The following is a 61,981-nucleotide window of genomic DNA, read 5'->3' on the forward strand; positions in this document are numbered from 1 at the left end:
ACAAAGTGAGTTGAAGGCCAGCCTGGATATACAGTGAAACTTGTCTCTAAAAATAAAATGAATAAAAAGAAGGAAAATAAAAGGGCTGGGTATATATAAGAGGGCTGGGGGCTGGGGAGATGGCTCAGAGGTTAAGAGCACTCACTGGCTGCTCTTCCAGAGGTCCTGAGTTCAATTCCCAGCAACCACCTGTAATGAGATCTGATGCCCTCTTCAGGCATGCAGGAATACGTGCAGATAGAACACTACATACATAATAAATAAATCTTAAAAAAAAAAAAAAAAGGGTTGTGTATATAGCTTAGTTTAGGGTATCTGCCTGAAATCCCCCAGTGAGGGGCTGGGGCACTCTATGAAGCTCACTTATTAGAAGGTATTATCAATGGTAGAGCTTTTACTCAGCCCACACAGGGCTGTGTTCAATCCCTTTTACCGAAAACACAAAATACCCCCATGCATTAAGCAGTACCCCATTACTCCCTTTCTTTCCCTCGGCCTTAGGACCCTGCTAATCGGCTTTCCTTGTTAATGGATTTTTCTGTTCTGGACATTTGGGCATTTCATATACTTGGAGCAGGCACTACATAGTTTTGTTTTTGGAGACAGGGTCTCATATAGCTCAAGATGACCCGGATCTTCCAATCCTCCTGCCTCCACCCACACCTTTGTCCCCTCCCACCAGGTGCCCTGTCCATGCCGTGATGTGTGTCAAAGCTGCATCTCTTTTAATGGCCAGATGACTTCTGCCTGTGTGGACTGATGCTTTCCTTCATCGGTGGACTGGCATCTGGGTTGGCTCTGCCTTTTGGCTTCTGTGAACAAGGCTGCCATGGACACATGTACAGTGTGTGGACACAAGTTTTTTTATTTCTTTTGGGTCAATCAATAGAAACAGCTTTGCAGAGTCACAGGGTGTGTGTTTACCTGCACAGAAGCTCCTTGGCTACTTTCCAAGCCTGGCTCCTTAATTCTGCACTCCCACCTTTGAGGAGGCACAAGGGATTGAGATGCTCAGCCCGTGAGGTCACTGGGCTTGCTGGTGTGCATGCGAGTGTGTGCATGTGTGTGTGTGATATGTACATATGTGTTTGCACGTGTGGAGGTCAGAGGTCAGCTTTTGGGAGTCAGTTCTCTCCTTCCACCTTGCTGAGGCAGGGTTTGTCTTGTTTCTGCGTACATACTCTGGGCTAGCTGGCCCGTGAGCTTCCTGGAGATTCTCCTGTCTCTGGCTCCCATCTTGCCGTAGGATCACAGACGCAGACCCACTGCATCAGGGATCCAACTCAAGACTTGCTTAGGAAGGCCATCTGGCTGGCCTGATTTTGTTCTGGTCATCTCAACAGCACTTCTAAAAAAGCTTCATTTCTAGGCAGGGTTTCACACATCCCAGGCTAGTCTTGCATCTGTCATGGAGAACCTGAACTCCTGACCCTCTTGCCTCTACCTCCCGACTTAATGCTGGGGTTACAGATGTGGGCCATCATGCCCACTTTATGTGGTGCTGGGTATTGAGCCCAGGGCTTTCTGCATGCTAGGCAAGCACTCTACCAACTGAGCTACATGCCCAGTCCACTCTGTCTTTATAGTTACCTCTGGGGTCTCTGGTGACGCCCTGACACCCGGCACACTGTAGTCACTGAACATCTACAAAATGTGTGTTTACTTATAATTAGTTAATGGAAGACTCACACAAACACAGAAGAGGAAAAACTGTTATCACCAACTGAGTATGTCCATCCCAGCTCTGGGGAAGCTGAGGCAGGAGGATGGTAATGAGTGCAAGGTCAGCTTGGGTTACATAGTGAGACCTTGGGCTCAAAACACCAAAAATAAAACTAAAAACAAACCGTCACCCACACATTTTCCCAATGAAGAGTCTGAGGCAAGGCTGGCTGAGTGATTTCCCTGAAGGCCACGCTGCTAAGTGGCCATGCTGGGGCATATCTGTTTCTTGCCGTGGTTAAGCCTGAAAGAAAGTGGTGGCATACCAGAGCTGTCCCTGCTTGCCCATGGTGCCAGTCAGAGGTGGGAATGGTGGCCATCACACTATGCTCTCAGAGGGCATGGGGTGGACATATTGTTCAGAGATTAGCACACAGGGCCCTGTTTCTCCTCTATGCTTTTAAGTACATTTTTTAAAAACCTACTTATTGGGTAGAGACAGGGCAGGGGCACGTGTATAATATGCTTGTGGGAGTCAGAGGACAACTTGTGGTTGTTGGTTCTTTCCACATGTGGGTCTGGGGATCACACTTGGGACACCTGGATTGTTAGCAAGCATCTGTATATGCTGCCACCTCAACTGCTTGTTTTTTCCAGTTTTTCCCCTCACTGGGGGATTCTAGGCAGGGGCTCTACCACTGAGCCACACCCCCAGCCCCTCACTGGGGGATTCTAGGCAGGGGCTCTACCACTGAGCCACACCCCAGCCCCTCACTGGGGGATTCTAGGCAGGGGCTCTACCACTGAGCCATACCTCCAGCCCCTCACTGGGGGATTCTAGGCAGGGGCTCTACCACTGAGCCACACCCCAGCCCCTCACTGGAGGATTCTAGGCAGGGGCTCTACCACTGAGCCACACCCCAGCCCTTTTTGACTTTTGAAATCTGGTCTCACCTATTTCCTTAGACTGACCTTGAACTCATTCTCTAGGACAGGCAAGCTTTCAATTTGTGATCCTTCTGCCTCAGTCTCTGAAGTATCTGGCATTAGAGTCATGTGCCTCCCAGGCCTGCTTTCAGGGCCATCTTCTGTTGTCACACTGTGATACTCAGTGGGTAGAAGCTAGAGTCGGCCCAGGCTAAGGATAGTCACACCAGGAATTGTCCCAGCTCACTTGGCAGCAGGGCTGTTGATGAGAAACTAAACAGTGTGCATAGCTCCTACATTCTCAGTGACCACAGGGTCTAGTAGGTAGAAACAAGCATTCTGGAACTACCTTCCAGTTCTCAAAAGCAGCTCCACATCAACCTAACACAGGCAATGAACTTTGGTAAATCCTGTCACCTTCCTGGGTTCTGTACGTCCCTTGGAAAAAGGGACAATTAGGGTCCCTTCCTCATAATCTTGTAAGCACAAATTGCTCAGAAGCTGGGTGTGGAGAGACACTGCAATCCCTGACCTTGGGGGCCGGAGGCAAGGCTCCTCTCGGTAAGAATCCAGGGGCTGAGCTGGCCCTGTGGCTCACACCTTAATCTCAGCACTTGGGAGGGAGAGGCAGGCGAGTGCCATGCCGGGTGAAGCTAATAGCACGGGCATCTCTCAAAACAAAACACAATCCAGGGCTGGCTATGAAGCCCGGCACTGCTTGCAGATTCTCGGTGCTGTCAGGTCCGAGGAACTGAGGACTTTGGGCAAGTGTTTCGTGTCCAGACCAGTTACCCCTCAATCTTGGGGGCCCTTCGTGGGCAGAAGCATGTCTAAAGTATGCTTAGGTGTCCCTGCTTTTCTTAGACCAATGAGATGTGTTGTTGACTGACTCACTGATGGACCGAGGGCTTCCTAAGGGAAGACAGACAAGGGCTCAGAGACAGCCGGGCCAGGCAGGACCATAGATTTATTGGGGGCTGCACACACGCACACTCACAGCATCACACAACAATGGCACAGTTACTCGGGACATCAAGGTGGCCTCTGCCATCAAAGGAGGGCCCGGAGGCAGTGGGTTGCAGCCTCCTCCCATGCGGCCTAGACCCTGCTGGGTCCTTCCTCTGGGGCAGCTGAGGAAGGGAGGGGGCTGCTGGGGTGAGCCTCGGGCCTGGCAGGGGGTGAGCAGGCAGGTTGGTCCAGCAGGCCGGGCTGGGCGGAGGCCACCTCACTCCAGGGACTGCAGCATCAGCAGCTGCTTCAGCACCTTCGTCTGGCTGGTCTCTCGGATTTCACCTGCCAGGAACATCTCATCTACCACTGTGTAAACCTGGGCAAGGAAGGGAGGCCGGGAAAGCTGGAGTGAGGGAAGGAAGGCCTTGGCTGCTGCAGGAGCCAGCCCTCGGGAGCCAAGCGGTTAGACCCTGAGCAGGGAAATAGTATCAGGGGGCCAGGCAGATCTCTGGTGGCTCCAGCCACACCCCCCATGGCTGCCTCCTGCCCACTTCCCCAAGAGCCTACCTTGTAGAAGTTGAACACCAGGTCCAATTCACAGACATTGTGGAAATATTCATTTAACACCTGAGAGAGGAAGATGAAGGCCAGGGATGAGAGACAGGCACAACGGGCTGGTGAGATGGCTAACCTGCTGGGTAATAGTGCTTGCTGGGCAAACCTGAGTTAAAATCCTATGTCCCACGGTGGGAGGAGAGAACCAACTCCCAAAGCTGTCCTCTGACGTCCACGTGTGAGCCGTGGCACATGTGTGCCCGCACACACATACCACAGACATTATCCACACATGATACTAATAAATAAAGTATGAAATAAGACGGGCAGGGAGGCCTGAGGATGTAGCCCGGGGTTTGTCTGCATTCATGAAGCCCTGGGTTCTATCTCCAACACCACATAAAACCCACTTGGAGGACCACATCTGTAATCCTAGCACGTGGGAGTTAGAGGCAGGAGATCAGGAATTAAAAGTCACCCTTAGCTATATTCCAAGTGTGAGCCAGCCAGGGCTATATGAGACAAAAGAGGGTGTGTGCAATGGGAGAGACCGCTCAGTGGTTAAGAGCACAGGTTGCTCTTCTAGAGGACTCAAGTTTGGTTCCCAGCACCCACATCAAGTGGCTCACAACGGCCTGTAATCCAACACTAGCGGTCCAGTGCCTCCTGGGTCCTTGGGCACCGGCATATACGTCACACTTGTACAAACACACACACACACACACAAACCAAACCACAGAGGATGGACGAAGAGGCATCTGTGTTGCTTGTCATCAAGCTGGGGAAACTAGATCATCCGGGCCATCCTGAGCTACATAACAAGATGCTACCCCACACAAACAGACCAGTCATCAAAGAGACCAGACGGACACAGTGACAGGGCAGACAGCAGAAGAGGCCAGCACGAGGGCTCAGCTGGTGAAGGCGCCTGCTGCCTGGAGCAGGCTGCAGCACTGACTCTCACGTGTCCTCTCTGACCTCCGCACACACGCCACAGTGCAGGCACGCTCACACCATGACTCAGGGCAGAGAGAGAGGTGGAGTAGATGAGAGAGGTGAGGAGGGGGAGGTAGAGTGGAAGGACAGACCATGCACACAGAGGGAGGCTGAGGAGGGGGCCAGTGGCTGGCATGTGACTCACTTCCACGAAGTTATGGATGGCCTCGAGATAGGCCAGATTGTTGTCGTTGACGTCCACGCAGATGCAGAAGTAGAGGCCAGCGTAGCGTCGGTAGATGATCTTGAAGTTCCGGAACTGTGGGCAGAAAGGAGTCAGGACTGAGCCTGGCAGAGGGGGCCAGATGCCAGCTGTTCCACTGTGTGTGCGACCCCAGGCACCCCTGTTCCTGGCTGGGGGGGGGCAGCAGTGACGGAGCCAGCTTTGGCTCACGGTCCAGCAGGGGGTCACTCGTCCAGGCAGTGGGACAGAAATCCTCAGGGTCGGCAGGATTGGGTTTGGGGGTTCAGGGGGGGGCCCTAATCCCGCTCATCCTGGGAGTCAGAGAGGCTTCCTGACAGAGGGAACTGTGAGCTGAGGGCTGGAAGACAGGCAGGGGAGTTCCAGGCACAGGGAAGAGACTGTGAAGGAGCCAGGGCAGCCACTGCAACCAGCCTGGCTGCTGGGATCCCAGCACTGCGGGTGAGATGGGGTCGGGGTGAGGCAGGAGGATCACAAGTTTAAAGAGAGTCTGGGCTGCGTAGTGGGCCCTATCTCAATACAAAGCGGAAATGAAGTTCCAGATTTTTTTTTTTAAAGACAGGATCTACCATGTAGCCCAGGCTGAACTTGAACTGGCTGTGTAGCTGAGATGGCCTTGAACTCCTGATCCTCCTGCCTCCACTTCCCAAGTTCTGGAAGTACTGAAGTGCAGCACTACACCTGGCCCAAAGTTGCAGAATTTGAACTGTGTAGCGAACTGTGTGTAGTGAACTGTGCGTAGCGTGCATTCCTTAAGTCCTAGCTACTCAGGAGGTGGAGAGGAAGGAGGATCCCTTCAGCCAGGCTTCAGATCAGCCTGGGCAACACAGACAGACAGACAAACATACAAGTTCCTTATTTGGGGCCATTTTGGATTTTAGAGTTTCAGGTAACAGAAGCTCAATCGACACATTGTAAATATTAGAACAATGCTCCAGGGCTCGCAGACTAGACACCGTGCTAGGGGTGGACTTAATTCTGTGTACTAATGAGCACATATACTAAATAAAGAGATGGACAAGGGCTGGGGGTGTGTCTCAGTGGTAGAGCCCCTGCCTAGAATCCCCCAGTGAGGGGCTGGAATGTGGCTTAGTAGTAGAGTCCCTGCCTAGAATCCCCTAGTGAGGGGCTGGGGTGTGGCTCAGTGGTAGAGCCCTGCCTAGAATCCCCCAGTGAGGGGCTGGGGGTGTGGCTCAGTGGTAGAGCCCCTGCCTAGAATCCCCCAGTGAGGGGCTGGAGGTGTGGCTCAGTGGTAGAGCCCCTGCCTAGAATCCCCCAGTGAGGGGCTAGGGGTGTGGCTCAGTGGTAGAGCCCCTGCCTAGAATCCCCCAGTGAGGGGCTGGGGTGTGGCTCAGTGGTAGAGCCCCTGCCTAGAATCCCCCAGTGAGGGGCTAGGGGTGTGGCTCAGTGGTAGAGCCCCTGCCTAGAATCCCCCAGTGAGGGGCTGGAGGTGTGGCTCAGTGGTAGAGCCCCTGCCTAGAATCCCCCAGTGAGGGGCTAGGGGTGTGGCTCAGTGGTAGAGCCCCTGCCTAGAATCCCCCAGTGAGGGGCTGGGGTGTGGCTCAGTGGTAGAGCCCCTGCCTAGAATCCCCCAGTGAGGGGCTAGGGGTGTGGCTCAGTGGTAGAGCCCCTGCCTAGAATCCCCCAGTGAGGGGCTGGGGTGTGGCTCAGTGGTGGAGCCCCTGCCTAGCGTGCATGAGGCCCTGGGTTCTGGCCTCAGCACAGTGAAAATACAAAGGGAGCAGCGCACTGCTGACAGACACACGGATGTGTGCACTGGTGTGGCTGGTTTAGGCAAACCCTGGTTTTCTTGGAAGTGTGTGGAGAACCACCTGGTGGTAACTGTGGGGAACTACACATTCTGTGGGTCCTGGAATTTTTACTCTTCAGCTCAACTCATCCTTTTTATTATTTATTTATTATTTTTTGAGACACAGTTTCTCTATATAACTCTGGCTATATCTTCATATACAGACAAGACTAGCAACATTTTCCTGATCTTTCCACCTCAACTTCCCAAGTGTGGGGAAAACCGTCACCCCGGAGGCAAAGACAGGAGGATCATCAGGGTTGGAGGTCAGCCAGGACTACAGTGAGACTATGTCTAAAGAAAAAAAGGTGTCGGGAATACTCATCCATAAAGGGCTCACTATGCAATAAGAAAGGAGTGGTGGTATATGCTTTCCTCCCAGTGCTGGTGAGGCTGAGACAGGTGGGATTAGACCAACCAGTGAGCCCCAGGCCTCAGTGAGATCCTATCTCAAGACACAAGGTAGACAGCTCCTGAGGAATGACACTCAAGGCTGACCTCTGGCCTCCACACCCTGCCCTGCCACAAACATGAACACACACAAGAATTCAGCGCCTGGGTCACAGGCATGCGGCTCAGGGCCGGGGTCACAGGCATGCGGCTCAGGGCCGGGGTCACAGGCATGCGGCTCAGGGCTGGGGTCACAGGCATACACTTTTTTGGGGGGTGGGTAAGGACAGTGTCTATGTAGCCTGTCTTGGACTTAAACTCACTATGTAGCTGAGGATGACTTCAGTCTCCTTAACCTCTGCCTCTGCATCTCAAGTACTACAGGTTACAGGCAGATGCTACCACGCCCATGTCATGTGGTTCTGGTTTGAGCCCAGCACTTCACACACTCTAGGCAAACACTTTACCAACTGAGCTATATCCTCAGCCTGCCATGAAACTTTTTTTTGAGACAGGGTTTCAATGTGTAGCTCTGGCTGGCCAGGAACTCTCTATGTGGACCAGGCTGGCCTTGAACTCACAGAGGTCTGCCTGCTCCTGCCTCCTCAGTGCCGGCATTAACAGTGTGAGCCACCAGGCCTAGTATCCACCAAGGCTCTTAAATTATTTGGCAATGTCCCCCTTTGCCATGTAGTGTCACATACTCATCTCAGGAATTAGGATGTGGGTGACCTCAGTGCAGCTGCTCAATGGTAGCCCAACACGAGGTAGCCCCAGGGAAACCACAGGACGCGCTCAGCTTCTCTAACAGGCTCCAAGTGCAATGGGCTCCTGAGCTGTCCCTAGACGGTGTGGACTTGGAATGAGATGGAGTGGCACTTGGTGTGTGCTTCCTCACTGTCCCAGTGGGTCCCCGAGCCCAGGGATCTCCAACACGCCGGCACTGTATTTCTGTTCCCTTCCCCAGCCTCTCCCTTACTGGTGACTGCCACTCCCTCCCAACACCTCCCTCCTGCTCTGCACCCCCAACCTACTCTTTTTGGGGGGCTTGTATCTTGGAAGAACACGGCTGTCCGGCTGGGAGCTCAAAGAGAGCCACGCTTCCCTGCTGTGAGGCTGGCTCATCATCGGCATCCATCTGCAGTATCCCATTGCTACCACATCGAGGGGTACCACATCGAGGGGCTCCTGCCTCTGCTCTTGCTCCCTGAGGGGGACTCCAACCAGGTGTGCTGGTACAGGCCCGCAATCCCAGCACCAAGGAGACTGAGGCTGGAGGACTTCTTCAAGTTCAAAGCAAGCCTGGACCACACAGTGAGTTTCAGGCTAGCCTGCGCTACAGAGTGAGACCCTGTCTCAAAAAGCAAAACCAAGGTAATCCAAACATTTGGGAGGTAGAGGCAGGAGAATTAGAAATTCAAGGCCATTCTCGGCTAGATAGTGAGTTTGAGGCAGGCTGGAGGCACATGAGAGCCTGTTTTAAAAAACAAACAAGCTGGGCAGTGGTGGCGCACACCTTTAATCCCAGCACTCAGGAGCAGAGGCAGGCAGATTTTGGAGGCTAGCCTAGTCTACAGAACGAGTTCTAGAACAAGCTCCAAAGCTACACAGAGAAACCCTGTCTTGAAAAACCAAAACCAATCAACCAAACAAACAGCAAAACAACAGAAAGTCGTAGCTAAAACTAAAATATGGCTAGCAGGTAAAGGCACTTCGAAAGCCTGGCTCCTCAGTCCGTAAGGTGGAAGGAGAAAATGACTTCACAAGTTGTCTTCTGACCTCCAAACACATATACTCCATGGCACACATGCTCTCTCCTACAATAATAAATAAACAATACCCAAACCTATGGGAGATCCTGGAAGCTTGTGCCAACCCATGTCCCGTGTAGGTTGAAACCCTTGTTGAAACCCTTCTGTGGCTCAGGATCTCAGCCACACTGATTCTCTCTGTCACCTCATCCTGGAACTCTCCGCCTGTTCTTCTGCCTCAGGGCCTTCACACTGGCCACTCCCCCGAGGCTTGGAATGTTCATTGCTCTGAAAACATCTCCTTCTACTCCCTCAGCCCCTTTCTATCTTGGCTGAAAAGTCACCTGAACGAAGTTTGTGGGTGTTGAGGATCCAAATTCAACTCCTCATGCTGTGTAACAAGCACCTTACTCACTGAGCCATACTCCTAACCCCTGAAAAAGAAAAGGAGCTAAAGGCATGCGGAGTGGATGAATGGAGGAGAGGAGGTCATGGGCTGTGCTGCTATTAGAGGCAGGAGGAGGCAGAGGGGCCAGGGAGGTAGGAAAGAGGAATGGGAAGGGTGTCAGTCACCTCCACAAAGTTGGTGTGCTTGGCATCCCTGACGGTGACCACGGCGTGTACCTCCTCGATCAGCTTCTGTTTCTCATCATCATCAAACTGCATGTACCACTTGGCCAGGCGTGTCTTGCCCGCCCGGTTCTGGATGAGGATGAAGCGGATCTAGAGTAAGGAGGGGAGGAAGTGAGAGAGGCAGGGCCATGGCCCAGGGTGGGTACCACCGTACCACCAGACACCTATAGGAAAGATGGCGGGGTCTCCCCACAGCCAGCTTTCTATGGCTGCCTCCCCGGGCCCTGCTGGGCCACGAGGGACATGGGCTTGATCCAGATCCCTGCAACCCTTCTTCCATTGAGCATCTGACCAAGTCTCAGGCTTCAGTTCATCTTACATGCATCTCGGAAGCTACTTCCTCACCCTCAAATCACATTTCCCAAGATGCCTCATCTTATCAGAGTTGGGGGTGGTTTACAGTGCTGGGGAAGCACCCAAGGCCTTGTGCAAGCCAGGTAGGGACTCTGCTGCTGAGCCACACCCCAGCCCCTCACTGGGGATTCTAAGCAGGGGCTCTACCACTGAGCCACACCCCCAGCCCCTCACTGGGGGATTCTAGGCAGGGGCTCTACCACTGAGCCACACCCCAGCCCCTCACTGGGGGATTCTAGGCAGGGGCTCTACCACTGAGCCACACCCCAGCCCCTCACTGGGGGATTCTAGCAAGTGCTCTATCACCGAGTCATGCCCCCAGCAGGGGATGATAGGCATCACCACTGAGCTACAAGTTATTAATGAAGCTCAATGATGGCTAAATAGATACTCAATAAATGCTTGTATTAAGACTTCTTGTGACTGGGGATCGGAGAAATGGCTTAGTGGTTGAGAACACTGGCTGCTCCTCCAGAGGTCCTGAATTCAATTCCTCCACAGCCACATGGTGGCTCACAACCATCTATAATGGGATCTGATGCTCTCTTCTGTCATTCAGGCATACGTGCAAATAGAGCACTCCTATGCATAAATAAATAAATCTTGAAAACAAGACTTCTTGTGTCTGAGTTCCTACTATATATGCATTTTTTTTTTGTTTTTTTCTTTTTTCTTTTTCTTTTTTTTTTTTTTTTTGGTTTTTCGAGACAGGGTTTCTCTGTGTAGCTTTGCGCCTCTCCTGGAACTCACTTGGTAGACCAGGCTGGCCTCGAACTCACAGAGATCCGCCTGGCTCTGCCTCCCGAGTGCTGGGAATAAAGGCGTGCGCCACCACCGCCCGGCCTGTTTTTTTCTTTTTTTCTTTTTTTTTTGGTTTTTTTCTTTTTTAAGACAGGGTCTTTTGGGGTTGGGAATTTAGCTCAGTGGTAGAGCGCTTGCCTAGCAAGCACAAGGCCCTGGGTTCGGTCCTCAGCTCCGGGGTGTGTGTGTGTGTGTGTGTGTGTGTGTGTGTGTGTGTGTGTGTCTTGTATAGCCCAGGCTAGCTTTAAATTTACTATACAGTCAAGTAGACCTTGAACTCTCACTCCTCTTACTGCCACTACCCAAGTATTGGGATTACAGGTGTGCACAGAGCTCAGCTGTTTTTTGTTATGTGTGTTCATATGTCTGCTTGAGTGCAGGTGCCCACAGAGACCAGAAGCATCAGATCCTTTGGAGCTGGAGTTATAGGTAGTTGTGAACCACCTGATGTGGGTGCTGGGAACCAAACTCGGATCCTCGGCAGGAGCAGTAGGTGCTCTTAGCCATTGGGCCATCTTTCCAGCCCTTGCTTTTCTGTTTCTGGTTTTTTTTTTTTTTTTTTTTTTTTTTTAAGATAGGGTCCCCTGTGCAGCCTAGGTTGACTTGGGACTTGGGGCAGCCCTCCAGTCTTAGCCTCTCAAAGCTCAGAGATTACCCGTGTGGGCCCCCATGACCGCTTGCTCACCTATTTGCATGTATGTACCCCAGAGGATATGCTCAAGGTTGTTCTCCTCCTTGGACTAGAGAAACACTGTACGAGTCTCTAGGTGTGCAGTCCTTGTCTTTCGGCTGCATACCTAGTCATTCACAGGACCTGTAGCTCTCCCACTTGGCTGGCCATAGCCCCAGGGTCCTTCTGACTGCCTTCCTGGTCCTTGGACTGCGGCTGAACTACCATGCTCCGCTTAGGATCACAATTTACTCCGTGTGCTTGGGCAGCAAATGCTCGCTCTATCCACCAAGCCATTTCTCCAGCCCACTTACTAAACATAATTTCACACACCAGCTGGCTTTACTGGTGCTGGATGGAATCCCAACACCCTGGAGGCAGAGGCAGGAGAAAAAGTGTAAGTTTGAGTGAGGCAAGCCTGGTCTACATACTGAGTTCCAGACTAGCCAAGGCTACATAACAAGACCTGGTCTCAAAAAACAAAACAAAACAAAATCAGATACCAGCAACTCCACCCCTTCAAATGCTCTAAGGATAATTTAGGGTAATCCCTTAGTCCCTTCACAGTTGTACAACTGTTACCACTTTCCCGCCTCTCATTTTGCTAAGAGTGGCCTGGAACTCACCGTTTAAGTACAGTAACTGCTCGGGGGTCCTCAGCGTACTGTGAGCAGTAAACTCTGTATGACATCCACCCATGGCTCAAACCACACACACACTCTGTGTTAGCCTGACTATTTTCTGTCTGGCTCAGAAGATGGTTACTAAGGACCCAGAATGGTAGGTCACCAGTCACAGGGCAATTCTGAAAGGTGAGTAAATCAGGTTGGACTTGGTGGCACAGGCCTGTCATCCCAGCTTTTTGGGAGGCTGAGGCAAGAGGATCACAAGTTCAAGTCCTGCCTAGGCCACTTGGTGAGACCCTGTCTGAAAATAAAGAGGATGGATTGCAGTGACAGAGTGCTTGCTTAGCATGCTCAAGGCCTGGGGCTCGATCCCCAGTACCACGGAAAATGAGACAACAACCGGGGGAGTTGAAGTGCTTAGCACCGTGCCCAGTACCCACTGAGTCTTCAGTAAAATTAGCATTCAATCACATAGTAAGAGCACACACTCCCGAGCTAGGAAGCATCCCAGTACTATCAGGCGGTGGCTGTATGCTCATGGGCAGACCACTTACCCTCTGTGGACCTCAGCTTCCCCTTCTGTGTAATGGGCATAATGGGATTCCCCCATTCATTAGACTAATGAACAGCATAACACCTATGAGAGGTGCAGCACATGGCTACCGTGTACTACGCATCATAAGACCCCAACCTCTTACTGGCATTATAAAGCGTGTGGTCATTTCACTTTCAGGAACTCATGTCCAAGCCAGATAGTGATGTACATCTGTAATCGCAGCTATCGTGAAGACTAAGTCAGGGAAGTTGGGAGTTCAAGGGCAGCCTCGGCTACATGTAACACCTTGTCTCAAAATGAAAAATAAAAAAAGGGGAGGAGAGCCGAGAGATGACTCAGAGGTTAAGAGCACTGGCTGCTCTTCCAGAGGTCCCGAGTTCAATTCCCAGCACCCACATGGTGGCTCACAACTATCTGTGATGAGAGCTGGCGCCCACTTCTGGTGTGCGGGCAGACATAATAAATAAATATTTAAAAAAGAAAAGAAGGGACCCAGTGAGATGGTTCAGTGGATACAGGTCTACAAGCCTGAAGACCTGTGTGTGATCCCTAAGACCCACGTGGTAAAAGGAAAGAACTGCCTCCTGCAGGTTGCTTCTGACCTCCACACACATGATATAAATAGAGTACAAGAACGGGCTGAAATGTAGCTCAGTGGCAGGGTACTTAACTACCATGCACAAGGCCCTGGGTTTCATCCTCAACTGAAAAAAAGGAGAGAGAATGAGCAGAGGGAGGAACAGAAACTAAGGAAGGAGGGAGAAAGAAACCACAAGGGTGTAGATTTAGCCAAGGGCAAAATATTTATGCAGCATGCCCAAGACCCTAGGGAAAAAAAAAAAAAAAAAAAAGAAAAGAAAATCATGTTTCAAAGTTTCCCTGCTGGGAAGCCTGGCTTTGAGCCCTATTTATCCTAGACAGCATGCTCCTGCCCATTTTACAGATGATAAAGCTAAGGCCCAGAGAAAGCAGATATCACAACGGGAAAGCAGAGCTAGCTGCTCAAAGTTTTTACCCTGAGCCCTGGATTCTTTACAGGTTTTCATTGTCTTCCTTGAGCCTTATTCTTCACTCAATCTATCCACTTTACCCAACCTAAGCAGAGAAACGGGAACAGGATGTTACACGCTCCTTCTAAGAACTCCTTCTGCTGAGCCAGGGAAACCCAGTTCTGGGCAGCCCAGAGAGGAAAGGGGTGGGCACGCACAACAGGCAGGCTAAGGCAGAGCTAGGTCCAGGCGCATATGGGAAGAGCAGCTGGAGGGCAGGGCTGAGGTGAGCCCTGTGTCCTTACCCTCTACGTGAGAATCATTAATCATCCCACCCCTGGGAACACATCTGAGAAGCCCCTTGTCCCTGTATCCCTCCCCCACAGGGAGTCTCCCAACCACCTCCCCGGACGTTCCGTTGTAAACTCCATCTCCTCCCCTTTGGCCTCTCTCCATGAAGCTTCTTCCAGCCTTCATTACAAGCATCCCTTCTCCCTTTCCTGGTTACAAAGATCATTGCGCCTCCAAGTCCCCTACTCTTTGGACGAAGACTCATCTCCTGTTCTGACATCCCCTATACCATTTATCTTCTTTCCCACGTCCCCGTCCAAAGAACTCTTAGTTCCAAAAGCCCCATCTTGGAGGTGGAGGTTCCCCCTAAATCCAGTGCTCAGTCCCTGCTCCCAAAGTTCTCCCCCACCTCAAATGTCAAGTCTCCAAGCCTATTTTGCACCCACCCAGACCTCTCCTCTATGGAAAGTTCTGTTCAGCTGCTCCCCATTCTCTTCTAGAATCCACTCTCAACTTCCAGAGTCCTCTCTCCTTTTGCAGCAACCTAACCCTAAATCCTACGGGGGGCCGACTTCCGGTCTCCAGGGTCCTCTGCCTCCCTTGAGAGAGTCTCTCCCCCTGGCCATATCCAACTTGTCCCAACACTTATGCTCCCTAAAGCCAGCTCCTCCCTTCCTATAAGGAAGCCTCCCTACCCACTCTGTAGAGTCTCTAGTTCTTCTCCATTATCTCCTCCTCATCTCCAATGTCTTCTCCCGCCTCTGTGGTTTCAAAATCTCCCCCAAATGTCTCCCACCAGGGCAGTCCTTCCCCTGGAGACTCCTTCCCCTCCACATCCTCTTGCTTGGGACCCCAAGTACACCCCGCAGTGCAGCATCGAGGCCCTGATCTCCCTTTGCGACCCCAATCCCGGGAGCCTGCGCCCGGCCCGGACCATCCACGGCGGGAGGAAGCCTGTCAGCTCCGAATCGAAACTCCGCGGTCCGTGCGCGGACCCTCCCTCTTGCCCGTCCCCGGTACGACGCTCCCCTCGTTACCATGGCGACCCCTGTCCGGACCCCAGAGGCCCGGGTCCCGCGGAAACTGGGCGGCTCCGGCTCTGCCTGCAGTTGTGGGGCCCAGGGCTATCGCTGACTTCCGGCAGGAGAACCCGCCTTCCTCCTCATGCACGGCCCTCTGGGAGTTGTAGTTTAAACGCATGCGTTGGCGAGTAAGGGTCGCCCCAGTCGGGACGCCTTCCCAACATGCTCTGCGGTTGCCCTTTTCCTATCCAGAAAGCTAGCCTCCAAATGCATGCTGGACTTTGTGAAGGAAGGTCGCTGTATAACGACAATTCCCATAGGCTAAAAGTGGGCTAAATGAGAAATGCATTTCGGGAAATGTGGTTCTAGTGCTACCCACACCCCCATTCCAAAGCTCCCTCCCGAGGGCATGCTGGGAAGAGTAGTTTTTTCTTTTGAGTTTTTTTTTTTTTTAATTTTACAATTTCATACATATATAATGAACTTTCATAATATTCCCCCATTACCTTCTTTTACTCCCTTCTCCCACCAAAACCTTCTTCCCCAAAGTCCTCCTACTTTAATGTCCCCCCCTACCGGCTCCCCCAAACAAGGTCTCTCTGTGTAATAGCCCTGGCTGTCCTGGAACTCACTCTGTAGCCCAGGCTGGCCTCAAACTCAGAGATCCACCTGCCTCTGCCTCACAAATGCTGGGATTAAAATGCCCGGCTTTTTTAGTTTGGTTTGGTTTTGACTTTTCAAGGAAGGTTTTCTCTGTGGTCTGCCTGCCTCTGCTTCCCGAATGCTGGGATTAAAGGCCTGCGCCACCACTGACCAGCAAGAATAGTAGTTTTAAATAAGAAATCACACTGTGAACCTGAAAATGTAACTGTCTTTCTATGCTCATACAGTACTCTATTAAAAATAAATGAGGTTAGGGATGTAGCTCTGACATAGCCTTCCTCATAAATATAAATACATTATATACATAAAATAAAATAAACAACCTGGCCAGACGGTGATGTGTGTCTATAATGCCACTGAAGTGTATTGCTATGGATTTGAGGGTCTCCTGAGTTATATGGTGACTCTCTGGCTAGCCTGGCCTATAGAGTCAGAGTTTGTCTCAAAAATCTAAAAACAGCACTAGAGAGATGGGTGAATGGATGAAGACCCCTGCTGCCAAGCCTGACAACCTGAGAACTCATATGCAGGAAGGAGAGAACCAACTCCCTCCGGTTGTCCTCCGACTTACACACACACACACACACACACACACACACACACACACACACACAAAATTAAAGACATGAAGAGAAAAGTAGGGGAAAAATCCTTTCATGTGGGACTCTTTCTGGAATGAGCACCCCGACACCAGTAGCGGTGGAAGAGATGTCACTGGTAGACTGAAGCCAGGATAGTTCCTAAAAGGCTTCAATCCCCAGTCCAGTTTGTATTCCCACTTTATACTCTAAAACCACAGGTGGGGCAGGTAAGTGAGATTTTACAGAAGTGTTTGTGGCCTCTATGGCAGGGCAACAACTCACTGTTTCTCTGGAACATTCTGTTCCAGGTGACAAGTCATGCTTGGCCAATAGGCAGTACAAGCAGTGACTTAGGCAGATCACTGAATAAACTGATAAGTCAATATCTAATAATTGGCCTTTTCTGCCTTTTTCTACTGCATGCTCTCTTTCGCTTCTTCGGACCTGTGAACCGATCCTGAAGAAATGGGTTGCTACTCCTGGCGTATCATGGTTTTATCGCTTTCATTCCGGTTCTGATGAAGCTGGGAAGGGTGGTTAAGTTGTATGGTGCTAATATAAGTCCTTGCATTATCATCTTAAGGGGTCCCGCAGCAGAGTCAGCCAGGGTCCGCATGTTGTCCATATTGTACTCCAGCGGCTCTCATTTGTACCTCTTGTCTTCATCCTTTCTAATAAAATTATGGCATTTTCTCATAGTATTTCTGATTAATTAGCATTAAAAACAGCATTCTTCATTTAAAACCATGGATATACCTTCCTCTTTGGTGGTAATCAAATCTAATCCTCTATGGTTTGGAGAAACATTGCCACCGAAGAATTTCTCTGATTCTGGAGAGTGTCTAGGCTTTCCTGAGCAATGGTCAATCTTTGATCTGAGTAGGGACCTGGCTGAGCGGAACTTGCTGGATGCCTATTGCTGAGGAACCGGTCACCACGGACCCCATCAGGGCCATTCCTAGCAAGACTGCTAAAAGTACAGGAGTTCTTTTATTTCTTGACTCTCAGGGATGTAAGTATTGCTGGACCTCGCTTCCTGGGAGCACATCTAAGAATGGTACTGGTCTGCATCTGTCTCCTGGGTAGCAGGTGTAGACACCTTAGGGGCAGGTGAGGTATGTACCATTAGGAGGAGCTACTGCTTTTTTTTTTCTTTTGGTTTTTCAAGACAGGATTTTTCCGTATAACAGTCTTGGCTGTCTTGGAACTCACTTTGTAGACCTGGCTGGCCTTGAACTCACAGAGATCTGCCTGCCTCTGCCACCCAAGTGCTGGGATTAAAGGCGTGCGCTGCCGCCGCCGCTGCCGCCACTGCCCCTCCACCACCACCACCCAGCTGAGCTACTGCTTTTTTAACTAGGCTGTTACAGCCCCCTTCATTCCCCACACATTGGCCTTCTCCTATGACCTGAGCAGGTGGTCCAGTTAAATATGCCCTTTTGTGTTATTAGTCTGGCTTTGGTTAGTCATTCCTGCCCCATATAGGTACCCCGTCCTTCACACAAGCTCTTTCAGCAGGCTGGACCTAGAGATAGGTCTGTTAGGTTCAGGAACTCGTGGCTGGCGTTTACAAAAGCCAGTATTTTGAGACACGGCTTTCCCACATGAAGGGGTTCTCTACGGTCAGTTCCCATATTCTTCCTCCCAGGCTCCCCTCACAATGACCCATTACGTCCTTAATTCCTTGTCCCTCTGTGGGAGCTCCCTTTCATGGCAAAGTCCACACACGGCCAGTATTTAAGGTAACACCAATAGGTTTCCTCACAGTCGTTCTGTCCTCTGGCCCCTCGTCCTTAGGCTGTCACTGGCTGGGGCCATCTCCAAAATGAGTCATCATCGGCATTCTTGGTGTGGTTAGTTCCATCACAGTATGATGAGGTCTGGAGGATGATCCATGGTTGGCCTATTCTCAAGTAGTACCACCCAAAGGAGATAAGGCAAAAAAAACAAACAAACAAACAAAAAAAAAAACCCTCTGGGGAAATGGTGCATTATATTGTGGGTGTCCAGGAATGGGAGCTGCCCTGGGACAAGGTTGGGGAACTGGCTCGGATGTGCATCTATGGGATCAGGAAGGACACCAGGGAGCAGAGGAGAAGCTGAGCCGTTGTCTCCATCCTGAAGTCATTTTGAGATGGTCAGCTCTCATGGTACACTCCTGGCTTGGGTCCACAACAGCCTTGTGCTCTGTCCATAGCTTGTCACCTTCAACCTTGTTGTGCAATGTCAGCTAAGTCTTTCAAGGACCACTGGAAGCCGGGCAGTGGGTGTGGCGCACGCTTTTCATCCCTGCACCCAGGAGGCAGAAGCAGGTGGATCTCCGTGAGTTCAAGGCCAGCCTGGGCTACAGAGTGAGTTCCAGGATGGCCAGAGAAACGCTGTCTCAAAACAAAACAAAACAAACAAAACCAAGAACAACACTGGAGGCAGGTGTGTTCATACTCTCAGAGGTTCCCTGAATCCTTTGGGAGCAGTGGAAGTGATGAGGGGCCAAGCATTATTTCAAAAGGAGACTAACCACATTTACAGAGTGCACAGTGAAAGACCCTAACCCTTCAGGCTTACACCCCCCAAGCCCCAGGAGAATAAGGAACTAAAAAAAAAAAAAAAAAACTAGTTCCAAGGGCAACCTGACTCAGCCATTATTCAACCACCCCTGCCACAATGTAACAATGTAAAGAGATCTCTGTTAAGAGATGCACTCAACTGTGACTGGGATAATTGCAAGTGTTCCAGGAAGGACCACTGTGACCTTTGTGTAAACTCCACTCCCGCCCTGATACCCCCCCCCTTGAGGTTTCGGGAAAAATGTGCATGTGGACATGACTGTACCCACCCTGTGATCAGGCCATGATCTTATGAAATTAGCCTCTAGACAGAAATCAATCGAAATGAAATTGTATGGGAATTGTAATCTTATGGCTTTTGTGGGTTTTTCCTTTAAAAGTGCCCATGTGATTGCAATAGGCACGACTCTTGCTCTTTGGAGCTGAGTTAGCCCGACTGTACAGCTGCATCAATAAACCTCTTGCTGTTGCATCAACTGGACCGGAGTCTGGGTTCGTGGGGCACCACCTGAGAAGGTAGTACCCCGAGTCTGGGGTCTATCACACAGTGCACCCCAAATAGTACAGGTGGCAGAATTTCTGATCAAGGGAGGTCTGTTTCTGGGCAATGTTTGGCCAGTGCCATTTTTTAAAAAAAATTTTTATTTTATTTTATGCATGCGTGCTCCATCTGCATGTACAATTTTTGCCAGAAGAGGGCATCAGATCCCACTATAGATGTTTGTGAGCCCCATGTGGTTGCTGGGAATTGAACTCAGAACCCGTGGAAGAGCAGCCAGAGCTCTTAAACTCTGAGCCACCTCTCCAGCCCCTGGCCAGTGTCATTTTAAAAGTCTTGTTTTCACAATCATGCCTAAAGGTTGGGGGTGGTAGCATGTGCACTGTTGTGCCCAGATCGTGACCCCCAGAGAGACCACCAAAGACGAGCATGGAATGCAAAAGCAAGTTTTAATTTCAGGATATCCAAACGCAATACAAGCCTAAGCAGGGACTTCGTCCAATACATCCAACGCAGTTTTTAAAGGGAAAAAATCACAAGGTTACATCGTTTAGGGGTGCTACTACGGGTACCATTCTGATTGGCTCGCTTCTAGGGGCTTTCTAGAAATCATAGCTTAATCTTTCTCCTAAGGGAGTGGTTGCCCGCCACCATTTCTCATTGGCTGCCCTCAGGTGGGGGCATTTTTATGGCCAGTTACCCTGGAAACCAGGGAGAGGACATTCCATAGTCTGGCAGGCATTACCTTGTGACTATCTTGTTACTCTGCACTTTTACACTTCCTGGTTTCTGGAATCTGAACTGACTTGTTTCAGTAACTAATGGCCTATTCCCAAAAGGAGAAATCTTAGGCCTTAATTTTAGGGTGAAAGCATTTTGGTCTTATTTCTAAGATGGCTCATTTTGGTCTCACATGCACAAGTTCCAAGTTAATTCTCTGTGCAGGTAGGAGAGGATTCTACCCAGCCTGAGAATGCGCACATCACAAACAGCAAGTACTGGTCCCTTTTGCTGGGTTCAACGTCAGTAAAGACCACTTCTAGATGTTCAAAGGGTAGGACTCTAGTTTTTGTGTTGACATGGGTCCCTGGGTCCCCGCTTGGGATTATTCTGAGCACAGTGCAGATAGTCCTTGTTAGCTTATTGGGTCATAGTTGGCAACCTTGGGACCACCAAATATATCTGCAATATTTCTTCTCATTGTTCATTTTCCAGACAGCCCTGGTTGTTCCGGAAGTCCAAACTCTCTCTGGAGAGAGAGGCCTCCAAGTGCTGGGATCAAGAGCACCACCACAATCGGCTTCTTGCAACAGTTCTCATAGGGCGGTTTTCCCCAGAGGGGTTGCTGTGTGAGCTTGCCAGACTAGTCTGGGAGCTGGGGTCGCCATGGTTATTATTTTTCTATCAGTGGTATTCAGACAGCCCTCCTGATTTTTAGTAGCCTCGTTATCATTTTTTTAACATTTAAACTTGTTTGTTTGTTTGTTTATGGAGTGTGTGTGGGGTGCATGGCCACGCTATAGTGTTCATGTGGAGGCCAGAAAACAACCTGTAAGCATCGATTCTCTCTTTCCTCCAGCTGGTCCTGGGACTCAGACTCAGGTCATCGGCTCGACCTTTACTCACTGAACCATCTCAGGGGCCCACATCAACTTTTGTTTGGTTTTTTCCCTTTTCTGGTCTATATGAGGGGAGTTCTGGGGGTAATGAGAGGAGACTTTGGAGCTATGTCCTCATGGACTAGACCTTGGCTCTTTGTGTGAGCCTGGTAGTGTATCACTGCCAGAGCAAGGGGAGCCCAGCCAGCTTTTCGGAGCTGGAGCAGTTGGACTCTGTTTTTGACTTCTTTATCCCCTACCGCAAGCAGTTCCCTTCCTTGATACATTGTTGGTTTGAGTCTCTTGATGTGTGAGGAGCTATTCTCCTGTGGTAGGCTTCAGCTCTCGTCTGTAAAAGGTTCCATATCTGAATTGGGGAGCCGCTAATCCTTTAGGTCTGGCCATGAGCGTAAGTGTTGCAGCTCTGAGGAGAAAGGCTTCCCGAGCATTATGTGTTGCAGCTCTGCAGGGAAATGCATCCTGACAGTCGGAAGGCAAGGAATACCAAAAATCACACCGCACAACAAACCTCACACAAGGGATTTATTGTGAAAGACACAAAAGGGTGGAGAGAAGCAGCAGGGAATTGAGCTTATATAGGGTTTCTTTTTTTTTTTTAAATGCCAAATGCTGTTTATTGAAGGAGGGAGGAGGTCTTAAATACAGGCTTACAGCACAATGGGAGAACCCTGGAGGGCAGAAGTTCACTACTGATGTTTTACAATCTTGCATCTAAGTTGTTAACGCCCATTATGCAGGATACACAGACAAGGAACTTCCCTTAAGCATTCAGGAGGGTGAAATCCGGGAAGGAATTAGCATAGGGAAGATATCAAGGTCAAGGTCAGCAAGCAAGGCAACAGTTACCCAAAACAGGGGTCAGGACCCTACAGGTCCCCCTTTTACTAATAAAGGAGCTCCTGACTTAGGTTGCGTGGGATGTCAGTAGGTCACCTTACCCGTCATGGAGACACCTGCCCAGGCCACACAGGCGCTCTGTCTTAGGTTGGTGAGCGCCCCCCAGGCATTACCTGTCTCTGAATACTCATTATCATACAGGCTCAATCGTGTGTGAGCTGCAGAGTTAACTGCTGCCAAAGATCTCAAAGTGGTGCTGGGCTTGCACTTGTTTGACACAGAAAAGACCAACAGAAGTCCTAACCCACCCATAGCCAGTAGGCTAAAGGCAACTGAGCCATTCCCTTCCTTAACGAGCCTTACTGCAAATTGGAGTCCTTGTAAGATGGTATCCCAAAAGCAAATGGAACTTGAGTTTATAAATTTATAATTTTCAAAGCCAATCAAAATGTATATAACTACTGAATTAAATTTATCATGCCCAATTATATAGGGTTTCTTGGGGGCAGAGATTTCCAGGGTGGGGATTAGTAGGATTTCAAGTCCTGAGCTTGGGCCAAGCCCAGGGTGTTAGGATTCTGCCCCCACTCCAGCTGCATGACTGCACATGTGCAGTTCAGGAGCTAAGCAAGGTGTCTTGCGTCTTACATCATCAGTGTGTACTGGCTATTACGTGCACGAAGTGTGGTCACGCAGTCAGCACATGTGTGGCATAGCTCCGTAAGCCAGCCTGTACATGTGCTCAGGAACCCTTAAAAAGCTGGACACAGACTCCTCTTCCACTCTATTCTGCCCCCCCCCACTATCTCTTCTCTGTTCTCTCTCTCTGCTCTCTGCACATGCTTCTCCCCAGGCCTTGTTCTTTTGACCCCCCCCCCCATAAAGCTCTGATACTGGGTTTTGTCGTGGCTCGTGCCTCATGATCTTTACACACAGTAACCAGCGCCACTTATTATTTTTAACACAGGCATTGGTGGACTTTTGAGCTCAGGGATTGATTCTGAGGAATATTAGTTTAAGATGAGTTACATTTGTTTATACTGTGGAATATTTGTTTAATGATGCAAAGACGTGTTGCATTCTTTTATGTTGCATTTGTTTAACTCTGTAAAGCTGTGCTACTTTGTTGCCTAAAACACCTGATTGGTCTAACAAAGAGCAGAATGGCCAATAGTAAGACAGGAGAGAGAAATAGGTGGGGCTGCCAGGCAGAGAAAATAAATAGAAGAAATCTAGGCTTAGAAGAAAGAGGAGTGAGGAGCGAGAAAAGGAGGAGAGGAGGACATCAGGGGTCAGCCACACAGCCACACAGCCAGCCACAGAGTAAGAAGGAAAGAAAGGTACATAGAATAAAGAAAGGTAAAAAGCCCAGAGGCAAAACGTAGTTAAAGAGAAATGGGATAATTTAAGTTAGAAAAGCTGACTAGGAGCAGGCCAAGCTAAGGCTGGGCATTCATAAGTAAGAACAAGCCTCTGTGTATTTATTTGGGAGCTGGGTGGCAGGCCGCCAAAGAGTTAAAAAAAAAAAAAAAACTACAGATTGGTAGGTTTTTGAGTCCATGGATTGGTGGGTTTTCTGAGCTCATAGATTGGTGAGTTTTTGACTTGGGGATTGGTAGGTTTTCAAGCTCAGGAATTGGTGGGCTTTCAAACCTGGAAATGAGCTCAGACATTTCCCCCCACAGTGAGGAGACAATCTCTTCTATAATTTCTTCACAATCATGGAGGGGCCCTCCTTCCTCTTCAGGTAAGTATGTTGCTGGATAACATAGCTGCCATCTTCTTGATGAAGGGAGGGCCTGATATTTCCTTAGTGGACACAGGGGAACAGGCCAGTCCCTGGAATGCAGCCCACCAGAGTCTGGCAGAGCTGGCCTGTGGTCAAGGCTGGTAAGCACTGCATGGGGCAGATGCCTTTTGAGGGTCAGGATTAAGTGGTCTTGTGACTGCCTCAGTTTCCTGTGGTACAGCAGCATTGAGTGCAAAACTTCTTCCTCTGGGGATTGCTAGTGAGGATGCTTCCTTGGTGCCTTCAGGCTTAACAGTCTTTGCAAGTCTGTGTGCGTCCTGTTTGGGGGCTGTGCAGACCCCAGGACAAGAAGAGTTCCCTAACCAGAAGTCAGGGGGAGTAGAGAAGTTGGTTATATGTGCTGCCCCTTGTGGTGAATAGAGTGAGGTAGAGTGCCCCGGCCAGCAGGGCTTCAATGGGTTCTCGACCACCCTTAGGATGGAATGATAGGGACAGGAGACACAAAAGAAATACACCAAGTCAAGATTCTGATTAAGGTGCAACTTTATTTTTCTCCTGGAGGGTTTATATAGTTCCTGCAGGGTGGGGGGGGGAGCAAGAAGCTGTTATCTGCATAGGGTGGGGTAATCTAACAGGATGTTTGTGTAGGATGTTTACAGGGTGAAAAGGTCAAGGGGTCTATTCAATGTCCTCTTGCTAGGCAACCTGACTGTAAGATGATCTAGTTCCCTGTCTTATTGGGGGTCTGTATTTTTCCACTAACTAGAGATTCTGTCCTTGTCCCTGACAGTAGAGAAGATCAGTTTCCACCTCAAGCAGATGTCTGTCTTTCCTTCCATCTGCCTCCCCCAGATTTAAGAGATCTTACCTTAGGATCACACATATATCCCCATACTTGGTCACCTCCTATCATGGAAGGTAATTGCCCATTTAGGAGAACCAACCTCAGCAGAAGCCCGGGTTGGAGCCCAGTCAGATCCTGCAGCCACAGGTTGGAGGGGCCATTTACAAGCATGCACACATTCATTCACCATCCATTTAGAAGTTATACACTCCCATTGTAAATTCCTAGTGAATTTCTCTGGAGACCACTACCAGTGCTGCCTTGGCATCTCACCAAGGCTTTAGAAGCAATCTTCTATGGGGTGATTAAGCCTGCATTGGCTCTTCCTGCCTGTCTTCCCAGGGGTCTCTACCCATCCTATCTGGACTGCCAGACTTTTGGCTTCTACTCAGAGACTCTGGTCCTGGATCTCACAGTCCTTTTGGCCACTAGAAGGGGATCCTGGAATCCCATTGAGAATGCATTCTTCCTGGTTCTAGAGACTTTTGATTGGCTGAGAGGAACTCAGCAACTCTTGCTCAACTGGGGTCATGGTGAAGGAGATCTCACTGGGGCCTCCAGAAACACGGGGATCTTTTTGGAATAAGCCACTCCAACACCATTGAGCATGGAAGAGACAAGAAGTCACTGGTAGATTGAAGCCAGGATATCTCTTGAAAGGTTTCAATCCACAGTCCAGTTTGATTTCTCATTTTATACTCTAAAAACACAAGGTGGGGCAGGCAAGCGGGATTTTACAGAAGTGTTTGTGGCTTCTGTGGCAGGGTGACAACCCATTGTTTCAGCTGTTTCTCCAGGTAGCAAGTGAAGTCATACTTGGCAAATAGACAGTACAAACAGTGCTTTAAGTAAACCATGAAATGCTGTAGGATGTTCTGTATGTTAAATGTGTTGCTCTGATTGATTAATAAATAAAATGCTGATTGGCCAGTAGCCAGGCAGGAAGTACAGGCGGGACAAGCAGAGAAGAGAATGCTGGGAAGTGGAAGGCTGAGTCAGGAGATGCTGCCAGCCGCCGCCATGAGTACCAACATGTAAGATACTGGTAAGCCATGAGCCATGTGGCAAGGTATAGATTTATAGAAATGGGCTAATTTAAGATGTAAGAACTAGATAGCTAGAAGCCTGAGCCATTAGGCCAAACAGTTTAAATAATATAAGCGTCTGTGTGTTTATTTTATAAGTGGGCTGTGGGACTGCCAGGGCTTGGCGGGAGCTGGAGAGAAATTACAATGAAATAAATCAGTTTCTAGTAATTGGTCTTTTCTGTCTTATTCTACTTCCCTTCCTTCCTCCCTCCCTCCCTCTCTCTCTCTCTCTCTCTCTCTCTCTCTTTCTTTTCTTTTTCTCTTTTTTTAAAATTTATTTTCGAGACAGGGTTTCTCTGCGTGATTTTGGAGCCTGTCCTGGAACTCACTTGGTAGCCCAGGCTGGCCTCAAACTCACAGAGATCTGCCCACCTCTGCCTCCCGAGTGCTGGGATTAAAGGCGTGTGCTGCCGCTGCTGCCGCTGCCGCTGCCGCCACTGGCACCACCACCCAGCTCTACTTCCCTTTCACATCTGTGTTTATTGCTGCATTATTCCCATGACCTAGAAACTGGAACAAGCCTCAGTAGATGAATGACAGTAGAAGAGGCGGTGTATACAGACAGTGGATATTACATGGTCCTGAATTAAGATGAAACTATGACATTTGCAGGAAAATGAATACAACTGGAAATCATTATGTCAGGAGAAAAAAAAAAACCAGAGTCAGAAAGACAAACACTGAATGTTTTCTCTCCTATGCAGAACCTAGACTTAAATTTTTGTTTTTTTTTTAATCTTAAAATTACATTTATTTATTTACTTATTTAGTGTGTGTGTGTGTGTGTGTGTGTGTGTATGTATGTATGTTGGTTTCTTCTTGCCATAGGATCTTGCCATGTTGATACTCACTATGTAGAACATGCTAGCCTCTAACTTGCAATGACCCTCCTGCTCCAGCCTCCCAAATGCCAGGGGTTACAGGCATCCACTGAAACTCCTGGTTTAAAATTTTGTGTATGGGTGTGTATGCATATAAATAAAACCCCAACAAAATAAGTGTGGTGGTGAGTGCTTATAATCCTCACATTTGGGAGGGGAAGGCAGGGGCATCAAGATTTCAAAGGCATCCTTGGTGACTTAGAAAGTTTGAGCTACAGGAGACCTCGGATCAAGAAACCCAAAAGAGGGGCTGGAGAGATGGCTGGTAGAGATGACTCAGCGGATAAGAACTCGTATTGCCTTCTCAAAGGGCCCAAGTTCAGTCTCCAGTACACATGGTAGGTAGATATCACAACCACCTGTAACTCTAGCTCCCGGGGAAATACAATCCCTTTAGCCTTTGAGAGCACTTGTGAAGGGTAAATTAGTCTTAACAATAAAAACCCAGAGTCAGATATTAGGGTGAGGGCTGAAAAATCAGAGAAGCAGAGCAGTCAGCCACCAGAGACTCCTTACCTCTACAAAATCTCAGACCAAAGGGGGAATCCTGTCTCTACAAATCCTTAGACTGAATGGGGCCGAGGTACTGTCTCCACCCACCTTATATACCTGTCTCTACCTCCCTGGTGCTGGGATTCAAGGCGTGAACCTCCTATGTGCTGGGATCAAAGGCTTGAGCCTCCCATGTGCTGGGATCAAAGGCATGCACTACCACCGAGCTCTGTTTCTCTTTTAGACTGGATCAATGTCCTGTAGTCCAGGGTGGCCTTAAATTCCTGATCTTTCTGCTTCTACCTCCCAAGTGCTGGGATTAAAGGTCTGTGCCACCACTGCCTGGCCTCTGTGGTTAACTAGTGGCTAGCTCTGCCCTCTGGTCTCCAGGCAAGCTTTATTTGTCAAAACACAAGCAAAATATCGTACAACATGCTTGCATTCACGTGCTTGTACCATCACATGCATACACATGTACACATGCAATTAAAAAAAATTAAGCTGAGCAGGGTGGCTCATGCATTTAACCCCAGCATTCAGGAGGCAGAGACCGGTGGATCTCTGTGAATTCAAGGCCAGCTTGATCTACATAGCAAGTTCCAGGCTAGGCAAGGTTAGATAGTGAGATCTTGTCTCAAATAAACAAATGAACAAACCCAAAGAAGGGTTTGTAGAGCCCTTGCCTAGAGTATAAATTCCTAGCCAGCACTGGACAAACAAAAGCTCTTGTATGATATTAAAAGGACCAGCCTTAATGTTATACTTCCCAGGGGCCCAGGAGAGAAACTATGAACGGCGACAATTATTTTTGGAAAAAGAATCTAAGTACACCATGTTCTTTGTCCGTCTATTTTATTCCTCTGAGATAAAATCTTATCTACACAGTTACAGTTCTGTTCTCGTGCCTAGCTCCTTTCTTGCCTGATTTCTCTCTATATTTATCTACTGTTCCCTCTAAGTTCTATCTTAATTCTCTCATCTTAATTCTGCCTCATCTAGGCCCTTCTCATCTAGTTCTTACCCAGCTAGTACTTCCCCATCTGGCTCTTCCTCATCTTCCATGTCCTCCACATGTTCTCTCTGGTCAAAATCCTCCTTATCTCTCTCAGTTCTCTGTCCTCAAGTTCTCCACTCCTCTCTTCCTCTTCATCTCCTTATACCTCCAGATTCTCTCAAGTCTCTGAGGTGTTCAGTTATAAACCCAAGCCATAGCAATCCTCCCCCTCCAGGCAGGTCACCAGGCTTGAATTCCTACAGGGTCATAAAGGCAGGTAAGAATTTTCCTCAGGCAGTGACTCCTCAGGCTTTCTTTTACAACCCAAAAATGGAGTGGTTAAAGGAGGAGGAGGTCAATTAAGAGCTAATGATCGGTTAGTAGATCAAGAAGGGATCTGTGTGCTCAGCCTACATTCCTGGAAGTGATTAGGTAAGAAATTAGGAGTCTATTAGTAAGGCTGTAAGGAAGGCAGGTCTCACCCTAAATTGCACAAGAAATAAAGCTATCCTCCTGACCTAGGAGACAGGTGTTGTTTGGTTTTGCCTTGGGTGTTTGATAGGTATTTTAGATAAATACACTGTTAGTAGTTCTTGGAAGTATGCATAGCATTACAAGATAATCATTGTAAGAACCAGCTGCTAAATTATCACCAAGACTTCTTTTTTTTTTTTTTTTTTTTTTTTTTTTTTTTTTTTTTGGTTTTTCGAGACAGGGTTTCTCTGTATAGCTTTGCGCCTTTCCTGGAACTCACTTGGTAGCCCAGGCTGGCCTCGAACTCACAGAGATCCGCCTGGCTCTGCCTCCCGAGTGCTGGGATTAAAGGCGTGCGCCACCACTGCCCGGCTTACCAAGACTTCTTAAGCCATGGCTTGACCTTTGGAGAAGTCCTTGACTTTTCCAAGTAGTAGCTTTTGTGATAGTAGCTGAATTCCATTACATCTTCCTGCAGCTTGCAGCAAAAAAACAAAACACCAGAAAAAGGACTCACTCGGTACAGTGCTGGCCTTGCTGACCTGGAATGCATGAAGACACGGATTCCATCTCCAGCACTAGGATGAAAGTGCAGACATGTAATCCCAGCACTTGGCAAAAGAGGAAAGAGAATCTTCTGTCCCGAGTCATCCTTGGCTACACAGGAAGTTTGAGGCTAAACTGGGATATATAAGACTCTGTCTCAAGGGGGAAAAAAAAAGACAAAGAAGTTAGCCAGACATGATGTAAAAAGATAATGGGATACATACTCAGCTATGTTCATAGCAGCGTTATTTGTAATAGCCAGAACCTGGAAACAACCTAGATGCCCGTCAACTGAAGAATGGAATAAGAAAATGTGGTACATATACACAATGGAATACTACTCAGCAGAGAAAAACAATGACAGCATGAAATTTGCAGGCAAATGGATGGAACTAGAAAATATCACCCTGAGTGAGGTGACCCAAACCCAGAAGGACAAACATAGTATTTACTCACTCATAAGTAGATTCTAGATATAAAGCAAAGAACAATCAGACTGCAATCCACAGAACCAGGGAGGCTATATATATAGCAGAGGTGACCCTAGGATGACTGTGGCTTATAATAAGTTTTAGTTTTACTCAATAACTGGGCAAGCCTCAATGAAACATTTCACTATTAGGATAAGAATTTATACTGTATCAAGCTGATAATAGAAAAATAAATAAATAAATAAATAAAAATGGGGGGAAAAGATAATGGGAAATTGACGGAGATTTTCTGAATTGATGTCAGGGCAGGACAATGCAGACGTCCCTTGAAAACAAGAGGATGTTTACAGAATGTAGAAGAACATACTGCCTTCACACGCCGACGAGTGTTTCATTGGCTAAGTGTCATGTCCTTTGCAATTATCTTCTGGGAAAAGGCTCAACTGGTAACATATAAAAAGCAGCTCTTTGTCCAGTAAGAAAAGAGGAAACATTACAGACTGGTATCTTATGCACTACGGATTTGATAATTAGAGCTGTAACAGTATAATATGGCTAAGAATAAAGAGTCTGCCCTCTACTTCCCAAGTAAGCTGAGTCTTTTGCTGATTTTCATTCCAGTGTCCCTGTCTCCTTGACCCCAATCTTTCATAGGAAATTGATGATTTAACAGCTAAAACAGCCTTCCTGCTAACTGCCCAAGTTGATGCATGTCCGGTGTAACCAGAGGGAACTTTCTTTCATGGACAAACATGTGTCCTGAGTTCTCCCCATGGATCATCTATGGAGCTGTAAGATTAACTCTGCAAGGAACCTGACAACAGTACCTGGTTGCCTAAAGGACATGCTGTCGGTAGACTTTCTTTGTTGTAACTTTGCCTGATGTCCTGGGAGAAACTGGATCTGGAGAATGAAAGCTTGGGTAGAATGGGTTGACGCTACAGTGCACGCACACTCAACAAAAGTGGTTGATATTCTTGCATTGGAGGACATCCCCAGCCTCAACAGTACCCTTATCCCTTAGATGGGATGATGGGAATGTCGTTCTGTATGCTGTGAATGTGTGTTGCTCTGATTTGGTTGATAAATAAAATGCTGATTGGCCAGTAGCCAGGCAGGAAGTATAGTATAGGCGGGATAAGCAGAGAGGAGAATTCTGGGAACAGGAAGGCTGAGTCAGGAGTCGCCAGCCAGACATAGAGGAAGCAAGATGTGAAAGCAGAACTGAGAGAAGGTACCAAGCCATGTGGCTAAACGTAAATAAGAATTATGGGTTAATTTAAGTGTAAGAGCTAGTCAATAGTTAGCCTGAGCTAATGGCTGAGCAGTTTTAATTAATATAAGCCTCTGTGTGTTTACTTGGGTCCAAGTAGCCGCAGGGCCTCGGGAGCTGACCAGGAAAACTTCAGCAACAATGGGACATAGAGACCCCACAGGAGTAAATACATGCTAGCTTTGTTACGGGGTAAGGAAGCATGGAGAGATACCACTGGGCAGAGTCTGTTGCTCTTGTTCCCAAGTGTACAGGCCGGCATATTGGAACCTCCTCATCAGCAGGGATGGTGAACTACTCCTCATGTCTCACATGGCAGGGTAGTAGGTGCTCACTCCCTCACCTCCCCACCCCTCCACCCCCACCACCCCGGTGAGGCATCTTGGAGCCTGTAACAGTGTCCAGAATGTCTCAGGCAACAGAGGGGATGTAGCAATCACTCAGCACTCACTGTGTCCTGAGCTGCCACAAGGGGGTGCTGTGGACAGGGCAGTGTTACTCAAGCCGCCACTCAACTGGTACAGGACCCCCGAATTGGTTCAACTGCCCATGCCTTTACCCCAGCCTTCAGCCTTCACTTCTCCTCCTCTTAGCAACACTAACCCCAAGGCTGAGAGGGCACTACCCGGGTTCTTTGATGTCTATACCGACTCTAGGAGTCCCAGGGAGTTGCAAATGAATTTAAGGCTGAAAATGAAATAAGACAGACTGTGATCTGGTGGCTGACGGAACACAAGAATGTAAAATAACCAACAAAAGATGTATCAACCGTACCAGGGATGCTCTTTAATGAATATCCAGCCAGGAGGATGCCACCAACCGAATGGCTTGAGAGAACAGAATCACACTTTGTACGATGTTAACCAAAAAAGGTGAACACCACATACATGGAGACAGAAGTAGAATGCCCACTATCAGGGGCTGTGGGAAATGGAATATGTTTAGAAATGGTTTGGAAACTGACCGTGGTGGTGTTTGCACAATAATATAACGATGCTTTATGCCAATGAACTGTACGCTTCAAAATGGTTAAAATGAGAAGCCATCCAAATTCACAGCCCCCCCCCCCAATACTGTTAACAGAAAATAAAAATCGTGTTCAGGGTCACACTGTAAATGCCCATCTCAGGATAGAAACAGTCCAATTGGGCCTTTACACCATGGGTTTTCCATCTGTGGGTGGAACAAACTGAGATTCAAAAGTATTTAGAAACCAGCTATGTGCTCAGTGAAGCGTGGGCAGACCCTTCTCCTGTCGCTCTTCCTCGCTTCACGTGGGTGACGGTGTCTCGGCAGCACTGGTGTTAGGCATCGGAAATGATTTGAGCTCATGGGAGGATAGGTTTGCTTCTATGTAAGCACTGCACCATTTTTAACAGGGGATTCAGAACATCCAGAAGTCTGAGGGTCTCCTGAAATCAGTTCCCCATAGTTTTCTAGGATTAGCCATGCTTGACTCAGAACGTAAGCCCTTAATTAACCCATTTGCAATTTTGCTTACTATATTGGATTTTATTTTATTTGAGATTGGGTGTCTCTTTGTAACCCCAGCTGGTTAACCTAACCTTGTACTCTCATTCCTCCTGACTCATGTCTAACCTGGGTTCCAGGTCTGTGTCCTCAGGCCGGCTGTCTTGCTGTCTTCACTGATGATTTTCCCCTGGAACAGTTCTCCATTTTCCATATCATTGACAAAGAAATTCCCCACCCACCCCCACTGTGGTGCCTGGAGAGAGGAGAGGTCACTCACTGGTCACAGACATTTGGAATGGGAGACTCGTCTTAGAACTGTACCCATTGGAGACCTCACACTGATACTCTCCAACATCCTCCCTCCTGACCGGATCTATGATGAGTCGGCTGTTTTTCTGGGACAGCGTCATCCTGCCATTGAAATACAGGCTCTGGTGATTGAAGAGCCAGCGGATGGAGAGTCCAGGGTCTTCTGAGAGGCAAGTGAGGGTCAGAGAACCATCTTCTGTTACTGTGGTGTTGTCTGCTTGGAGGATGGGTTGTGTCACAGGCTCTGTGAAGGAACAGGGGAGGGGACGGAATGATGGCGGTTCATCCTCAGATCCCAGCCAGCCCTCTCTGGTCCACGGACACCTGGTAAGGCCTCCAGGGTAGAGAAGTTGGGCCTGAGGCCATAGACAGACGTGCATTTCTTCAGATCTGCCACCCTTGTGTGTGTGGCCCTGATTCCGCTACTGTGCTGTGTCTCTGTTTCCATATAATAGGACACATGGCTGGGCAGCGGTGGCGCACGCCTTTAATCCCAGCGCTAGGGAGGCAGAGGCAGGCAGATCTCTGTGAGTTCGAGGCTGGCCTGGTCTACAGAGCGAGTCTAGGACAGCCAGGGCTACACAGAAAAACTCTGTCTTGAAAAAAAAATAATAATAAGAATGCCCATGATAAATAATCACTGCCATGTCTGCAAAGTGACCTTAAATATGAACTAGGACCTGATCTTCAGAAGTGGGAACTTCCCAAAAATGTCTGAGTCTGTCACTCTGCCTACAGGAGAGAGTTGATTGGGCTGGACCCCTGAGGACAAGCTGTTGGCAGGAGGAACTGTGTCCTCATGAACCCCTCAGAACAGCGGGGCTCTCTATGCTGAGCCTCAGAAAAAGATGCCCAGGTGACCTAGCCGAACTGTGGCCCTCCATTCAGGGCATGGACTGGTTCCTCCCAACAAGAGTCAAACAATACAGAAGATCCAGAGTCAGGACTTTGTTGTGGTCACCTCGTCATGAGGGCCCCACGGTTTCCGCAGTCAGGCCCAGCCTGAATCCCAACTGTCTTTCTCAGGGCCATGTTCCTGGTGAAGCCCCAAGAGTTTGGGCTAAGGGTGACTCCTCAGACTGAGTTACAGAGCATACACACACCCTCCTCTCTGAAGGCAGAGTCAGGTACAGGACTCTGACCTACTGTACTTTTTCTCCCCGTGTGTGTCCTGCACTAAATGCTCAAACTCCAGCGAGGAGGCACATACATGCAGGAGACGGGCATCGTCTATGCCTGATGGTCCTGTATGTGTAAAATGGAATGAACCCCACCCCACACCCAGGGGTCACACCCCACACCCAGGGGTCACACAATCACTTACTGTGGACTTCCAGATACACGTGTGTTAGTTCGCTTTCCATTTCTGTGTTAAATGTTAGTAAGGTGTAGAATCCGCTGTCAGCCTGGGTGACGTTTCTGATCAGAAGGGATCCACTGTAGAACACCGTTTTCCTGCCGCTGTGTTGAGGCATCTTCGAAGTTGTGTTATCGGGTGTTAAGTACCGGGCAACTTCATAGCTCTTGGTCGGATCTTTCTGTTTGTACCAGTAAAATGCCTGGACGTTCAGCGGCATTTTGTGCACAAACAGAACGGAGTTTCCACCCTCAGCCACCATGGGAGGCACTAATTCAATCGTGAGCTGGGCAGTAGTAGGTGCATTCCAGCAGGTCAAGAGGGAGGCTGGGGAGAAAGAGAGAAACTCCATCAGTGTGGGGACCTTAGTGTTTGGTGATAAGAGGAACTTAAGTCCTCAGCAGAAGTGTTCATCTCTCAGCCTAGGTGTGTGGCCAGGGTGTGCCTCTCCTACGCGGTGCAGGAGAACTTCTTCACCCACATTCTCCAGTTCCCTGAACTTGCTGGGTCCTCTGCATGGAACTCTCTCCGAGTGTCTGCATGGCTCCCTGCTCACTGCCCTCAGGTCTCTCCTCACACCCAAGAGCGTATTTGGGGTTGAGGATGCCTTCCCAACCTCCTCCTCTAGAGACCCTGGGCCGTCACGACCTGAACGTTGTTAGTTTTGTTCCCTATGTTTACAGTCAACCCCTGGCTGCACTTTCTAGAAGACCTTGTGTCTTCCTTCCAGTCCATGAGAAGTAGGGCTTTGTGAGTACAGGGGAAGGAAGGGCCTTTGGAAAGGCCATGTGCCTGGGCAAGACTCAGACTTCTGTGGAAGAATGAATGAATGAATGAATGAATGAATGAATGTGCAAGGCCAGTGGGTATCCAGGGGCTTACTACAGAATTTTCAGTTTTAAAGCTAATGACAGTGTTTAATACCCCAGTTCGACTTAAATTATTTTTTGTAAATTTACATGTCTGTGTGTAAGTGCCTGTGTCCATGGTTGTCTGTGTGTGTATCTGTGTGTTCTCTCTGTGTGTGTCTCTACATCATTGTGCTGAAATGTCACATAGCCTAATTAAAATTCAAACTCAGATCAGTTCCTTCCCAGAAGGCCTCCTACAAGACAGGAGAGCCTAAGATTTCATGGTGACTGAGAAAGGAGAGGACTTAGCCTTTTTCTAGAGCGTCGGTTCTCAACCTTCCTAACGCTGCGACCCTTTAATACCGTTCCTCATGTTGTGGTGACCCCCAAACCATAAAATTATTTTCATTGCTACCTCATAACTATGATTTTGCAGCTGTTATGAATCATAATATAAATATCTGACATGCAGGATACTGCGTTTTGACCCCTGGGAAAGGGTCATTCGACCCATACGGGTTTTTTGACCCACAGGTTGAGAACCACTGTCCTAGAGGAAGCACTATGCTCATGTGAACCACTTGCACCTGGGCAGAGAAGGAGCAAAGAGCCCATGGTTGCTGCATCCAAACTCAGGCAAAAGCCGTCCAACAGTGGCTCCGACAGCATCACAACTTCATGCAGTTCCTGGTGGACACTGGATGTGACTCCTCAAATAACCACCCCATGCTCATATCCCTGGGTCCCTCCTTAATGCAGACCTGAACCGGTTCATCTATAACAGAGTCCAACAGACTGCTCAGGCACGTGGACAACACCCTCCTGACTCGAGAGTGCCCATAAGAGCCCCAGACTCAACAAGTTAGAACCCACCAAGGAACAAGGAAAGAAGGGAAAAAGGATCTTCTTCTTCATCCCCTTCAGGCTTGTAGAAGCCAGATGAGTTGGTGTCTAAGAACCCTCTTTCCCATAATGCGTCTTTATCTTCCCCACCCTGTGTGTGTGTGTGTGTGTGTGTGTGTGTACACCCGCGCGCACACACATACACACACGCAAAGCGGCTGGAATGTCAGTTTTGAGTTAGTGGCTAATCCGAACACACTCCCCTGGCATTTTGCACATGCCAGCCTAGCGGGCATGGACCTGGGATGGAGTCTGTCACATGACCCTGGGCTTCTGGACTTCTGGAAAATTTTAATTCCCAAGGGGCAGTAAATAGCTAACTCCCTGTCTCCCACAGCTGCCCTTCCAGGAGATTCTGGGGTCCTCTGAAGCTGTATGAAGTGAGAAATAGCCTGTTTCAGTTTGTAAGGTTGTCTGCTTCCTAAGTGTCCCAATTCCTGAGAGGGACAGACACCTAGGAACACGCGATCTCAAACCTCCGTGGGTTAGAGAACATCTCCTGCTCAGTGAAGGCACCTAAGGTACCCTTCCTTGGCCCCACCCCGACTTCTCACTTGCCCACAGTGACAATCCCCTCTCCCTTCCCAATGGTCTTAAAGAAGCCTCCTGTTTCCCAGCAGCCCTTGCTCTTCAGTATACCACACCCTCTCTGGCACTGAATAAACGTGGCCTCGAAAACAGATCATGGTCTGTTCCTGTACCGCATCTCAGGCATCTCAGCTCTTTTCCCATGAAGAGAATCTCTCCAGGGCTGCCTCCTCCCTGGTCCCAACATTTCCTCTGCCTGTAATGCCAGCTCCTTCTCCTCACACAGAGGAGGCTTCCATGCCCTGTGTAGGGTCCCAGGCCCTTCTCCATCATCCTCCCACCTCATTGCCCAGTCTGTTTTAAAAGCCCCAACCCACCGAGGTCTCCCTCAGCACAGCTCTGTCCCCTGCACCCCTTCCACAAAGTGACCCTCCCTGGAAACTCCAAACACCCCGACAGCACAGCATCAAGGCCCTGACCCCCATTCCAGAGCCCATGATGGGCTACAAACCCAAGAGCCTGGACCTGACCCAGGACATTTGCAGTTCTCTTGTGTACCCCTCGCTGGTAAATCTCTGGTGGGAAGCACACCCCATTACCATGGCCACCCCTGTCAGGACCCTTGTGACTAACTTCCAATAAAGAATGATCTGGCAGGCCTGGCCGTGGTGGTGCACGCCTGTAATCCCAGCACTCGGGAGGCAGAGGCAGGTGGATCTCTGTGAGTTCGAGGCCAGCCTGGTCTACAGAGATAGTCCAGGACAGGCTCCAAAAACTACAGAGAAACCCTGTCTCGAAAAACCAAAAAAAAAAAAAAAAAAAAAAAAAAAAAGAATGATGTGGCCTTTCCTCCCCTCCTAACATTCCCTGGTCCCTGAAAGCTTCCAGCTGAGCAGCCTCTGTCTCTGCTTGTGTCCTCTCCCCTCAGGCTGAAGCAGAAAGAGAGTCTCCTCCCAGGGTCCCTTCCTGAGAGCGCCCTCCCCACAGCTCTCCGGGGCTGGTCTCACCTGTGAGCAGGAGCCCTTTGCAGAGAAGTAGAGAAGGGGACTCCATGGTCTCTGCTCCCCAGGTGCTGTCCTGTGTCAACCCTGCTGGTGTTCTTCCCTCTTATTTCCACTGTCCTTAGCCCAGGGGCATCTCCAGAGTCACATGGGCTGTGAGCAGGGTCTCTGCCCAAGGCCATGCTGTGGCCTGTGCTTTCCTGTCTCCTCCTCTCCTCTCCCATCTGTCTCAAAGATCCTTTCTTTAAGACTTAAGTTTTTTTGTTTTGTTTTGTTTTCTTTTGTTTTGAGACAGGGTCTCATCAAGTAGTCCTGGCTGTCCTGGAACTCACTGAGACCAGGCTGGCCTCAAACTCACGGAGATCCGCCTCTCTCTGCCTGCAGAGTGCTGAGATTAAAGGGGTGCAAGGTTATACCCATTAGATTTCTTTCCTTTTCTTTTCCTTTTTTTTTTAAAAGATTTATTTATTTATTATGTATACAGTATTCTGTCTGCATGCCTGCCTGCAGGCTAGAAGAGGGCACCAGATCTCATTGTACATGGTTGTGAGCCACCATGTGGTGCTGGGAATTGAACTCAGGTCCTCTGGAAGAGCAGCCAGTGCTCTTAACTGCTGAGCCACCTCTCCAGCCCCTAGATTGCTTTTTTAAAAAAAATGTTCATACATCTTATTTTATGAATGATGGGTAAATGCCCACAGATATTTACATAAGTCATGCATGGACTTCACCTTTCCTTACCCGGCCCCAGACCCCACTGCAAACCCACCATTCTGACTGCACAGGGTCTCCAGTTCCTGAACTTCAGCCGGCTGCCCTCAGGCTGACGTCCTGCATGCCCGTCTTTCTCTGCAGCGTTTGCACAAGGACAGGATCACTTGGAAGTGACCCCTGGCCGGCTGGGCCTGTAGAGCAGCTCTCCTGCTCCAGACCCCACTGCTCTCACCGCCTGTGACCCAGGAGAGGAAAATGTCCCAGCACCCCAACCGTCTCTGCAAATGTAATGTTTGTTTGTTTGTTTACTGTCTGTGCATCTCTCTGATCGACGTCCACACCTCAAGTCCCACCTGGTCCCTAGGGCTCTGGCTGATGTGACTTTAGCTGTGCAGACCTCCAGGTTCACACTGGGAAATCCTGGCAGAGGTCCAGGCCGGCAGCCCCCACTTCTTGCTTTGTGATAACTGGTCAGTGGCACATTCATTTGTTCTGGAGCAGATGATGGCCAGGTGTGAGGGTGGGATACATGCTTCCTGGCTTTGGCTTTCTCAGCTATCATTCATCTTCCTAAGCACTGGAAAGTCTCGCAGAGCCAGGAAGGCCCTGCCCAGTGACCTTCACCCACAAAGGAACCCCAGTTCCTGAGCCCCTGCCTTGTGCCCCGATCTATCATAGACACACAGGTGGTGACTGTGAGTCTTGGTCCTGTCCTTAGGCCATGAGAGAGAAAAACTCACTAAGAGACAGGAAAGAGTCCGTGTAGCCAGGGGTCTGTGGGAGCCTAGAGGGGACATCTGACTCAGCTGTTGGACATCTGAAGTAGAATCGGAAAGGACAGCAGTTCGTGAGTAGAGAAGAATTTTCTCGTTTGGCTACCGTGAGATTGAGTCCCAACTATCCCTTCGGTTTACCACTGAATTACTTATTCATTCCTATTTATTAATTTACACTTGCTTTTTACTTTTGGTTGAGCCTAGTTACCCTGGAAACTCATGGTGTATTCCCAACACCAGAATCCTCCTGCCTCAGCCTCCCAAGGGCTGAGACTGCTCACATGTAAAACTAGGGCGGCACTTCCTAGCTGTGTAGCCTTGGCTTAGTAAACCTCTAAGGTTGCTGTCAGGACTATTTAGCTAACTCTGTCTAATAAACATACCTTTAATCCCAGCACTTTGAAGGCAGAGGCAGGCAAGCCTCTGAATTGGAGACCAGGGTGAGTTCAAGGATGGCCAGCGCTACTCAGAGAAACCATCTCCCAAAAACAGTGAATGAATGAGTGAATGAATGAATGAATGAATAAGTTAAATAAAAACCTTCTTGAGTGCTTTAGAATGCTCTGGACTACAACATTTATACTTTTTTTTGTTTGTTTGAGACACACTCTGGTGTTGCCCACTCTGGCCTGGCATCATCTGTGGCTGATGATGACCTTGAACCCCTGGCCCTCCTGCCCCCAGCTCCCCAGGGCTAGGGTGACAGAGAGGTGCCAGCACCCCTGGACTATGTGGTGCTGGAGTCTGACCCAGGCACTGAGCAGCGTCTTTAGCCCAGTGTAGACTTTTATTAAAGACCCAAGCACTGCCCAGCCACACAGGAAGCTCAAGGTCTCTCTGGATCCTTCCACAGGAAGATGGACCCACATCCTCTTTCCAGGACACAGGTCACTTCTTCCTGCACACACAGGATGTCACACTCCTGACACACCTGCTCCTGGGCACCTGTCCTGGAAGTGAACTCTGGTGACATCAGTGATCATGGATAAGTTCCCTTACACAGTCAACTCCTATTTGATCCCTTCCTAGCCCTGGGAGATAGCTCTGCATGTTGGGTGTAAATTCTACCTTCAGGGAGGTCTGGATGATCAGCTGGGTTTCTGTGTCACAAAGGTTTTGAAGAGGACAGTGGTTCCCTCTGGTTCTGACAGCCCCAGGCCAGGACCCAGCAGAGTCATCCCTGGGGTGAGCTGCTGTTCTCTCAGGGCACAGACCCTCCCCAGCCTCGCTGCTCACTGTGTGGTGTGGAGGATGAAACACAGAGAGGGAGGAGGGAGGAGGGATGGGAGGAGGGAGGAGGGATGGGAGGCAGCCTGAGAGTGCAGGGGACCGAGCAGGGCCTTGGACACAGAGCCACCCACAGTCTCTGTGATTCTGGAAGGTGCTCCTGCCCGGGAGGAGGCTGAGGTCAGAGGGAGGGAGACATCAGAGCTGACGGCAGAGCATGGAGCTGGGGAGCAGGGCTGAAGCTCTTCTCCACGGAGGGAGGACTGAGGAGCCCGCAGAGACCATTAAATCCATTCCTTCCTAAGTGCTGGGACTAAAGGAGGTCAGAGGGAGGGAGACATCAGAGCTGATGGCGAGCATGGAGCTGGGGAGCAGGGCTGAAGCTCTTCTCCACGGAGGGAGGACTGAGGAGCCCGCAGAGACCATTAAATCCATTCCTTCCTAAGTGCTGGGACTAAAGGAGGTTTCTTTTTTAAAAATGTGTTCAAATTTCTTACTGTATAAATGATTAATGAAGACCCACAGATAATAAAGAAGTCATGGCTGGACTTCACCTTTCCTTACCCGGCCCCAGACCCCACTGCAAACCCACCGTTCTGACTGTACAGGGTCTCCAGTTCCTGAACTTCAGCCGGCTGCCCTCAGGCTGACGTCCTGCATGCCCGTCTTTCTCTGCAGCGTTTGCACAAGGACAGGATCACTTGGAAGTGACCCCTGGCCGGCTGGGCCTGTAGAGCAGCTCTCCTGCTCCAGACCCCACTGCTCTCACCGCCTGTGACCCAGGAGAGGAAAATGCACCAGCACCCCAACCGTCTCTGCAAAATCAATGTTTGTTTGTTTGTTTGTTTACTGCCTGTGCATCTCTCTGATCGACGTCCACACCTCAAGTCCCACCTGGTCCCTAGGGCTCTGGCTGATGTGACTTCTAGCTGTGCAGACTTCTAGGGTCACACTGGGAAATCCTGGCGGAAGTCCAGGCCGGCAGCCCCCACTTCCTGCTTTGTGATAACTGGTCAGTGGCACATTCATCTGTCCTGGAGCAGATGATGGCCAGGTGTGAGGGTGGGGTGGGGTGGGGATGGGGAGATGGCTGCCCCCTAAGAAGCCTGCTTCCTGGCTTTGGCTTTTTCAGCTACCATTTTGCATTCTTAAGCTCCGGAAAGAGTTTGCAGGTCAGAGAAGGCCCTGTCCAGTGACCTTCACCCATAAAGGAACCCCAGTTCCTGAGCCCCTGCTTGTGCCCCGATCTATCATAGACACACAGGTGGTGACTGTGAGTCTTGGTCTCGTCCTTAGGCCATGAGAGAGAAAAACTCACTAAGAGACAGGAAAGAGTCCGTGTAGCCAGGGGTCTGTGGGAGCCTAGAGGGGACATCTGACTCAGCTGTTGGACATCTGAAGTAGAATCGGAAAGGACAGCAGTTCGTGAGTAGAGGAGAATTTTCTCGTTTGGCTACCATGAGATTGAGTCCCAACTATCCCTTCGGTTTACCACTGAATTAATTATTCACATTTATTAATTTACATTTACTTATTACTGTTGGTTGAGCCTAGTTAGCCTGGAACACATTCCATATTCCCATTACACTGGTCCCCAACAAAGAATCCTCCTGCCTCAGCCTCCTTAGCACAGAGGCTATGCACATGTAAAACTAGGGCGGCACTTCCTAGCTGTGTAGCCTTGGCTAGTAAACCTCTCAGGGCGCTGTCAGGAGTATTTAGCTAACTCTGTCTAATATGCCTTAAAAAATATAAAGAATGTAAAACGTTCTTAAGTGCTTTAGAATGCTCCTGACTACTACACTTATTTTGTTTGTTTGTTTATTTGTTTTTGATTTTGATTTTGCTTGTTTGAGTCATAGTCCTGGACACCTGTACTGGAACAGGACTCTGACTAGTGGCGCCAGCGATCGTAGATAAGTTCCCTTCAACAACCATCATCCAGTTACTCACTTCCTAGCCTTGGGAGACATCTCTGTCACCTCCCTGCTGGATGTAAATTATACCTGTAGGGTAGCCTGGATGATCAGCCGGGTTTCTGTGTCACAAAGGTTCTGAAGAGGACAGTGATTCCCTCCGGTTCTCACAGACCCAGGCCAGGACTCAGCAGAGGTCATCCCTGCTTTCTCGGGCACAAACCTAGCTTGTGGCAGACGCATCATCACCCCTCACCTACAAACTATATAATCACCCTGCTTTAGTTCAGGTGTGCAGCTTCTCCGCCTCCAGCTCTGGGATTGGAGAACCTACCCAGGAATTGCTTTGCTCAAATAAACCTGTTGTTACACTTTTTCAGTTTGCTTGATCTGGTTTACTGCATCAGCAGAGAAACCTATTATTGGGGGACAGAAACCCTATTATCTTGGTGCCAAAGCCCAGGAGAAGTTGAGCCTTCCAGCTGGATGGGTTGGGTCCTCCAGCCATGTGGGGGCGCCACTCCTCTCCCTTTATCTTTCTCTCCTCCAGATGTGATCAACTTACAACAGCGTAAGTCACCCACTTCCCAGCCACTGCCTATATTTCAGGGTCCAGGACTCGTGGGATCCTCCGCCAAGCCGTGGTCATGTCAGAGATCCTCTCTGCTTCAGGGCACTTTTTGTTAGATGTCCTTCTTGGCTATCCCCGCTTCCGCTTCTCAACCCCAGGCTATTTCGTGGGACGCCTCATCCTAGTGTTCTGTCTCCTGTACAGGCTTGGAAACGGGCAACACTGGGTCTAAACTGGATCCTCAGTCACCCCTGGGCTGTCTGCTTTGAAATTTATCCAAATTGGGGCTCTCTCAACTATACACCCCAAGCAAATGGTTTGAGCTGTCTTATCCAGGCTTTGTGAGCTCTGCACTCCCGGCCGCCCCTCCCTCTGTAGCCAGTGCTCCATGGCCCAGGGTTTTGTGAACCAGGGTTGTGGTGGCTCCCGACGCTTTTTTCACCCAGGGACTGATCCTGAGCCCTCCTCCCCGACTGAGCTGCCTGAGCCACACACACACACACACACACACACACACACACACACACACACACACACCCTGCGCGGCCTTCTTCTTCTTGGCTCTCTTGGCTCTTCCCTGTTCTGTCTGTCTGTTCGTCCACCTCTCTCATGTCTCCACTCCAACACGGCCTTTCGCTCTCCCCCTGCACCAAAAGGTACCCACTTCACCACTTAAAAAAATCTTTTCATTGATGCTGGGATCCTACCCGCCCAATCCACCGGCAATAGATCCCCAATCTTCCTGTTTATTTCTGTCTGCTCTCTCACCCCGAACTTCGAAAATGTCCTGCCCTTGCACTTGTGAGAGTTAGAGCCGGAGAGGCCAGCTGCTGTGTGTCTAGCACAAGCCTGTTCTCTCTTACAGTACCTACTGAGCTAACCCTCAATAATGGGTATGTACGGATCATTTGTCTGTAAATTTGATTCCACAACCTCCTTCTCTCCTACCTCCTGGTTTTCTCCTGCCTTGCAGGCAGCCTGACCACCCTGACAATGTTCTTCTTTTGACACCCTCTCTCTGCCCCTCCACACGGTTTAAAACTCTGCGGAATTTGTGACCAAGTCTGTGTCCTGTGGAAAGTTCTGTTGGTCTTGGTGTTAGAAAAGTTTTGTCTATTTTGTATGTATGTGTGGAGCTGAGCCTGTTAGTCTTCTTGCAGATACGGAGCCAAACAGAACTGTGTCAAGCTCAATTAAATCTGTAATGTGTGTGGCCACTGCACGTTCGTTTCTGACTGGTTTTGGATGCATGAGTTTACTATGTTCCCGTGTCTTGGTGCTAGCTCAGCTGTTACTGTTGAAACTACTGCCTAGGCTCAGAACTTACCTCTGGGCTTTCTGGCCACTGAATCTGATGTCATATCACAGATTTATATGTCATTTGGGTATAAATAATATTAAAGTTGTTTCACGCTGTTCTACTTTATTAAAAAACAGCTAAGGGAATCCCAATTTTTAATGGTTAAAAAATCTGTAACAAAAATTTACTAAACACTTGTAAGCTCCGAATTGGAGCTGTTCTAGGAACTAACACACGGTTTTTCACCATCCTGGCTAATCTAAGTGCAGCCACGTGGGCAGTCGCCATTTTGACTAGGGTTGGAAAAGAGGGTGGTCATGTGACTTCATGCCATCTTGATTAAAGATGACCACGGTGGGGTGGGCCTACCAAGGAGGCGATGACAGGTCTCCAAGATGTTGTGGATTAGGATGGATTTTTGTGTGATAATTCCTGTCCCGTTTTGAAAACAAGGTTTATAGAAGGTAGGATGTAACTCAGTGCTGGTGTAAAGAGGTGGTAAAGCTGCACCTCCACGCATTCACGGACAGGGACGTATCTTGCTGGCAGCCGGATTTTGTAATGTAAGAGTAATCCACTTGGTATTGATTTTAGAGACACTGAGTTGTTTACACTGTTGAAACTTGGTTTTGCCCTCTACAAATTATGGTTGTGCTCTACGTCTTCATTCTGGAAATAAAAAAAAGGTACTTTAGTTGGATATTACCAGAATATTACCAGAAATCTTAAACTTCTTTAAAAGAAAATTTTAAAGTTTTACAGAAAGTGTAAGTAAACTGGATATTTTAAAGAAACAGTTTTAAAATACTTAAATTTGTAAGGCTATGGGACATCTTAAAAATTTTAAGACATTTTATTATAATGTCTCTGTTAATGTATGATCTTAATCCTCAAATGTTTTAGAGATCTGAGAGTATGGCATTTAAAATATTTTTTAAAAAGCGTTTTTTGTGGTAGAGAGACATGCCAGTTCCTGGCAGTACCCCTACCTCCTCCAAAGACGATGGCTGGGCACAGAAGAACCTCTACCTGGAGCTTGTTTCAAATGTGGCAAAGCTGGTCACGGGGTGGAAAAAAACTGCCTTTCACCTCAGCTGCTGCCAAGGCCCTGTCCAGACGGTGGACAACAGGACACTGGGGACTGATTGCCCTGCTTTGCCTAGACAAGGTAGGCTGGCCCCCACCCCCACCCCGAGTTCATACCCCATAGGAAAGTCCAGATCGTCTGGACCTGGCAGCCAAAGACTGATGCTGCCCTGGGACCTCTGTCCCCAGTGACCATGGAGGACCCTGGGGAGCTGTCTAGGGAGCCGGAAGTCCCTGACATTTTTAGTAGATTGGGAAGCTGCTTCACCTCTGCTTACTCGGGTGACATTTATCCTTCTGAGATCTGATGGTGTTTGGTGACTGTACTGACAGCTTCACCAGTTTAACAGCCCCCCACCACTCGAGGCTACCACCACCCTGGTAGTTCATTTGTTAAGTTTCTTATTAAAACTATAAACAGGTTTGCCTTCTTCACAGGCTTCATAGTGAAGGACAAACAGGTTTCAGAGGTAACTTTCCACTGAAGGAACACAGAAAATGATTTAAGATGTATAAATGTAAACAATAAAGGTATAAGTAAACGATTTAAGGTGTATAAAGATGTTTCAGACTTCTGTCCCCTTTCTATGGTAATGTGACACTGGACTTTCGGAGGTTCAGAGTTTTAGCATTGGTAAATGGAGTTCTGATAAACTGATAGAGCACTGACTTGTTACTGTTCAGTCACAAGCTCAAGATTTTAAATTTCCTGTGGTTGTCTTCTGAGTATAGACTTAAAGGTGAGTTTCATCAGGCTAAAACCAGGCTCTCTAGACATAGGAAAAATGTTCATGCCTTTTAACCTGAAGCCATAGCCTTTGCTGTGACACCAAGGTGTAAGTCTGTTCCAGCTGTTGTTCAGATAACTGCATGTTCCTGGGGAAAGAGTGCTGCTACTGTGTCAAGGAATCTGGCCTGGTGGAAAATAATATCGAGTCACTCCACAAACTGTCTGAAGAACAATTGTCCTCCTCCCCACATCATTCAATGCCAACAGGAAGTAGCCAGATTTGAAACACACCCATATATCCAAAAAGGTCAGGATGTTCGGTTGGAACCTCAAACTCACCTCTCCGTGATTCGGAAAGCCCCAATCCTGTCTCTCCAAACCCTGCCCTCTCAGAGACTTTCCAACAAAGAAAAGGTGCCCAAACACCCAGTTCCACATTCTTGGCAGCTCTGGCAGCTCTGACCCTGAAGTTGCCAGCAGCCCAAGTCCCCACCTAAAGCGTTCAGCTTTTGATCATACTTGGGCACAAAGCCAGCTTGTGGTGGACACATCATCACCCCTCGCCTGAAAACTATATAATCTCCTTGCTTTAGTTCAGGTGTGCAGCTTCTCCAGCCTTGATCTCTGGGACTGGAGAACCTGCCTGGGTGTTGCTTTGCTCAAATAAACCGTTGTTATACTTTTTCAATTCGGCTTGATCTGGCCCACTGCGCCAATGGAGAAAGCTATTATCAGGGGACAGAAAACCTATTAAAAGAGTTTTAAGGCCACGATGGGGCCTGGAGCTTGGAGGAGAGGATCATGCAGAAACAGTAAGATGTGGGAGAATCTAGACATGCAGGGGACTTAAGGAAAGAAAAGGCTTTCCTTCAAACCCCAGAGAAGAGCTTCATTATGATGAAAATGAGGGGGGATGGAGTGGGAGAGGGATGGAAGGGAGGCACTTCCATCCATGAGAGGGGTGGAAAGTGGGGCCACAGAACCTCTTCAGACAGCAGCCTTCATCTCAGGACCAGATCCCTGAGCACTTTCCCTGAGGAATCCTGGACCACTTCCCAGAACAAAGGAAAAGTCCTGTTGCTTCTGCCCTGTTAGCACTTCTGGGGAGTGTCACATCTCATGACATAGTTCAGCACAGTGTAAGTCACAAGGAACACTGAGAACAAGGTTCCACAGACAGAGCCGTCACATCAGGGCTCAGGTTGGTCTTACCTAGCAGCTGAGGGAGCACACCCTGATTGAGGCTGCGGGATCTGGTCTAAAGGTGCAGAGCTGTGTCCTGACAGACAGGGGATGAGACCCTCCCCTGAAGCTCAGAGACTGGCTGGGGTCTCCCTAGGAGCACAGGGGCCTGAGAGGAGACTCAGGGTGTCTGTCTGTCTGCAGCCTGAGGGGAGGAGACACGGGGTCGGGGGACAGAGGCTCAGCAGCGGGCAGCTCTCAGGGAGCAGGACATGGTAAGGGAACAGGGGAGGAGAAGCAGATGTTCTCCAAAGCTAATGACTTTGGCCACTTTATTCTGCAGACTGATGTTCCCAACTGAAACAGGGAGGGTGACTTTCCAAAAACATCAAACGGGTGGGCCAGTGAGATGCCTGCAAGGTTAGAGGAACTTAATGCAAGACTGATGGTTTGATTTCAATCCTCAGACCCCAGATTAAGGAGAGAACTAACAGCAGGGCAGTGGTGGTGCACGCCTTTAATCCCAGCATGTGGGAGGCAGAGGCAGGTGGATATTTGAGTTTGAGGTCAGACTGATCTACAGAGCAAGCTCCAGGGCAGTCAGGGCTACACAGAGAAACCTTGTCTGAAAAAACAAACAAACAAAAACCCAAAAAAACAAAAAGAGAGAGGGGGAGAAATCAAGTAATCTATGTTGGACTCTGACCTCCACATACTTGCTATAGAATGTACACACACACACACACACACACACACACACACACACACACACACTATAAACAAAATTAAACCAAACTGTGGTATTAACTGCTATTAGATTAAAACCTGAGGATTTCTGACTGCACCTAGGACATGCAGGACCCTGGGACACTCATTGATAGATTGATTCATGGCTGCCTGAGCCTTTTCCAGGCACTGTACCTTCCAAATAGAGTAGACCAATTCCTGTCCTCAGGAAACCCCAGTTCTAATGGATTGTAACACCATCAAGGGCCTTTAGAAGTGATGTCAAGGGGTTATTGGAACCACAAGAAACAGAGGTTAAAACAGAGAAAGTCAAGAGCCAGGGTCTAGATTAGAAGATCCAGGGAAGGCATCTACCTCCTCCAAGGACTGACAGTGAGCAGGGATTTAAGGGCAGTGAGTAGTGAGCCATGCAGAGTCCCAAGGAGAGAGTCCATACAGGTGTATTGACAGGTTCAGGGAATGGAGGTCATGTTGATTCCTTCACCTAGTAAGACAAACACCCTCACCCACAGTCCTAGGTTGAGGTCTGAACACATCTGTTCAGGATATAGAACCCCATCTTTCCACTCAAGACAAAGGTTTCAATATTGATGGATTTCTCTTTTTATTTCTAGCCTGGTGTTTAGCCTGCTGGATTCCTCCGGCCCCTGAAGAATTCCTGCCTACCGGTGCCTCCCATGCTGCCGTCCCACATGCCGAGGGGAATGTTTCTTCCACGGGTCTCGAATCTGCCAGAGAATCATCAAGCCTGGTCCTAGTACCAAAGGGTCACTGTAGGCACCAGTCATAAAATTGCATGACGTGTAATGGGCCTTGATTTCTGTAGGCTGGGGCCTAAGCACAGAGGTACAGAAACAAAATATTCCAGAGGATCCCTTCTGTTCCAGAACATCACCCAGAAACACACTGGATTCCACATTCTATGATGTTTAGGTACATATATTAAAAATGAACAAACCTGTTTTCATCTGTACCAGGATGTTTATTTTTGGCCACCACCCAGCTCCCAAATCATGACAGGGAGATTTCTTCTTATTAGTTATGAATGCTCTGCCCAGCTTAGGCTCATTTCTGGCTGGCTCTTTTAACTTAAATTAACCTGTTTCTCTTTACCTACCTTTTGCCTCGGGGCTTTTTTCTTGTCTTTCTTTCTGAATATCTTCCTTTCACTGCTTCTCCTGTCTGTCTGTCTGTCTGTCTGTCTGTCTGGCGGCTGCCTGGCTTCTTGCCCCAGCCATGTCCCTCTCTTTCTCCCTCATCCTCTCCATTCTTCTTCTCTTTTCTCGCTGGAGCCTAGATTTCTCCTCCTACTTATGCTCCCTGCCCGTCAGCTCGCCTATCCTTTCTCTGCCTAGCTACTGGAGGTTCAGCTCTTCATTGGACCAATTAGGTGAAACAAATGCAACACATCTTTACGTCATTAAATACACATCCTTACATCATCAAACAAAGGCAGCATAAAAAACTGTAGCACATCTTTACATAGTTAAATATTCCACAGCATTCATCCATGTACACAGTAAGTGGTTCTCTGTGCTCTCCGGGTGCTGGATGGGTTAATTCTAATCTACACACTCGGTACAGTCAGGCCCGGCCTGTGCCTGTCTTCCTCTGTATTGTGTCTCCGTGTGTGTTGTGTGTGTTGAGCATTTAGTGCAGGACACACATGGCAGAGACAACCTGGAGGAGATTTCAACCCCTCACCAGACTCCACCCTGCAGACAGGAGGGGTTGTGGCAGGTAACTCAACCCAAGGATGTCAGACTGATGGGGTTTCACCATGAACATGGCCCCGAGGGAGTCTGGGTGTCAGGCAGGGCCTGGCTGAGGACAGTATGGAGTCCTCACAGAGAGGTGAGCAGCAGGGAGCCCTGCCTGCCACAGCTAGTCCCAGGCTCCAGCCCAGGCGACCCTGCTTAGATTCTCTCCAGGTCTGGAATCTGACTGCCCGTTAGAGCTGCGAGTGAACAAGACTTTATCTAGTGCTGACATCTCCATAGGATGTGGAACCAGCCATGCACTGCTGTGTCAGCCACATTTAGTCTCGGTCTCTAGGGCATCTCCTGAGATGCAGCCTGGAGATCATGGCTGGACAGGTGCCCAGGCCATCAGCCAACTGTCCTGATGGGTTCATGACACTTCACAAGAAGGTCAGGGTCCCCAAGCAGATGGACAGAGACACAGGTCCTCCCGGCAAGGCCTTGTCCTGGGGAATTGGGTTCAAGGGATTCTCTCCAGGACCCAAAAGGTAACAGGCTCTGCTGATGTGAACAGCTCCCAGACATGAGCTGCAGTTCTCCCGCTGATCACCAGGGGGCGGCATCAGGACACATCAACACTCAGAACAGTATTTGCAGCCTGGCTTCCACCCCTGCCCCAGCTGACCAGAGCTCCCTCCCACAAGTCTGTGTGATCTCCTGGCGTCTTCCTGCACCCGAGCACTGTGCCGTTCCAGGGACCTGTGCGGTCCCCTCCCTGCTGGCATCTTCCATGGGGAAAGACAGAGTGACCACAGGGGGATCACCCAGGCTTCCTAGATGGGTCGGGGAGGGCATGGGCTGGCCAGATGCGGGACTCAGCCAACACTGGGGGTGGCATTGCCTCCCTGGGACCCTCCATAGTAAGATGGAGCCACAGTCCTCTTCCAGGACGTAAATGTCCCCTTCCTCACACCCTCAAAGTCCAGACACAGCTGTCTCTCAGCCTCTGCCCTGGACCAGAACCCTGACGGGTGACTCCAGTCATAATGGACCAGGCCCCTTTCCTGGTCATTTCTCAGATGGCCCCATGCTATCCCATGATTCATCTCTGTCATCTTCCCGCTGGGAGTAAATGCCACCTCAGAGCGTCGAGGACACAGATCAGACTGGGTGCCCACATGGGTCTCTCTCTGTGCCACAGGACACATAGGGAAGTCAGAGGCTTCCACTTTGGTGCTGAGAGAGCAAGGTCAGGACACAGCCCAGTTCAGCTCTGGGGTGAGCTGCTGTTCTCGTGGGACACCTGGATGCTTATCAGCCCCCCAATGTGTTTTCTCTCAAGGGGAAGACAGAGCAGGCAGCAGCGGTCATGGAGGCCCTTCCTGTACCTTCCTGCAGAGGGCGCACCACCTGCTGGGTGTCCTGCGGGCAGGTGGGGAGGCCGTTCTTGGACAGCGCGTGTAGGAGCAGAGCTCAGCGACTCTAAGGAGCCAGAGAACTTAAAAGAAGAATGGGGATTTGTGTTTGAGCCCCAGAGGAAAGGACATGGGGAGCGGGGGCAGCGGCTCAGCAGCGGGAAGGCATTGGTGAACAGGAAATGCTAAGGGGCACGGGGACGGGGGACAGAGGAGGTGGGGCGGAGCCAGAATGTTTCCTACTCAAAGTTGTGAAGATTGATATTTCCAAGCCATCACAAGGTGACTCTTTATATATATATATATATATCTATCTCGGGGGTGGGGGTGGGGAGAGGAATTAGATGGTTCAACTCACTGGATACTGACTGCCATGCCTGACCATCTCAGTTCAACCTGTTTCCACGTGGTTATAGGTGAGACCCCACTCCCTCAAGCTGTCCTCTGACCTCTAGATTGTCGTTGTGGCATCTACCAAACCATACACACAGGAGTAGATGGACATGCCTGCTCCCAGACAACCACCCCCTACACACACACCCTAACACACACACACACACACACACACAGAGATGGACAGAAAATACATTTAGAAATGTCTAAAAGACAATGAAGACAACCTGGGACACTGAACACTCATTATTTCCAAACTTGAGAAATGTATAAGTAAAGTGTAGATTCCCATTGGACCTGAGACATTCATCCATTCATCCACTCACTAGCGTTTAAGCCTTCTGCAGGCCCTTGACCTTCCAAAAAGAGCAGAGCAGCCCTGTCTGCACACTGGCCTACTTCTAGTGGACTGGAAGACAGCCATCAAGGGCAGTCGAAGGTGCAGTGAGGGGTTGATCAGAAGCACAGAGGGAACTGTGTTGTTTCGTTCTTTAAGGGTCAGAGAGTGAAGAGCCAGGGACTCTAGAGGACTTGGTCAGCGAAGGCATCGTCTCCACCAAGCGCTGCGGGTGTGAGGAAGATCTGAGGGCAGTGGGGATGAACCACGCAGACACCCGAGGAGAGAGCTCCGACAGAGGAAATGACAGATTCGGGTCACTGAGGGAACGGAGGTCATCTTGCTTTCACCGCATGTACCACAGGCACACCTCACCAGTCCAGCTAGGCCGAGGGAGGACCGTGCCTGCTCAGGACCCAGGTCGCCATCTTCCATTTTAGCCTCGTTTTTAACCTGCTGGGACTCTCTCACCACTGAATACATCACCATTGATGTAACGCTCCTGAATGCCGCTGAGGGGAAAATGTTCTTCCCCTTGATTATAATCTGCCAGAGAACCTTGGGAGGTTTTTGCTGGTACAAACTGCCATTTCCAGCTAAGGTCTTTGAAATCGGGCAATATGCCACAGCCACTAATTCAAGTAGGTTGGTGAGTGTATACAGTGGTAGAGAGACACCGTACACCAATGGGTCCCTGCTGCTGTGGAAGGTCACTCCAATGGAACACAGATACTACACGCTATGAACCTTCCGTATGTGAATCTCCACATGTACAGTAAGTGACTCTGTGACCTCTAGGTACTGGTGGGGGGTGATACCACTGTACACACACACACACACACACACACACACACACACACACACACACACACACGTCAGGCACAGATTGTGCCCCCACTGCATTGAGTCCTCACATTTTGGTTTGAGGATTTAGTGCAGCAAGTGCATTATAGAGACAGATTGCAACAGATCAGAATCCCTCACCTGACTCCGCCTGGGAAGAGCAGGCCTGTGCTGCATACGTAACTCAGCCCATGGAAGTCAGCCTCAGCCCAGACTCCTGGGTGCCATCATGAACATGGCCCTGAGAAAGACCCTGGATGGGAGAGTCAGGCTGGGCCTGGCTGAAGAAATAATGGGATCCTCACACAGACGTGAGCATCAGGAAGCCCCAGCTCCAGACCTCTGTCCCAATCTCCACTCAGATGGCTTTGGGATTGACTTCCTGCTTTAGCTGACAGGGAGCAATGCTGTACCATTTGCCCAAGTCTCATGGAGTCCGGAGCCAGCCTGTGTAGTACAGCAGTTAAGCTTGGTCACCTGGGCATCTCCTTCTGCATCTCAGCATGGAGATCAAAGGAAGACAGCCACCCAGACCCCTAGCCGCCTGTTCTGATGGTCTTCTGAGATGCCATGGGGAGATGAGATGGACCCTCCTGTTTAGTGTCCTTAGGGGTCCATCCCAGGGACTTCTCTGGTAGGCAGATAGCAATGGTCTCTGATGATCTGGGCATCTCTCCTACTCCAGGTCTAAGGTCACCTTACAGACACAGCAATGGTCATCTACCAGGAGTGGCGGGACCAAAGCACAAGCTAGCTGCCTACGGTCTCAGCTCTGACTCCTCCACCCCAAAGGACTCATTAGGTGTCTGTGGGCCAGAGAGAGCTGACTGAGATCACTGAAGATGACCGACTGTCTCTTGGTCCCCTCCTCCACTTCTTTACAGAGCCTGTGGCTGGCCCTCCCTCCAAGCTACTGACACTACAGTCCAGGAACAGGGCTCTGTGACCCCCATGTACGTGCCATTTGATACTGGCATCTCCATCGACTGGATCTTCAATAATCAGAGCCTGACTCTCAATGACAAGACAACATTGTCTTACACACACACACACACACACACACACACACACACACACACACACACAGGCTCAATCAATGTAGATCCTGTGGGGGGAGGATGCTGGAGAATATCAGTGTGAGGCCTCCCATCACTCTACTTCCAAAAGGAATCTCCCAGTCTGCCTAGTCATGAATGACCCCTCCTCTCCTCCTACAGCAGTGTGTGTGTGTGTGTGTGTGTGTGTGTGTGTGTGTGTGTGTGTGTTGTCAATTGTATGCAAAGTGGAGAAAATCAACAATTAAGACACAAAGCCAGCCAGTGGTGATAAGTGCCTGTTAACCCAAACTTAACAACAACAAAAACCAACCAACCAACCAACTAACTAACCAAACAAACAAACAAAAAAAGAGTGCTTGATGTTCCTGAAGAGGACCAGGGTTGGGTTTCCTGGACCCACATGGTGGCTTACCGTAGATCTTAACTCTAGTTCTTGGGGAACCAGTGCCCTCTTATGGCCTCAGCAGGAGCCAGACACAGGCACATTAAATAAAAATAATAAATAAATCTGTTTTTTAAGGTCATCAGTATAGTAAAACAGAATTGCAAAGCAGTTAAGAGAGCTTAAGTAAACCAGGCGGTGGTGGCACACAGGAGGCAGGTGGATCTCTGAGTTCAAGGCCAGGCTGGTCCACAGAATGAGTTCCAGGACAGCCAGGGCTACACAGAGAAACCCTGTCTGGAACAAACAAACAAACAAACAAAAAAGGTTCTTTTTTTTTTTTCAAGTAATTGGTTTTTTGTTTGTTTCTTTTTAAAGCATAGTAACATAAAAACGTAACGTTTCCCACATTAGCCATTGTGAAGTTGGGACATGAAGTACGTTCATATTGTTGTGTGACCACCATTGTCCATTTCCAAACCTTTGTAAACAGTCCCAGTCCCTTCAGCCCCCCGTCCCTTGTAACCTCTATTTACTTCTGTCTCTCTGCCTGTGAAAAAACACAAAAGGTAATTGTTGATGGTCAGTACTAGCTAGCTTACAGAAATACAACACATGTGGATATGTTCATTTTGTTACCTCCAACTTTGTAGATTTCGATTATTAGCTTAAAAACTTTCTGTAGCATCTTTATAAATTTCTAGTGAAATGTCATCTGCAGACATTTTTCTGCCTTACAACTGCACACCCTTCATTTCTTTGTCTTGCTAAGTGTTCTGTCTGGGACTCCTAAGGGAATACAGAAGTGGGTGCCGCAGCATCCTTGTGAAGATCCTGGTCTTAGAGGGAAGCATCAGTGTCCTCACTGAATGCTGAGGTGGCAGTGGTTTTTCATGTGCGCCTCTGCTGCACTGGCTTCTCTTCTACCCCTAGTTCGTCTGTTTTCATCGTTGAAAAGTGTTCGCCTTTGTCAAATGTCTTTATTGATTCAGGAGTTATTCATTGAATCAATTTTGTGCCTCTTCATGCTTCCATCTCTGTAGGGTCTGGGGCTTCTTGGAATGTGTCTGTTTCATGTAAGTCACTCTACAGTTAGTACATAACTATTGAGTACTCATGGAATTCTTAGTATTCTAAGAATGGAGAGTAAGGCCTCAAATTTCACTTCTATTGTTAGTAATAATAAGTTATCTGCCCCCCTCACCACCACCACCCCCGCCTCAATAAGTTTCTCCACCAATGCAGTAAGCTGGATCAAGCCGAACTGAGAGCAAAGCAACACCCAGGTGGGTTCTCCAGTCCCAGAGATCAAGGGCAAAGAATTCTCGCCCCTGAACTAAAGCAGGGAGATTTTATAGGCTGTAGGCAAGGGGTGATGATGTGTCCACCACAAGCTGGGTTTGTGCCCAAGTGTGGTCAAAAGCTGAGCGCTTAGACGGGGACTTGAGCAGCTGGGCACCTTCAGGGGAGGAGGCTGCAGTGCCCGCCAAGACTGGAACTGAGCTTTTTGGGACTTTTCCTTTGTACAGAGACTCTCTGAGCGGTTGGGGTTGAGAGAGAGAGAGAGAGAGAGAGAGAGAGAGAGAGAGAGAGAGAGAGAGAGAGAGAGAGAGAGAGAGATGGGGCTTTCTGGACCATGCAGGGGTGAGCCGGGGGCTCCAACCAAACAAGTAACATTACTTTTTTCTTTTTTTTCAAAATTAATCTGAGTTAAGGTTGTCAATATTACTAATGATTTTTGAAGGACCAACTTTTGGTGCATTGATTTTTCTCGTCTGTTTTATACATCTTTCCTCTGTTCTTTATCTCTGCCTCCCACTAGCATTATTGTGAGGTTAGAGGTGGGGTTTTCATTGTGTTGTTCTTTTCTTTTCTGATACAGAGGCCTCACTATGTAGCCTAAATCAGTCTCAAACTTGAAATCCTCCTGCCTCAGCCTCCCGAATGCTGAAATTCTAGTTCACACTTCCATATCCTACTCTTCCACTGGCTTTTGGTTTAGTTTGTTCTTAATTCTTTCTTCATTTCATATTTTTAGAGTATAAAGTTATATTGCTGATTTGAAATTCTCTTTTTTAGGGGCTGCAGAGATGGCTCAGCAGTTAAGAGCACTGGCTGCTCTTCCAGAGGTCCTGAGTTCAATTCCCAGATGGTGGCTCACAACCATCTGCAATAAAATCTGATGCTTTCTTTTGGCATACAGGCACAGATGCAGAGCACACATACATAAAATGTAATTAATTAATTAAAATTTTCTTTTATAAATGCAAATCTTTGTAGCTTAAGGTGCTTTCAGTCATTGCTCATGATTCTTATCTTCTCTGACTCTCAGATTCCTAACCCAGCATGGCAATGAGAGCATTTGCCTGGGGCAGGAGTGACGGCTCAGCGGTTAAGAGTGAGCCCACTCCTGTACAGGAATGAAGTTTGCCTTCCACTGCCTATGACAGATAGCTCATAACCCTGTATGACTCCAGCGCCAAGGGATCTGTCACCTCTGATCTCTGCACACACCTGCACTCACATGTGCATACCCACAGAGAACACACACAATTAAAAATAATAAAGAGGGCTAGAGAGACAGCTCAGAGGTTATGAGCACTGGCTGCTCTTCCAGAGGGCCTGAGTTCAATTCCCAGCAACCACGTGGTGGCGCACAACCAGCTGTAATGAAATCTGACACCCTCTTCTGGCATGCAGGCAGAACACTGTATACATAATAAATAAATCTTTAAAAAAATAATAAAGATAGCCTGGCAGTGGTGGCTTACGCCTTTAATCCCAGCACTCGGGAGACAAAGGCAGGTGGACCTCTGTGAGTTGGAGGACAGCCTGGTCTACGGATGGAGTTCTAGGACAGCCAGAGCTATATAAAGAAGCCCTGTCTCAAAATAATAATAATAATAATAATAATAATAATAATAATAAATCTTAAAAAGCAGTACTTCGTGGCATTATTTTAAAGACTTAATGTAATAATCAAATGCCGCACACAGAGGGAAAGCTTCAAATGAGCTGAAGTCATTACTATCTCTAGTGTTAGGTCTGAGGGCAGGTGGCCACACTCACCTCTGATTAACCATAGAAATCTCAGTCCATTGTTTTCAACACTCTACGCCTCTATATTTTTCATCTCTATGGGGGGGGGGAGCTATGTGTAAAATTTAAAATCTGGCAGATTACAACTCTGGAAATGAAAAACTCAATAAGCCAGTTAAAAATCTCAGGGGAAAGTCTCACCAACAGAACTGTAGCCCAGTCTACCCAGTACTTGCTGTGTAGCTGAAGATGACCTTGAGCTGAGCAGTGGTGCCGCATGCCTTGAATTCTAGCATTTGGGAGGCAGAGGCAGGCAAATCACTGTGAGTTCCAGGACAGCCAGGGCTGCACAGAGAAACTCTATCTTGGAAAACAAAAATTAAATACACAAATAATTAAAGGGAGATGACCTTGACCTTCTGATCCTCCTGCGTTCACCTCCCAAGTGCTGGGATTCCAGGCTTATGTCACCATTGCAGTTGATGTGGTGTTGAGAATGGATCCCAGGGGATGCTGGACAGGCATTCTACCAGCCAAGTCACATCACTCACTCCGTGCACAGAGAACCCTGTGATAATGAGTCCATCCCTGTCCCCTGGCATTACTCAGTGGGTCCCTTTCCAGCCCTCACAGACATCTCTGTGATCTTCCTGCTGGGAGTACATCCCACCTTTCCAGAGCACCGAGAACACAGGACAGGCAGGGTGCTTGGCTGGGGCTCTGTGTCCCAAGGACACATAGCAAGGACAGGGACTTCTTTGGTGCTGACAGACCCAAGGCCAGGACACAACAGGGGAGTCCTGGGGTGAGCTGTTGTTCTCTCAGGGACCGCGGATGCTTGTTAGCCTTGTTGCTTTCCACCACCAGTACATCGGCCGTCATATTCTGCAGACTGACGTTCTCAGGGTGACTGTCTAAAGAACAATACTGGCTGCCACGCTAGATGACCTTAGTTCAACTCTCAGATCCACAGGGTGCTAGGAGAGCACCTGCTCCTTCAAGTTGTCTTCTTATAGCTGCTGAGACTTGACGTACCCACTCAAACACACAGGAGGGCATGGGCTACATTCACCCGTACACACACTCAACCCTGTCACCACACACACACATACACACACTCAACCCTGTCACCACACACACATACACACACACATACACACATTCAACCCAGCCACCACACACACACACACACACACACACACACACACTCAACCCTGTCACCACACACACACACACACACACACACACAAAACACTCAATCCAATCACCATACACACATACACACACAAAACACTCAACCCAGTTACCACACACACACACAAAACCCAGCCACGAACACACACACACACACACACACACACACTCAACCCTGTCACCACACACACACACACACACACACACACACTCAACCCAGTCACCACACACACACACTCCACCCAATCACCACATACACACACACACACACACACTCCACCCAATCACCACACACACACACACACACACACACACACACTCCACCCAATCACCACACACACACACACACACACAAACACACACACTCCACCCAATCACCACACACACACACACACACACACACACTCACCCTTGCACACACACACCTACAGAGTCATACGTAAATCTAGGAGAAGGTTAAATCAACATGTAATATGAAGCACTCTCATGAGCTCCAAACCAAAGAAGCTCTTAAAGAAACCGTAGACACCTAGGAGACCAGGGCACTCATTGACACACGTGTTCATTCCTTCATTCATTCACGTATCCATCCATTCAGGCACAGGTATCCGGGCCTCTTCCAGGCAGTGGGACTTCCAAAAGGGTCAGACCAGCCCCTGTCCTCACAATGGCCTCGTTCTGGGGTCTGGAAGACAGCCGGTGAGGGCAGCTAGAAAGTGCAGTCAGGGTTGACTGGAATCACAAAGGGATCCGAGCTGAGAACTGAAGATCTGGAGAGACGGCTCAGCAGTTGGAAGGATCCAGGTTCACTCCCAGGATGCACGTTGTGGTTCACAACCATCTCAGATTCCAAGGGATACAAATTCCTCTTCTGACTCCACAGCCATCAGGCATGCGTGTGGTGCACAGATATACATATATGCATCTGTTGCTGACCGGGTCTGGGTTCACACGGGTCCATGGGAAGAAGACATAGCACACTTTAAGGATGTCTTAGCCTTTCCAGCGGCAGGGGGACTCAGCCTCTCACGGACTGAGATCCCTCCCTTAGCCAAGGGCATTTTTATTGTTCTCCAATTTACACTTTTAGCAAGTTGATTTCCATATCCCCAAAACATCCTAACTAAGCTTCCAAAGGGACAATGCCAAACGCAAATCCTCGATTAAGGAATATCCCAGTGTGCTGGATTTTTCCCAGCCAAGTTTTGCACAGGCTCTGTACCCTTGGGAAACTCTCAGGCAAGATACCCACAGAGGGAAACAAGAGAAACAAAAGGCGGATTAAGGCTCGGTGCTGCTCGCACTCTGGAGCCAGAGCAGCTGTACCCAGTGGGAGTGCTCCCATCATGTGACTCTCCACATATACAGTGAGTCACTCTGTGCTCTGTGGGTACTGGTGGGGTTCATTCCACTCTACACTGTCAAGCCAGGATGGACTGTGCCCACCTCACCTTCGTATTGTTTCTCCAACCTGGGTTTTGAGAATTTAGTTCAAGATACACACGGTGGAGACAGACCAGAATCCTTTACCTTATCACATGCGGAGAGGTTTGCTCAGCCCAAGGATGTCAGCCTCAGGACTGACTCTTGGGGTTCTTATCATGAACATGGCCCCAACAAAGACCCTGTGGAGTCAGGCAGGGACCTGGCTGAGGAAGCCATGGGATCCTCATGGAGAGGTGAGTACCAGGAAGCCTTGGTTCCAGACCTCTGTCCCAATCTCCACTCCAAGTGGCCCTGGGGGATTTCCTCCAGAACTGGAATTGGACTCCCTGTTAGAATCAACAGGAACAAGGCTTTATTCTGCGTCTAAGTTACCAGACAGCCACATTTAAGCTAGGTCACTTGGGCACCTCCTTCTGAGACTTAGTGTGGACAGTATAGCTGGACAGGTACTCAGGCCATTAGCCAGTTATTCTGATGGGTGTACGTGATGTCACAAGAAGTCCAGGGCCCCCCAAGGCCAGGAACAAAGGAGACAGATGTGCCTCGTAACCACTTGCCTACCCAGGATCCGATCCGGGAACTCTCTGGTGTAGCCAGGTGGTGACACACACTGTTGACTTACCCAAGGTTGAGTCACTGATTACATTGGAGATTATCCTACAGAGCTTGAAGTGGTCATTTACCATATATTCTACCACAGGGAACCAGAGACACGAAACACAGTGGCTGATGCAGGGCCACACAGGCCACGAATGACAGATCTGTTGCAGTTGGCTGAGATCCCAAGATGAATTGCTCTGAGTCTCCACCTGTTTCTTCATGGAGCCTGTGCCATAGCCCTCCCTCCGAGCCAACAATACCATATTAACCTAACAGAGCTCCCCGGCCCTCATTTGCCTCCCAGAAGACCCTGGACTTTCCATCCGCTGGCTCTTCAGTCACCAGAGCCTGTATTTCAATGACAGGATGACGCTGTCCCAGAAAAACAGCCAACTCATCATAGATCCGGTCAGGAGGGAGGATGCTGGAGAGTATCAGTGTGAGGTCTCCAATGGGTACAGTTCTAAGATGGTCGCCCATTCCAAATGTCTGTGACCAGTGAGTGACCTCTCCTCTCTCCAGGCACCACAGTGGGAGGGGAGGGGGATTTCTTTGTCAATGATATGGAAAATGGAGAACTGTTCCAGGGGGAAAATCATCAGTGAAGACAGCAAGACAGCCGGCCTGAGGACACAGACCTGGAACCCAGGTTAGACATGAGTCAGGAGGAATGTGAGTACAAGGCCAGCTAGGGCTACGAAGGGAGACCCTGTTCCCAACTCCCTCTCAAAACACATCAATAGAATTTCAATGTGGCTAAGAGCCTGGGTTCTGAATAAAATATAGTCAACCCTCTTAACCCGGGGGGAAATGATTTCAGGAGCCCCCAAACTTCTGGGTGCTCTGAGTCTCTGGTTAAAGTGGATGTAGTGTTTGCTTAGAAATAAACATCCTTTCACACACTCAGTCATTTCTGATAACGTGACACCAGTGTTAGGATTTGGTCCTTATTTATGTGCTTTAATTATGTCATCAGCCTTCGCCAGCTTCCCAGCCTAAAAAAGCGGTTGAGCCCTCTGTGGGCTCTCTCTCTCTGTTCCCTCTCCTTTCCGCTCCTTCTCCCCATCAGTCCCCCTCTCTCCCTCTCCCCCCATTTCTCTCTCTCTCTCTCTCTCTCTCTCTCTCTCTCTCTCTCTCTCTGTCTTTCTGTCTCTCCCCCCCCCCAATAAAGCTCTAAAAAGGTAACCATGGCTATGATTCTTTTAATCAGCATGCTCCTCCACCGGCATGGCTGCCACGAGGGGCAGCGCCACTGGCATAACCAACATTGGTGCCGTGACTTATACACCACCGAACACCGAGGACCTGCTGACTGCTGCTGCTTGCCGCCTCTTCCCCCATCCAGCGAGACCGCAAGACCGCGCGCGCGCGCGCGCGCGCGCGCGTGCGCGTCTCTCACCATCTCTGCTGGACCCCCACATGGCTACCGCCATGATTCTTCACCACAGTAAGTCCACGGTTCTCGCGGCATAGTCTGAGCTATGTTCTCTGCGACGGACACCCCGGGGGTTGTCCTCGAGTTGCACCAACAACGGCACATTTTCGTTTCTGACGAGAAAGTAAATGGTGTCTTGGTCTACCGGGTGGATCAAGTGTGGTGCAGCTGCAGCCCTTCGCATCCCTTGACGAAGAGGATGGCGAACTTGAGCTGATTCATGGATCTCTCTCCACTCTTTGGGGACGCCCAAGATTGTAGTCTGATCCCGGTTTGTTATTTTAATTTTTTATTTTTTCTCTCGGCTACAGCCATGGGACAAAAGGGCGGATACATTGGCGGATAGGGGCGGGCACTAGTAAACCTGGCCTCATAGCAGCGTAAACCTGGCCACATAACAGAGTCGCGGGAACTTCTGCCAGAAAACGGGCAAATAAGAGTTACTTTATCTCCAAGCTTTCTGCTAAAGTTCTGAAACCCTTCTCCTTCCCCACTTCTGCGTCTCCACGTGCAACCTTTTCTGTCTGACTTCCGCCGGTGGTGGGCGGGCTCAAGTGGGTGGGCTCAGGCGGCTTCTACGACTCACCCTAACTCACCTTAACTCCACCCACTCATTCTCAAACTGCCTTGAGAAGCACAGACAGGTCTGGAAGCGGCTAAGATTCATACAAATAAGTTTACAGTAGTCAGGATGGCTCAGCCAAAAATATTCAGCTTATAGCCTCAGACAAGTCTTCCGGAAA

General features: G+C 49.1%; 2 protein-coding genes and 1 long non-coding RNA gene across 3 annotated transcripts; 1 reads left to right on the top strand and 2 right to left on the bottom strand.

Moving 5' to 3' along the window:
• Positions 1–3,523: 3,523 nt before the first annotated feature.
• Positions 3,524–15,336, bottom strand: Ap2s1 (adaptor related protein complex 2 subunit sigma 1). The gene is made up of 5 exons (XM_059281208.1): positions 15,202–15,336; positions 9,818–9,967; positions 5,237–5,350; positions 4,108–4,167; positions 3,524–3,916 (listed from the first exon to the last, which is right to left on the bottom strand). Exons 1-5 carry the CDS (start codon positions 15,202–15,204, stop codon positions 3,815–3,817), a joined length of 429 nt encoding a protein of 142 aa, XP_059137191.1. The 5' UTR covers positions 15,205–15,336; the 3' UTR covers positions 3,524–3,814.
• Positions 15,337–32,467: 17,131 nt separating this feature from the next.
• LOC131902545 (carcinoembryonic antigen-related cell adhesion molecule 3-like) lies at positions 32,468–37,205 on the bottom strand. Its single transcript, XM_059253571.1, has 3 exons — positions 37,154–37,205; positions 33,832–34,191; positions 32,468–32,751 (listed from the first exon to the last, which is right to left on the bottom strand). Exons 1-3 carry the CDS (start codon positions 37,197–37,199, stop codon positions 32,468–32,470), a joined length of 690 nt encoding a protein of 229 aa, XP_059109554.1. The 5' UTR covers positions 37,200–37,205.
• A 13,549-nt stretch (positions 37,206–50,754) lies between these two features.
• Positions 50,755–55,674, top strand: LOC131902546 (uncharacterized). The gene is made up of 3 exons (XR_009377089.1): positions 50,755–50,793; positions 51,401–52,016; positions 55,604–55,674. It is a non-coding gene; the product is annotated as an uncharacterized LOC131902546 (long non-coding RNA).
• The last annotated feature ends 6,307 nt before the right edge of the window (positions 55,675–61,981 follow it).

Source organism: Peromyscus eremicus, chromosome 1 (genome assembly GCF_949786415.1).
Source record: "Peromyscus eremicus chromosome 1, PerEre_H2_v1, whole genome shotgun sequence".
Lineage (NCBI taxonomy): Eukaryota > Metazoa > Chordata > Mammalia > Rodentia > Cricetidae > Peromyscus > Peromyscus eremicus.

Bases quoted from the DNA above. Each gene is read 5' to 3' on its own strand.
- Ap2s1 (XM_059281208.1), bottom strand. The intron at 5,351-9,817 runs GTGACTGACACC...TTCTGCCCACAG, and splicing joins AGCACACCAACTTTGTGGAG to TTCCGGAACTTCAAGATCAT. The intron at 4,168-5,236 runs GTGAGTCACATG...TTCCTCTCTCAG, and splicing joins CCATCCATAACTTCGTGGAA to GTGTTAAATGAATATTTCCA.
- LOC131902545 (XM_059253571.1), bottom strand. From the start codon at position 37,199: ATGGAGTCCCCTTCTCTACTTCTCTGCAAAGGGCTCCTGCTCACAG. The intron at 34,192-37,153 runs GTGAGACCAGCC...CTTTCTCCCCAG, and splicing joins CAAAGGGCTCCTGCTCACAG to CCTCCCTCTTGACCTGCTGG. The intron at 32,752-33,831 runs GTAAGTGATTGT...GTTCCTTCACAG, and splicing joins CGTGTATCTGGAAGTCCACA to AGCCTGTGACACAACCCATC.